This window comes from Diabrotica virgifera, chromosome 9, assembly GCF_917563875.1.
Source record: "Diabrotica virgifera virgifera chromosome 9, PGI_DIABVI_V3a".
Classification (NCBI taxonomy): domain Eukaryota; kingdom Metazoa; phylum Arthropoda; class Insecta; order Coleoptera; family Chrysomelidae; genus Diabrotica; species Diabrotica virgifera.
Window position 1 is genome coordinate 125,593,864 of NC_065451.1, and position 72,089 is coordinate 125,665,952.

The window sequence follows — 72,089 nt, forward strand, 5'->3', positions numbered from 1 at the left end:
TTTTTTCGACTCTGCTTTACGGGATAGAAGCATGGACTCTTAACGCATCGACTACTAAAAAGTTGGAAGCATTTGAACTGTGGGTGTATAGAAGAATCCTGAAGATATCATGGACCGAGCATATAACAAACAACGAAGTCAGAGGAAGAGTCAACTAAAGACTGGAAATATTGGAAACCATCAAGACACGAAAGCTGCAGTACCTGGGGCATGTTATGCGTAATGAGAGATACAACATACTTCAGTTGATTATACAGGGGAAAATCCAGGGCAAGAGAAGTGTAGGAAGGAGACGAATTTCGTGGTTGCGTAACTTGAGGGAATGGTACGGATGCACATCAACCGAACTGTTTAGAGCAGCAGCATCTAAGATCAGAATAGCCATGGTGATTGCCAACCTCCGTCGCGGAGATGGCACGTGAAGAAGAAGAAGAAGATCGTATTTGATAAACAATTTTATTTGTTCTCTATAATTAACTTGATTTATTATTATATTATTATAATATCAATAATTAAACGACGTAAAACTACTTACCTATTTCATAATTTTAACCCCGACGCGCCAGCAAGGTACGTGGCTAGGTATGTGCTTTGATGCCGTTTACAGATCACGGCTCGGCAGATTGGTATCTGCCGTACTTGCCATTCAAATAAATACGGGGAGTGTATAATTGGTTGCCTGTCGGCTAATATTCCATAGCTTCTTATTACAAGCAAATCGTCAATCTGGGGACGGCTTGCCGAAGCGGGCCTATCGCAATCGGGTGCATGGCTATAGGATCATTAATTTGAAAAGTCTCTTACGCACAGCGCACATGGATCACTTAACGTATCGGATCGATCGAATTCTTTTAAAAACAATGAATAAAATTTAGTCTGTATTATCTCACAGATATTTTCTTTATTTCACAGAAACGAATATGATTAACTCTGATTAAATTAAATATTTAAAAAAATCTATAATGTGTCCATAATAGTCCATTCTTTAACGGTAAAATATTGCAACACCTCTAAATTTTAAAGAACCGCTTGGATTGACATGAAATTTGGCATACACACAGCTAACAAGTCAAAGAAAAAAAGTAATATTGTGCCGATATGTGCTTTTGCCCTGGGGGTGGTTTTCACCCCCTCTTGGGGGTTAAAAAATATTCGTCCAAAGTAAGTCAGGAAATGGGTAAACTGGCTAATTCTAAGTAACTTTTGTTCTATAGAATTTTTTCACTAAGTCAATACTTTTCGAGTTATTTGGCAGTGAATATGTTCATTTTTTCAACAAAATAACTACGCTTTTAGAGGGTTTTTCGCAAATAACTCAAATAGTAAGTATTTTGTCGAAATAGCGCTCTTAGCAAAAATATAGCCTATAAAAAATTTAAAAAAATGGTGTATATATCACGTCTTTTTATTTAGTATAAGCAGAGTTATAGCTAATGAAAAATACGTTCATATTCGTCAAATTCCAAATGGAATACTTTAACGTGAAATAACCAAAAATGAAGCACATTTCGGGGAAAACTCATTACAACTTATTTAAAGTGTTTAAAAAAAGCTTTATTTTTGTTTTATAAAAAAAATTTCTAGCATCAAAATTAAACAAGGTACGCTCAAAATAAAGTTAGTCCCTTTTGGTTTTGGTAAAATAATCGAGAAAATCACCCCCTAATTAGTATCTTAAATGAACTTAATCGTAACGACTTCACAAGTTTATTGACTTGCGTATATATTGTTTATATGATCTGTAAGTTTCATCGGTTCAAAGTCCTTATTATTGAAAGGGCTGTAGTTAAAATGTGTTGAACGAGTCACTGATCACGAATGTATGCAAATTTAGAAACACCAAATCTTGATCAATTTTTGTCTAACAGAAAAACAAAAAAATACATGATATTCAGAAAAGCAAATCTGACTTTTTTGTTTTTCGAGATTTTTGGTATCTCTAACAATTTTTAAGTTATTTTGAAAAAAAGCATATTTTTCAAAATTTAAATTTTTAAAAATTTTACTTTGAAACCAAATTTTTTCAAAAATGAGCACTTTGAATCGATGAAACTTACAGATCATATAAACACAATATAAGTAAAATAATTTGTGGAGCAGCAACGATTAATTTCATTTAAGTTGCTAATTAGGGGGTGGTCTTCCCGATTTTTTTTTGCAAAAACAAAAGGGACCAACTTTATTTTGAGCGTAACTTGCTTAAATTTAATGCTAGAAACTTTTTGTAAAAACAGAAATAAAACTTTTTTTAAAAACTTTAAAAAAGTTATAATGGGTTTTCCCCAAAAAGTGCTTAATTTTTTGGATATTTCACGTCGAAATATTCTATTTGAAATTTGGTGTATATGAATCTATTTTTCATTGGCTATAACTCTGGTTCTATGAGATCGAGAGACCTAAAGCGTACACCATTTTTTTTTACTTTTTTATAGGCTATATTTTTGCTAAGAACGTTTTTTCGACAAAATACTTACTTTTTGAGTTATTTGCGAAAAACCGTCTAAAAATGTGGTTATTTTGTTGAAAAATGAACATATTCACTCGCAAATAACTCGAAAAGTGTTGACTTGGCGAAAAAGCTCTATAGAACAAAAGTTACTTAAAATTAGTCAGTTTACCCATTTGCGGACTTGTTTTGGACATATATTTTTTCACCCTCAAGAGGGGGTGAAAGTCACCCCCAGGGCAAAAGCACACATTGGCACAATATCACTTTTTTTCTTTGACATGTAAGCTATGCGTATGCCAAATTTCATGTCAATCCAAGCGGTTCTTTAAAATTTAGAGCAAAAACCGTGAAAGAATGGACTATAATAAAGCCAAGCGTCCACAGACCCGCATCGTACGCATCGTACGCAACGGATTTTAGTTTGACAATCGATAATGCGATCCGTACGATGCGGATCAGTGGACGCGGTTACATAAATTTCTGTACAAGGCAAACTAAAATCCGTTGCGTACGATGCGTCCGATGCGTACGATGCGGGTCTGTGGACGCTTGCCTTAAATGTGTTCGACCCTGACCAGCCCCACTGATATCTATAATTGTTCCAAATTAAATTTACTATCGAAATGTCAACGTTTAAGTCAATTTTTTTTAATGTATTCAATTTCAAAATCTATTTTACAAAAATATGTTCAGTTTAATAGGGAAAATGGCCCAAATATTATATGAGTAGCAAAATTTGAAAAATCATATTTCGGAAACTATAAATAATTCTAAAGAAGTCTACAAAACGTCATTTTAAAGAGGAAAGATAGAAATATACCTATATACCCATAGAAAAAAGTTATGGGACAAAAAACAAAAACGCCTTCTTTATCGCTTCTCGGCCTCTGGCTAAGATCAAAGTTCATTTGGACAAATAATGTTTTCCCCATTGATTGGTACGATTCCATTATTGTACCAGTTCTTAAACAGGGCAAGAATAAATCGGACCCAGAGTCTTACCGACCAGTCTCCCTAACATCTAATATGTGCAAAGTACTTGAAAAAATGGCAAGCAACCGACTAATGTGGTACCTAGAAGATCGACAGCTACTTAGCCCTATACAAAGTGGATTTAGAAAGTCCAGATCTACATTAGACAACATAGTGGATATTGAATCTGTAATTCATGAGTCATTTGGATGTGGTCAAGAATGTCTGGCTGTATTTTTTGATATAACGCGTGCATATGATACAATCTGGAGATCAGATATCATAAGAATCCTGTCAAGTTGGTCGATTAAAGGAAATATTATCAAGTTTATTAATAATTTTTTATATAGGCGAAACTTCAAAGTTCGAATAGACAACTTTCTTTCAGACTCTAAAATCCAATTAAACGGTATTCCTCAAGAGTCTACTCTTAGTGTTGCACTTTTCCTTATTGCCATCAATGACATCGCTAAGTCACTTAGCCCATTAGTCAAAGCCCGTCTATTTGCTGATGATCTTGTTATATTCTGTCGTGGTAAAAATATATCAACAATGACGACCCATATACAGCAAGCCATTTACAAACTAGAGAATTGGTCGAATACTACTGGCCTAGAATTTTCACCCACTAAAACGAAAGCAATGATCTTCAGTAAAACTCCAAAGAAACAAGTAAATCCACCGAAACTCTTCCTAAAAAATTTACCAATAAAGTATTCAGAATCGATCAACTTCTTGGGAGTAAAACTGGATAGCCGACTATCTTGGCAAGACCACATCCACTCTCTCCGTCTGTCAGTTCAAAACGGCCTTAACTTAATGAAAAGTATCTCTCATAAACAATGGGGTGCCGATTTCCAAACTCTTATGACTGTATACAAAACCCTAATTCGTTCAAAACTAGATTATGCTGCTGTTGCCTACAACTCAGCCAAAGGTTCACTATTGAAAGTGCTAGACACAGTTCATAATTCAGCAATTAGAATTGCACTGGGAGCACACTACACAAGCTCAGTTGAGTGTATGTATGTTGAATCAGGCGAACCATCCCTTCAACTCAGGAGAGAATACCTTAGCCTCATGTATGCCTTAAGAGTATCAACTAACCCACATGTACCTGTTTATAAAAACACATTTACAGATAGATTTCCATCGACATTTAATTGTGGGAAAAGATTGGATCCTCCGTTTTATCATCGAGTGAGAGCAACGTTACAGAGCTTAGACACAATAATTCCACACACTTACAATACTTTTAAAGTCAGCCAACACATATTACCATGGACAATTGCTCTCCCTGCTTGTAATACAAACCCATCTGCATTCAAGAAAGGGGACACACCAGCAAAAATCTTCAATCAGAGATTATTAGAGATATTAAATGGTTTTAATGATCACATCCATATTTATACCGATGCATCCAGATCTGCAAATGGAGTAGGAGCGGCTTTCACAACAGATAACTATAACAGTTCCTACCAGCTCCCTCCCCAAACCTCCATATTCTCAGCTGAACTCTTTGCTATCCTCCAGTCATTAAAGTTTGTTAACACACATGACATCAAATTCTCAATAATCATTAGCGATTCCCTAAGTGCATTAACGGCCTTGAGGCGGGTATACCCCAAACATCCTATCCTCCTCTTAATTAAGGCGGAACTCTTGATATGCCAACAAAATCAAAGATTAGTTCAGTTCCTCTGGGTACCATCACATTGCGAGATAAGTGGAAATGATAAAGCTGACACATTAGCAAAAAATGCGAGTGAGAATCCCTTAACAGACATCATAACTACTTGCGTTCATACTGATCTAAAGCAATATTTTAAAAACAAGATCATGACAAAATGGCAAACAAATTGGAACGAATCAAACTCTACATTAAGAACAATCAAACAAAGTATATCACCGTCGAAACATCCTACAAAGAGAAGAGACCAAGTGCGCATGTCCAGATTGCGACTTGGTCATACGAAGATCACCCACGACTTTTTATTAAAGAAGGAAGCCCCTCCGATGTGTTATGTGTGTGATAGTGAACTAATAGTGCAACATATAATAATAGACTGTCCCCTCTACGTTATAGAACGGCAACATCAACAGTTACCAACTACAATTAAAGATTGTTTAAGTGAAAGTAATTCATGTAAGACTCTTAATTTTTTACGTACTATAGGACTCATTAACCAAATTTAATATACCTAAATTTTGTAATTTGATGTAAATACAGTTCATTGCTAATAACCCTTGTGGTTGAAGCAAATTGTAAATAAAAAAAAAAAAAAAAAAACGCCTTCTTTCATGTTTTTTGCTTAGTTTTTTCAATATATTTTTATAAAAATAGTAATTTACGTAACAAATTCCGAAAGTGATATTTTACGAGACGAGTAGGAAGTTTTCACGGCGAGCCATAGGCGAGTACTGGAATCCTGCGAATCGTGTTACCTTTTATTATGTTGTTTTTGCTTAGTATATTACTTACTAAGCAACAACATGTTTGTTCAATTCATTAATATTTTTTGTATTTTGACAACGACATCCGATTTGGGCGTCGAAACGTTAATAAAAACATTTCAAAACTAGTTAATTGCAAAAATGCCTCAAGAAAATAGCTTCAGAACAACATTTACTTACATTGATATTGTTAGGAATATTAACAGAAGTGGCAGTATCGAAATTAGTGTTAGACGTATCAGTACATTTAAAAAATACTTTTAAAGGTAAAACTGAGCGAAAACACACACGAATCTTGAATGACATGCGTTGTCATAAAAAAATACAAAGTTGATGTTATTGTCAAAGCCGTTACCTAGCTACCTACCCAAAATCGTCCCGAAAGTAAAAAAAAGCGAAGCGCCTCGAAAGTGAAAAAATTAGTCCCGAAAGTAGGTACTTTCGGCACTAGTTGTGTAAAATGGTACTTTCGATTTAATAAATCATACCGAAAGATTTATTTTCGGGACGGCTGCAGAAAAAAATATTTCTTGGTGTTCTCTGTGACAAATTGTAAAACTAACTGTCGTCACTGGATGTTCATTTTTGCATAGTAACGAAGGGCATTTGACGTAATACTTGATGGTGGGAAGAAATTGATACTAATGCGAAAGTTTTTCGAAAATTTGATATCTGGCAATAGACACGAGAGCCCGCAGGGCTCGAGTGGCTGTTGCCCAATGACAACAAATTTGAGAAAAAATGAAGCATTATTTTCTTATTTATTCTTACTGTCGTGTGATATTCGTCAGATTATTTTTTAATACTTACATATAAAATTCAAGTTTTTATATAAAAACAGTCAGTGACATTGATTCCAATTAATGTGACACACATTTTTTAACTTGTAAAAGTGAGCAAATTAACTTGTAACAGTTTAACAAATATTTAGATGAAGATATTAATAAAATATTAGTTAATTTATTTATAAATAGAGTTTTATTCATGACATAATCTTACTCCTGTTTATCTGCCTCTTATTCTGTTTCAGTTGTTGTTGACTATACATAGTCTTTCCACCTTTTCGGCGGCCTTCCAACGGGTCTTCTGCCATACGGCTTGTTGTTTTTACAGATGTTCGCTAATCTATCTGGTTCCATTCGGTTTACATGTTCGTTCCAGTTTTTCTTTCTTGTTTTTATCCACCTGTTAATATTTTGAATTTTGCATCGTTCTCGTATACTTCTGTTGCTTTGTCTGTCTCTTAATGATATGCCCGCTATTGATCTTAATACTTTCATTTCAATATTGTTGATTTGTTGTTTCGTCTTTCTTGTATCGGTCCTTGTCTCCGCTGCATATGTTAGGATAGGTCTTACTGTTGTCTTGTATACTTTTATTTTGCTTTCCGTGGTCAGGTATTTGTTTCTCCATATGGTTTCTCGGAGGCAACCACTTACTCTTGCCGCTTTTGTTGCTTGTGTTGTGGTCTCTGTTCTTAAATTCCTGTCACTGGTGATCTCTACACCTAGGTAATTGAATTTCATTACTTGCTCTACAATTTTGCCGTCTATTTCTATCTTGCATCTACGCGGCTCTTTACTTATCACTATACATTTAGTTTTTTCTACTGATATTCTCATATTAAGTTTATTTGCTGTGATATTGAAAGTGTGGAGCTGCCTTTGTAGGTCATCCTTGTTATCAGCAATTAATACTGCATCATCGGCATAGCATAGTATCGTGATTTTATGCGCTCCCATGTGGTATCCATGTTGTTTTCTTACTTCGTGAATTATTTAATTCATCACCATATTGAATAACAATGGACTGAGCGAGTCTCCTTGGCGGATTCCTCCTTTCAGTTCTATGCGTTCTGTTTCTCCTGTTGACATTATAACTCTGGTCTTGTTGTTCTTGTTAATTTCATTAATTAACCTTATTATCTGGTGGTCTATTTGTTCAGCTTGTAATAAATTTAAGATATCATTTCGCCTGACCCTGTCAAAAGAACTTTTTAAATCTACAAAGCACATGTATGCTGGTTTTCCATATTCAATAGACTTTTCTACTATTTGCCTGATAATAAAAATTGCATCTATTGTGCTGCGGTTCTCCCGAAAGCCTTGTTGTTCATCTGCCATGTTCGATTTTTCCTCGTTTTATCTTATGGCGCTGCGACAAAAAATATATAAAATAAAATTAATAAAGAAGATAAATCAGTAATAATTATAGTAAACATGGACTTTAGAGGCGTACCTCCCATGGAGATGTCAGGGAATGTCTCCGAAAATTGGAAATTCTGGAAACAGCGATTCACAACTTACCTCGTGGCAACTGAGATTTCAAAAAAGGCACAAGAGACTCAATGTGCCCTGTTGTTAACGTTAATAGGTGACGAAGGAATGAGAATTTATAATACATTCACATTCCTAGACGAAGAAAAAAATAAACTAGAAGTTTTACTTACAAAATATGATAACCACTTTACACCAAAGAAAAATTTAACCTATGAAAGACATCAACTATTAACCAGTAAGCAAACAGAGTTTGAAAGTATTGAGCAATTTAGTGTAAGAGTGAAAAATATATCATTAAACTGTGAACTAGATCAACTAAGGGAGAGCCTAGTTAAAGATATTTTAATTTGTGGTATAAAATCTAACGAAATTAGAGAAAAACTCCAAGATGATTTAAAAACATTAGAAGAAGTTATAAAGAAAGCAGTTATCATAGAAAAGACTAAAAAACGTAATATGGCTATATCCAGTTACATGGAGGCAGGTACGAGTGACTTAAATGTAGATAAAGTAAACAAAAAACCCTCAAGAGATGTAAGGGGAGAATTCAGACAGAAATTGGTGACCCAACATCAAAGCAACAATAACCGAGAATGTAAGAAATGTTCATATAAACATGATTTTAGAAAATGCCCGGCTTATGGTAAAGTGTGTGCAAGATGTGGAGGTTACAAGCATTTTTCATCAGCCTGCTACAATAAGAAGAACAACAGAGATAGAAGAAGTGTTTATGCTGTGGGTGATAACAGTGAAAGTGAAGTGAAAACGGTTTATGTGGAAGCAATTGATATGATTTCAAAGAATGGAGAAATTACATGGGCTCAGGAATTAAATGTAGAAGGTAACATTATAAATTTTAAATTAGACTCAGGCTCCATGGCTAATGTTATACCTGTAAATATTTTAAATAAAATAGGTTTTGATTTAAATAGAATAAAAAATACTGAAGTCACTTTAAGTTCATATTCAAAAAATTTACTACCTATAGTTGGAGAATGTTGGTTGAATTGCAGCTATAAAAATAGACAGAAATCTATTTTATTTCATGTTACCGATTTAAATACATGTCCAATATTGGGTTTAAAAGACTGCATAGAATTTGATTTAATCAGTAGAGTTGATATGGTAAATATAGACCTAACAAATAGTGTGAATAAATTATTGACAAATTATAACTCACTGTTTAAAGGCATAGGTTGTCTAGAAGAACCTAGATAGATAGATAGATAGAATTTTATTGTTTATAAAAACTTTACAGTTTCATAACAAGAAATTTAGTTCGCTACATGTACATAAATAACTTAGATATAAATAGCATTAAAAAAGTATAAAAATGCAAGTAAGTTCTAGAATACAACCTTATAAATATATAGACATACCTATATTACATATTATATAAACATACACACCTATACCCACCTACCCGCATACACATACATATACATAATTACATATCTAGTAAGAACAAGATAAATATATAATGAGATTAAGGGAACACATAACTGCAATATTACTTACATTATAAATTTTAAAATAAATAAATAAATAAAAAAGAAACAAACTTGTGAACTTATTCGGATACTTTTTTTGTAAGTGCTACTAATAATTTTTTAAGGTACGCTAATAATACATTGAGAAATTAGAGTTTGCGTTATTAATTTTTTTTTATTCGTTAATTACGAAAGCTCGTAGCTTCAGAATATTCCATATATGATTTGAAATTGTTTTCGCGGTAGAGGGTGTAATATTATTCAGGGTGTTTGCTAAATGTTCTGGATTTAACAGATTGGTAATATTCTGTGGTCTCATTGCTGTGTAAATAGGACATTCGAACAGAAGGTGACGCAGAGTTTCCAGCTCACGTTTATTGCATATTGTACATAACTGCTTTGGATCAATCTTATATGTTAGTCCTTGAAAAGTGAACCGAATACAAAACTCATTCGACAGTCTAAGTTGTGCTATTGTTCTGGTGAATTGTAGAGGCATTCGAATATGAAGATACTGTTGTGGTTGATCGCTCAGGTCTAAAGACCTATAAAAAGTGAGAAATGATGAGTCATTCAAACATCCCGAAAAAGTAACATTTTAATAAGGAAATTCAGCGAAAAATTTACTAATTTTTCAGTAGTGTGAATATAAAATAGTTTTGGTGCTGTGAGTTGAAAAAAAAAATTGGAACACTATGGTTATTACAAGAGAGGTAAAAGAAGCTATTGAAAATGCTGTAAGTCAAGCCATTATAAAAAGTCTCCAAAATAAAGATATTATAAAAAGTCTTACTGATAATGTCGCCGTAGCCATTATAAATACCATTGAAACCCGTCTAGGTAATTTAGAAGAAACAGTGGCGTCACTTAAAGTGGATATTAACTCCACTAAAACAAACTTGGAGCGCAAAATAGAAGAATTGAACGAGAAATTTGATCGACTAGATCAAGGGAACCGGCGCATGTGTCTACGAATTTTTAATCTAAAGGAAAAGGAGAAAGAAGACACCAGAAACGAAATAATTAACCTAATAAATTCTAAAATGGGTTTAAATTTAAAATATGAAGATATTAACTTATGTTATCGAATTGGTAAACAAAACAAGGATAAAGCTAGGGCTGTGTATCTTAAATTAAATACAATCGAGAATAAGCAAACAGTCTACGCTAAGAAGAAGCTACTAAAGGGTACTGGGGTAGTTATTAAGGAAGATCTCACTAACTTAAAATTGGAATTGGTAAATCAGCTAACCAGTCTTGTGGGTTTAAAAAATGTGTGGACTGACAATGGTAAAATCTACGTCTGTCGAAACGGTAACGTAAAAATAATAAAAAATTCTAAAGACTTTGATGAATACAGAACTCATTATAATTTGTAAATAATATGTGATTTATCAATTGTATTATTGCTAATGCTCTCTAGGTTTTAAGGCTTTAAATTTTTGTTTTCGATACCATTTTTCTATTTCACTTTAATATACGATTGATTAAATTTTGGGATATCAGGTACAATTTATGACTAAATGCTTGAATATCTAGAAATTTTAGATAATAATCAGGAAATCGATACAAAAGAATATAATAATTTTCAAGATTACTTACTTGAACTGGAGAGGGTAAAATGGGAAAATGGAATTGGTGTGATTCACTTTAATATTCGAAGTTTACAAAAGCATTTTGATGAACTGCTCATATATTTAGAATCAGGTAAGGATCTTTTAGACATAATTATTTTATCCGAAACTAGGGAGGTAAATATAAATGATTTTCATATTCCGAATTACGGAATATATTATAATGAATCGTGTATAAATAAATGCGATGGTACGGTGATTTATGTAAAAGATAGTATATCATCTACAATTAGTACTATAGAGATAAATGATAGTAAATTTCTCCGCGTGAAATTTTTAACGAAACATTTAAATACTTATTATTCAGTTGGGATAACTGCCTATTATCGACCACCTGCAACAAATACTCAAATATTCTTAAACGATCTGGAACAATATCTGCAGCAGTTGGATATGCAACATCTTGAAGTTTATGTAGGTGATATAAATATCGACTTGTTAAAATCCTATACACCCGATACAACTAGGTATCTAAACATATTAAATACATATGGTTTCATCTCTTATATAAATAAACCTACAAGAGTTACTTCTGATTCTAAGACAACAATAGATCATATATTTATTAGGAAAACTAATAATATAGAAAGTAAAATTGATATAGATTCGATAGTTTTTCAAACCGATATGACGGATCATTTTTCGCCATTTGTTTTGATATCCTTTAAAAGCTGTGACAATATAAATACAGAACATAAAGAAAAAAATTACAACAAAAAAATTGACTTTAAAAAAATAAATAATTATTTAAAAAATGAATCATGGTCTGAAGTAATTAATAATAATAATGTTCAAATTTCTTACAACAATTTCATTAATAAAATAAACACAATTACAAACTCTTTCACTAAAATTGTTGTCAACAAAAATAACAAATACAAAAAATTACAACCATGGATATCTACGGCAATAATAACATCCATTCATAAACGTCATATCCTCAAAAAACAACTAAATAAAACGCCTACACCCATTCTAGAAGCACAGTATAAGGAATATAGAAATAAACTTAATGTGTTAATAAAAAAACAGAAAAATGATTACTATAAACAAAAATTATACGGTACTCATGGGAATACTAAAAAATTATGGAATATTATTAATGAGGTAACAGGAAGTAAAAATACACTAGATATTTCTAATATTGATATTGTTAATGAAAATGGGGACTGCGTTAAAAATAATACAGATAAGGCAAATGTGTTTAATAATTTTTTTATAAACTTAGGAATGAAAATGGCAAATAAAATAGAAAATTCAAATTTACCTGATAATTTGTTGAGAGATGTTTATGTAGAATCGTCTATTTTCTTAAAACCGGTAACGCAGGCCGAAATAACTATTTTGATATCTAATTTAAAGAATAATTGTTCTCCTGGTCCCGATAAGATTAGTAGCAAATTAATAAAATATATTCATCTTAATATATTGGGCCCATTAACCCATATAATAAATCTCAGTCTCTCAACAGGACAAATACCTACGCAATGGAAGCAATCTATAGTTTCTCCCATTTTCAAAAGCGGTTCTAGAAATAAACTAACTAATTATCGACCGATATCTGTAATAAATAACTTTGCTAAATTATTTGAAAAAGTATTAACAAATAGATTGGTTAGCTTTCTGGATCAGCATAATGTTCTTTCTAAAAATCAATACGGTTTCAGAAAAAAATCCTGTACAGAAGATGCCGCACTGAATCTTGTTGAAACAATAATTAAAGCTCTCGATAATTCTAAAAAATGCCTAGCAGTCTTTCTGGATTTGGCTAAAGCCTTTGACACGGTATCTCATGCCACACTGTTAGGTAAATTGAATAATTATGGAATTCGGGGTATTGCATTAGATCTTTTTAAAAATTATTTAACAAACAGAACGCAGCAAACTAAAATCGGTGACAAAATAAGCACTAATATTAATGTTCAGATGGGGATACCACAAGGAACGGTGTTAGGACCTATTTTATTTCTCGTATACATAAATAGTATTGCAACAATCCAGAATTTTGAGGGACAGTTGGTATGTTACGCAGATGATACTGCACTCATAATTACAGGAAATACTTGGGAAGAAGTGCATTTTGCGACAGAGGTTTGTCTTAAAAATATTAGAATTTGGCTAAATCATAATCTTTTAACTTTAAATGTCGAGAAAACAAAATATGTAACATTTTCCCCAACAGTTACGGACCAACCATCTTTAAAGATTAGACTGCATAATCCCAGATGTAAAGATAATATATGTGATTGCCCCATACTAGAACAAACCCCTGTAATAAAATATTTGGGTGTTATGATTGATCATCACACAAGGTGGTCACACCATATTACCTATGTCTCTAAACGTATAAGAGCTTTAATACATAAATTTTATAAAGTAAGGTTCATCCTATCTAAGGCCAATCTTATTATGATGTATAATTCATTAGTTGAATCAGTTCTAAGATATTGTATAACTATTTGGGGTGGTGCATTCTCTACTAATTTAAAAAATTTGCAAACTACACAAAATATTTTACTTAGAATAATATTTAAAAAACCTAGATTACACTCAACATCTCTACTCTACCAAGAAACAAAATTGTTCAAAATACGTCAAATTTATATACACCAATGTCTCCTAAGGACCCAATTTTCAAAAGTAAAAAACAATAAAAAAACTTCAATTACTAGAGCAGCTACTAATCTACATGTAAATACTAATTTATTTAAAAAAACTGTGACGCAGAGATCATTTTCCTATTATGGTCCTAAGCTATTTAATATGTTACCAACGCATTTAAAAGAAATTAATATAAGACATAAATTTAGTAAGGAAGTAAAGAGTTTAATTATCAGTAACCCGGAAATGTTTAAAATATTTGAAAATGTTTGAATTTGATTTGCACAACCAATTCGTATTTTCTCCTTTTTTACTCTTTCATCTAATCATCTAATAATCATCTAATAAAAAGAAAAACTAAATCACATAAACAGTTAAAATCTAAAAAGAAATGTATCGATTTGCTATTGTTATTGAATGTTTTGATTTATATTTTACTTTAATTTATACATATTATAGACAGTGTATTTAATAAATTATATGTACATTGTATATTATGTTGACTGACCTCAGTGGGAGGTATCCGACAAACAGATGCCTTGTGTCTAGGTCTGCCTCCGGATGAATCAGTCAGTATAAGTATATTAATTAGGTCTGTTATATGTATATTGTATAATAACTAAGTGGTTGAATAAATTATTTGATTTGATTTTGATTCAGTTGTCGCATATCATTTTGGTTTACCTTTTGTTTAAATGTGTCTATTAAGTCATTTTTGTTTGCTTTTAGGAACGCTACATTGATATCTCTCCATGATCTTTGACAGTTTGCAAATTCTAACAGATTTTTAACTTGCGATGCCTAATTATATTTATTCTCTATCCTTGTGATTTCCAGTTGACGTAGAAAGCACATTTTAGGTAGTCGATTTTCTTCCATCTCATAAAGTTTAATGAGCCAGTTTAGCATGTGTTTAAATATCACAAGCGAAAATTTAGCTGTACTTGTTTCAAGTCGAACAGCAAAATCTGGCGTATTGATAGGAACCAAAAGGATACGTTTCAAAAATGTTAATTGCACCCGTTCTAGTATGTCGGCGTATCGTAACCCCCAAATGGCAATGCAGTTAGTTACTATGCTAAGAATTAAGGAATTTAGCAGATGTATTCGGGATGTCCAACTATCCATCTTGGTTTTTGTCATGAGCGGTATTGTTGCTCCGATGGCATGTTTGGCCTTTTGAACGGTATCATATGCCATTTCTCTAAAAAGCGAAGAAGACGAAAAAGTAATGCCCAAATATGTAAATTTAGAGACAATATCGATAGGTTTGTTCTTATAACTGAAAGTACAGGCTTTTGGGATACTGCCTCCTCTAGAAAAAACAACTATTTTGGTTTTGCTAGTGTTAACTTCAAGATAATTTTGGTCACTATATCTTTCCAATGCTCTTAGACTCTTACCTAATTCCACTTCAGACTCTGCTACGATGACTAAATCGTCAGCATAAAGTAATAATACGATGTCTCGTTTATTTCTGATGTTTATGCCAGTAACCCCGCTATCGAGAAAAAATGTTTCTATGTCTGCGAGAAATAATGAGAATAGAATCGGGCTTAATGATTCACCCTGTAGAACTCCAGCACTTATATCAAGTTGAGAGGTGAATCCATCTGAGGCAGCTACTTGCATTGATGCTTCATGGTATATATTTCTTAAAAGTAAAATTATGCGACCACTAACCCCTATATTGTACAGTTTTTGCCATAACAAGTTGTGGCTAACAGAATCGAAAGCCCTCTTGTAGTCCACAAATGCAACGAATACTTTGCGTTTTTTTAACCTTAATCGTGACTGTATGATCGAGTTAAGAACAAATACATTGTCAATGCAGCTTCGATGTTTTCGAAATCCAGATTGAATTTCAGGAATAATGTTGTTGTTATATGTCCACTCATTAAGTCTGTTGAGTAATACTTGTGTGAATATTTTTTCTGAGCAAGACATTAGAGCAATTCCTCTGTAGTTAGAAGGATTGTCGATAGGCCCCCTTTTGTGTATCATTTTTAATATTACTTCAGTCCAAGTTCTAGGTATTGTAGCTGTATTAAATATGTCATTGAACAAACAAGTCATGTACAATATCCAAATATTTTTTTCATTTTTTATAAAACTCATAGGATATTTTATCATTTCCTGGACTTTTGTTGTTTTTGCAATTGTTTAAAACTAAATAAATCTCATCAGGTGTTATGGATTTGTCCAGAAATTGATGTCTAACATCGTAATATGTAATAAACGAAATTATTTTAGGAGGGTATATATCTCTGTAAAAAGTTTGCCATACATTCATGGGTAAATTTGATGAAGGCGAATAACTACGAAATTTTTTTAAGGTTGACCAAAAAGTTTTAGGGTTTCGGCTGTTACTTAAATCAGTTATTATGTTATTAAAATAGATTTGTTTTTTGGATTTTAGTGTTGTCTTGTATTCTTTTTTTATCTGTACATATTTTAGTTTGGTGGATGTTTTATGTTATTAAAATAGATTTGTTTTTTGGATTTTAGTGTTGTCTTGTATTCTTTTTTTATCTGTACATATTTTAGTTTGGTGCTTTCTGAGAAATTATTTACTTTACATATTTTTAATTCATGTTTAACCTGCTTTTTTAAACAAAGACATTCATAATCGAACCAAGGTGATGAGAATATTTTGGTATGAAATGATCCTGTTTTTTTGATCATATTTAACTTTGTGGCTGTTTCTGTTATTGCAGTATATAGATTATTGTATGAATTGTGCAACTGAGAATTATATTGAATTCGGGGAGAGTTTGCCATTAATAACTTGTAGGTTAATGTTAGTTCTTCATTCCATTTATATATATAGTGTGTGAAGTATTACTGGAGGAACCATTAGTACAGTTATTTCCGTTAAATATATTTAAGTTTAAAGAAAGAGCTATGGCAAAGTGATCAGATGAGCTATATTCATTTAAAACATAAAAGTCCTGAACAAGTGATAGCGATGAGTTGGATATCCAAGCAAAGTCAATTACACTTTTACCTATAGAACTAACATACGTGAACTGAGCCGGTGAGTCTGAAATTGTACGACCGTTTAATAAACAAAAAAAGTTTTCTGACATAAAATCGATAATATTACGCCCTCTAGTGTTAAGTACTTTATCATTAGATGTTCTCTGGTCAAAGACATTTGTATCCTCTAAAATCTCAGGTGGTACTAAATTAAGTTCAGCTACTCTACAGTTAAAGTCGCCCCCTATAACTACAGGCGTGTTTTGAAGATTATCTACAATATCCAATAAACATGTTTGAAAATTATCCAACACGTGTGAAAGATCTAATGAGGGTTTAAAATACACTGAGCATAGTATGATTTTTTCATGGAGAGAAAGAGTCAACTCGCAGATTATCCACCAAGGGGAGGCATCTAATAGCCTTAGTTTAAATGAATTTTTATAGAGTATACAGATACCGCCACTGGCTCTGCCGGTCGACTTTTCCTTTACAGCAGGTGAGCTTAGAATATTATAATTTTTTAAAAAAGCAGGAGTAACTTGAATTTTATCTGATAACCACGTTTCACATACACATAAAATAGAAAAATCTTTATTTTCTTCGACAAAGTCTTTTAGATTAGTGAACCCTTGACAGTTCCAAAACAACAAAATTAATGGTTGCTATATATTATTTCTAGTGTCTGCTTTGGAGATTTTTATTTCAGATGAAGAGCGTGGTGAACCCTCTTCTTCCCGATATCTTTTTGAAGTGGGCAACTCAACAATCTTGGGTATGTTTTTGACGTATTTTATTGTTAAGTTTTTTTCGCCGTCATTGCTACGCTGCTGAAGTTGTTGTCTTAGCTCTGTCAAGAAGAACCTTACCATATTGAGCTCAAACCAGATGCAAAACCAGTAATATATCCCCCTAGAAAAATTCCATTTTCCATTAAAGAAAAGTTCAAAATAACACTGGATAGTTTAGTAAGGCAAAGGTTAATTGAAAAAGCAGATGATGCTGCAGACTGGGTAAATGCATATGTTTTGGTGAGAAAACAAAATGGAGATTTAAGACTTTGCTTGGATCCCAAGGACTTAAATACCGCTATCAAAAGGCACTATCTCCAACTACCAACATTTGATGAACTGATAGAAAAACCGGCAGGAGCAAAATTTTTTAGCACCCTAGACGCTACTCAAGGTTTCCTTCAGATAAAGCTGGATGCAGATAGCTCAAAACTGTGTACTTTTTCTACACCGTTTGGCAGGTATAGACTCCTTAGCAGTGGCGGCTCGTATAACTTTAGGAAGGTAGTGCCAGAATCCGGGCAGCTGCCTAAATTTTTTGTGGCGGTTTTACGATATGGTCAAAAAGGATATAAAATAAAAATAGAGTATCACAATAAGCTGAATTTAATTGGGTTTTTATATTTAACTTACCAAGCATTGAAAAGATAAAAACGTTATTCATGTGCACTTTAGATTTTTCATGGGATTTCAATTTCTCCCATATATGTACAAGATCATCGGTGCCTTTGTTTGACCAAGTCTCGTCACCTCCAAACAAAACGCATACAAAACAGAAGAGTTTATTAGTTTGTTCGCAACCACACAACCAGCTATTTTTATCATAAATAATTTTATTAAACTTACGACAGCGAAGTTTTTGTCCATTTCCACTTTGTTTTTCAATTTTTAAATCGGGTAAAGGCCGACCGAGTTCTTTAATTTGTAGTTTTTTTTTCTAACGAAAAACCACCAAAAGAGTTTTTTAATATACTAATTTGATTCATTGTCAATAAATAAATTAAACGTAGAAAATAATCAAAATATTATTTTTATACCTACGACACCCACGATCACAACGCACTAACTAATAATTACAAATTAAAAAATATAGTAGAGTATAAACACAAATATACAATACAGTAGTAGACAATAAACACAATAGCGTCAAGCGAACGCGTAAAGAAACTAGAAATATGTAGATCTAAAGCATTGTATCTTAAGATCCACTAACTTCCTTTTCGAGATTTCGAGCCTGGCACGGAGACTCCAATTTAAACGTATGTTAAAAGTGCAATACCGCTCTCTCTCTGTCACTTACACAGGATGCTCATACAATCTTTCTCTTTTCTCACGAGCCACTATGCCGTTCGGCACTGGGATTTTTATGATTTTCATCCTTTATCCGGTCAGCTGTGGGTGGCCAGAGTCGGTAGATTTGCATTGCGCTACACAGTTGCCAGATTTGATATAATTTATAAAAATAAAGAGAAATATTCACAAAAAAAAATAAACAGGCATTAAAATGTTTTTAAGATAAAAAATATGTTTCTGCATAGTTAGCAAGCCCACATAACAATGATGTTCGCATCATGTTCTAAGCATATCCTACCAACATTCGTCGAAGTATATCCTTTTTAGTATAGTACAAGCATAGCATGTACCATAAAAAACATTCTAAATTTCATGTTCTTTGCATGTGCTTCGAAGAATATTCTTGCACCGAATATACTGAGCACATTCGTGTACGTAGTATCTCGGAATGTTCGTAAAAGTTTATTCTTAGAATATACCTTAATCGAATATTCTTAGTATATGCGTAAGTATATACAAAAGTATATGCTTAACACATACTTGTATATACTTTAAAAATATCTTAAAAAGAATATACTGTATGTACCTATAGGAAGAAGAATAATGTTAGCCTATAGATTATCAACTTCGCGTTAAGAATAATTAATAAAATTTAGGTATTTTGGTAGGTACTACTGAACTATCTAATTCATCATTTTTTTAAACCGTTTTAATTGCATGGTAAAAAAGTTTAAAACTTAATTCTATTGAAGAAAATTGAGAAATTCTCGTTTCGTTTTCAATTGAAATGAATACACCATTTTGATTTGAATTTATACCATAAAAATATTTTTACCTACAATTTTCGGGAATCCGGAAACGGCCATTCATTGTCATTCTGACCCTTGCATTGCATATTTTATACCTGCACAAGGGAAGGGGGTAGGTAACAAAAAGGCAAAATATGAAAATAGTTTCCAGTGTTTCCAGTACAGTTAAGGCATTTATGTCTAGGCTGTTAGTAGGACGAAGTGACTGTATTTCTAGCTACAAGGACTAAAACATTTTAAGAACAGAAAAAGCAGCTTGAAAATAATAAATTCATATTGGTACTTCAATATTTCCTAAATACCTAGTAAGTAAAAGTATGTATAATGTATATAGATACCTATTAGTAATTTACATACATATTATATTATATATTTGGCTATTATATAATTATATAAGCAGCATTTTTATTTTGATGTGCACATAATAACTAAATATATTACTTATATTTTATATATAGGCTACTTACCCATATAATATTTATTATACATAGGTACCTATATAACTATAACTAACGTTTATATATTTTATACTTACTTTTTACGTAATATTGTAGAATGTAATAACTACATTCTCATATGCAATTAGAATATGTAAATATAATATATTAGTAGAACCTAGGATGAGATTGGGTGATGTTGAAAACATACTTCTGAGAAATATAGCACATCCTTGGAATATTCTTCCCATATACTAAAAATATGTGCGATAGTACATTCTAAGTATATATACATAGAAGGTATATAGCACTTCCTTGGAATATTCTTCCCATATACTAAAAATATGTGCCGTAGTACATTTTAAGTATGTAACTAGAAGGTATATAGCACTTCCTTGGAATATTCTTCCCATATACTAAAAATATGTGCGATAGTACATTCTAAGTATATAAATAGAAGGTTTATAGCACCTCCTTAGAATCTTCTAAAAAGTATGTTCTTGGTATATACTGAAAAGAAGTGCGGTAGTACATTCTAAGTATATACATAGAACGTTTAAGTACTGTAATGTAGTATATACTCAGTATATGCTCTGCACATTCGCAATGGTAATTACGCATATTCTAAGTATATACTTTTTCTGAAAAGTATGTTCTATGAATCTACTAAGAACATGAAATTGTTATGTGGGAGGTAGTGCCATGGCTCTATGGCACTACCTCACGGGCCGCCACTGCTCCTTAGAATGCCCTATGGACTATCCAATGCACCAGAGGTATATCAGGAAAGAATGTCTGAGATTTTTCAAGACATAGAAGGCGTAAGTGTCTTTATTGATGATATTATAGTGTCTGGCAAGAATGAAAGTGAGCATTATAATAGATTGCAAGACGTTTTAAAGAGAGCCGAAGAAAACAACATTCGTTTTAACAGAAGTAAATGTAAATTTGGCCTTTCAGAAGTTAAATACATGGGGTATAAAAATACAGCAGAAGGCCTGAAACCAGATGATGAAAAAGTGGAAGCAATAAAAACATGCCTTATCCAAAAAACGTAGCGGATGTGCAAAGATTCTTAGGCATGGTTACTTATCTAGGTAAGTTTATAAACAATTTAACGGAAAAGACTGCCCCCCTCAGACAATTGATAAAAAAAGATATAATATTTGAATGGACTAATATTCACAGTAATGCATTTGATAATCTTAAGAAAATTATTAGTAGTAGCCCTTGCCTAAATTTTTTTGACATAAACAAATTAACTACTATTTCTGTAGATAGCTCTCAATATGGCACGGCCGCAGTGTTATTACAGGATAATATGCCTTGTGCTCACTCTTCATGCTCTTTTACAGAAACTCAAACTCGCTATGCGCAAATTGAGAAAGAGTTGCTTGCAGTCTGGTTCGGTGTTAATAAGTCCTCATAATATGTGTTTGGAAAAAAATTCGTAGTGGAAACAGACCACAAACCGTTAACCAGTATAATAAAGAAACCTTTGAATACATGCTCAGCTCGACTACAAATAATACTTATTCAACTTAGAAAATATGAATTCGAATTAGTATATAAACCAGGAAAAAATCTAATATTAGCTGATACATTATCCAGAGCGTTCCAAAACAAAACATTCAACGAAAACATAGACATAGAATTAAAAGCACAAGTATGCATGATAATGGAAAATGTAAATGTCTCAAAACAAAAAAGAGATGAAATAATAGAAGCAACTAAAAATGACCCAGTACTTAAAAAACTAAAAAATCAAATCCTTACAGGTTGGCCTAATCATATTAAACAAGTACAAGAAGAAATTAAACCCTATTTCAAATACAGAGATGAACTAACTTTAGTAGAAGATTTAATATTTAAAGGCCAAACTTTAGTAGTACCAAAACCAATTAGAAAGGAAATTTTGGAAAAACTGCACTATAGTCACATTGGTGTGAGAAGAAGTATCGATAAAGCGAACCTATCCCTTTTTTGGCCTCACATGAACAACCAAATAAAGGACATGATTTTAAACTGTAACATATGTCAAACTTTTCAAAATTCGCAAAAGCCTGAACCCATGATTCCTCATTCATACGAAAAAGAACCATGGTATAAAATAGGTTGTGATTTATTTCATTTTAAAAACAGTGTATTTTTAATAGCTTGTGATTATTATTCAAAATTTTTTGAGATTGTCGATTTAAATAAAAACTTAACAAGTGAAAATGTAATACTAGCACTTAAAACAATATTCTCCAGGCAAGGCATTCCTGTAGAACTAATGACAGATAATGGTCCAGAATTTTCAAGTAATATATTTAAAGAATTCACGAAAAAATGGAACTTTACTCATATAACTAGCTCACCGAGATATCCACAATCCAATGGATTCGTGGAAAGGCAAATTCAAACAATTAAAAAAACTTTACAGAAATGCGCTGCCGAAAACAAGGACATATATTTAGCGTTATTAGATTTAAGAAATACTCCCTTAAATAATAGTGACACTCCTGCAAGAATTCTAATGAATAGGGACCTTAGGGACCGAATGCCAAACTTAACTAATGATAAAACTAAACAATTCGACACTTCCACATATGATAAATTTTTAGAAGATAATAAATACAAACAAAAAATTAATTTTGATAAAAAAGGTGTTAAAGAACTTCCTGATTTGCAAATCAATTCCAGGGTTAAAGTACAAATCAAACCGGGTGACAATTTCTGGTATTCGGGAAAAATTTTACAAAAAGTTAATATTAGATCATATAGAATATAGAATAAAGCTATCTAATGGTACACAAATAGTAAGAAACAGAAAATTCATTAGAATTCTTAACACTAGTCAAGAGAAGTCGGCAGATGATCCTAAAAACGATTTGTTTATAGATAAGAATAAAACCCTTAGTTACAGTTATATACCAATTACTAAAAATTCTGTAAATCCAAATCCCAGATTCGGTAACTCAAATCTGGAACTTCCCTCAACCTCGACAGCTACTACTACTGATTACTCAGAGACTGAAAGTGTAAGTAGTGATGTTGGGGGAGAGGAAGGAAATACAAAATATACTCGTAGTGGTAGACCTTCTCGTACACCTTCGTACTTGAAAGAATATATGATGTAGTTGTAATATGTTTAATCTGGGTTGTGTTTTCTGTTCATGTGAACTTTTATTTTGTTTGTTAGACTTAGACCTAGGAAGAGAGGTGTAAGGTAGGCAATACATTCACCATATGTTGGAAAGGTGTATTGCCTGCTATGGATATAGTTGGTAGAATCATGACAATAAAGAACACAGTTTATAACCTAACAATGGAGTATCATTAACCTTACATCCGTTATGTTATCTATCGATACAAATTCATTCATTTCTGTTTTTTCTCTCTTTATCATCTTCCACACATTTTTCTGGGATCCATAGAGGTCGTATTCCATATCTTTGGTAAATTTCTCCCAGTGTTCTTTTTTGATGTTATCTATTTCTTGGTTTACTCTATTCCTGATTGTCACGTAGTCGTCTCGTGCCTCCGGTGTCTTCACTCTTTTGTATGTTAGGAAAGCTTGTTTCTTTTGATTTGCTAGTGCTTTCACCCTTTCGTCGTACCATGGAGTTTTGTATTCCCGTTTATTTCTGTTGACTTTTCTTTTACCTAAAGCTTCTTCTTCTGCTTGTAGGATACTTTTTCTAATAATTTTCCAGGTTTCTTCTATATCCTTTTTAGTCTCTAGGTTATGGCTATTTAGCTTTTCTGTTAGCCTGTTTCTATACAAGTTTTGTGTCCCTTCGTCTTCTAAGCTTTCTATGTTTAACTTTTCTTCGACTTTTGTATTTCGCTTGCGTTGTGTGTTGATTTCTATATTTATTTTCCCAAGTACCAGGCCATGGTCGGATCCTACATTGGCGGACGACAGAGTGCGCACATCTATTATATCCCTGGGGTGTATTTGTCTGTTTGTTATAATGTAGTCAATCATAGAGTTACGTCCTCTTGTATCTGACCAGGTGATCTTATGCTGTATTGGATGGTCAAAGTATGTGTTGTTAATTCGGAGGTTATTCAATAAACAAAGTTCTAGGAGTCTTTCTCCGTTGCGTTGAGCGTTTCTTCGTTAAAGTGTATTTATCTATATTTGGGTGTCACACACAGCAGCTTAAACTTATTAGTTCCTTTGTTTGTGTTTTATTATATTATGTTGTATGTTCAATTTTGCAATTTATAGTAATTTTGCAATATATTGGTTTTTGTTTTTTTTTACTTCACTTTTTTAACTTGTTTATACTTTTTTTATTGACGATTTATCTAATTTTATAAAATTGTATTTGTTATTGTTATGTATATCTTTTTCGTGAATCTATGTTAAGCTTTGTCCATAAAATTGTATAATTTTCAGTGACAATAAAGCATACTATTCTATTCTATTCTATTCTAAATCTTTGTGTAACTCCAGCCACAGGTATGTTGCCGACTCTGGCGTTTAAGTCGCCGAGAATTATTGTTTTACTACCGGCTATTGTAGTGTCCAGTAGATCTTGGAGCTGTCCATAAAAAGCATCTTTTTCTTCCTTGTTTTTGTTGTTATCTGGGGCATATACAGGGATAATATTAAGTGTCGTGTGGTGAAGTTTAAGGCAAACCAGCATCATGTGTTCGTTGATGTATCTTATTTCTTGAATGCTGCTGCTATATTTATTGTACATTAAGAGGCCTACTCCTGCCTGTGCTCGTTTGTTTTTATCTACTCCGCTGTAAAGGAACATTAATTTGTTCTTATTGACATTTCCTTTCCCTTTCTTTTTTGTTTCATTCAGGGCACATATATCAATGTTATGGAGCTCCAATTCCTGCACAACTTCCTGTTCTCTTTTGTTCCACGATGCAATGTTCCAAAGGCCAATTCGTAGTTTATTTGGTCTCTTTGTCCTTTTCTTTGCGTGTGTCGTCGTCATCTGTGTATCCGTCCAATTCCGAGGCTTATGAAATAATCTTACCGAAGTAAATCGAGCGCTTAAATTTGCCTATTTGTGTTCTCCTCGCGACAATTTGAAATTAGATGCAGAGCTAAAAGTATATTATGGAGATATTCTTAAATGTGACAGTTGTCAAAACTAGGAAACTGATTACAATTAAACAGAAACAATCTACTTAAATAAATTCTCACTGTAATTTTCTACAGTAGAAAATTACTGTAACAATAATCTGATTGGACAGAATGAAACACGTGATCAAAAATCTTACTATACGATTAACGTACTTAACGGAACTTAAAATCAATAAAAAATAATCACTTTAATTTTTATTTCTGTAGCTTCCTATTGGTCAGAATCTCCTATGAATGAAATAATCATTTGAAGAAATTCTAACATAGTTTTCAACAACAAACGATAATTTTGGCAACAGCGTACCATAATTATTTCATGGTGGCATCCCTGACTGGCGTCCCGGCCGGAAATACAGCACAGCTGACTCTGACTGGCATCGGCAATAATCGGCATCGAGTCGAGGACGAGGACTGTCGAGGACGCCAAACCAGACGGGAGAGTGAGACGGCCATTTTTGGTTTTTGGGTAGCTCTTGGCTCATTTTGAGTTTGCTTATATGAATTTCATTATTTTTCGTATGATATGAAATGAAATGAATAGAATAGTGACGCCGGCATTGTGTAATGGGCACAGGTAATGGCGAGAGATAGGTGTTTTAAAGTGGAAATGAATAGATGTTAAATCTGCAGACATAATATTCTTATTCCTTCTAAAAGATGAATCTATAATCAAACCATTGCATTTTTATTTGACCACAATGTAAATGTATCGTCGACAACTGAAATGTAAGTAATATGCTAATTTTTTTATTTATAACTGCATTAAGTAATCCTATTCTAATTTTTTTCTTTATTTTGTTATAAGTAACAATACAGTAGAACCCCGCAAATCCGAACTAATTGGGGGGAGAGCCTGTTCGGATTCCGAAAAGTTCGGATTATCCGAAAGTTAGCCTTAACTAGTAGTTCAAAGCTTTCATTGTGATTTTGAGTAGCCAAACGTTCTCGCAAGAGTGTGGACAATATTTTTGGACTCAAGTTGACTACGAGAGAACCAAAGTAAGTTTGTGTTTAACCTTTATAAACACTTTATAAACCTACATATTAAAGTATAATATTTATTTTTAAGAAATTTTAAATGTCAAAGTCCTAGTAATCCTACATTGTCCAATTTTCTGGCTTTACTCTGTATAATAAACGTGTTTTTAAGTTTTTGTCTTGAATTTTTAAATTTTTTTCACTTTCCCTTGGTTCGGATTTGCCGAAAGTTCGGATTCGCGGGGTTCGGATTCGCGGGGTTCGGATTTACGGGGTTCTACTGTACATCTAGCCGCAGGGCCGGCGCCAAGGCTTTCAAGCGCCCCGGGGCAAGTAATTTTAGGCGCCTCTTTCCTCCTTCCTTTGTAAGTAGTTTTTTGTAGCTTAGTGAATCTTTATGCCATATACCTACAAACTATTTTTTATATGTTAGGAAAGTATCATCATCATAACCTATGTTAATGGCTATGGGTATGCCAAACAGCCAAGCTGTTCTTTTTAAAATTCAGAGGTTTTGCAATATTTTACCCTGAGTGAATGCAGTAATAGTTCAGTTTAATGAGAGAAATAACGGTTGGTACACTTAAGGTAAAAGTAATAATAACTGCTATTTTTATATCTACCTACGATTGGCAAATTTTAAATTTTACAAGATAATAAAATATTACTAATATTTCTGATAATTTCAGTACTGTTAATTTTTTTTTCGGCACCTGCCACATGCCGGCGCCTCGCCCCTCTTCGTCCTTATGGATGGCGCGGCCCTGTCTAGGCGCTTCTCAAGTTTTTTCATCCACGGCCCCATTTATGATTGCAAGTGTCCCCATGACAAAAAGCAACAGGTTCACATTTTCCTTCCCTTATAGGTATCGATTTCATCCTTTAATAACAATACTCTTCTTAAACACTGATAATAATCATCTTACTTCTGCATGTAACAATAAAGATAAAGTTTTGTGGCTGGAATTCCCATCCTTATCAATATCCTCCGCATGGCCCTTAATAAAATGTATAATCTTAACAGCATCCTGAAGCACATCATTCAATTCTGGTGCTAATTTTTTGCTGCATGCCCTCTCTGTGACTAAGGCAGTGAGTAAAAGTTATATGATCATAATGCCTAGCTTAAAAATGATTTAAAACCAATATTTTTGTCTGTCATCGCTCTTGCATCATCTGTTCATATTTCCCAGTATTTTTCCATTCTAAACCTTCAGTTACAATTTACAATATGTCTTTCCCTGTAATATCGATACCCCCATCGAACAAGGTTGTAACTCTAGTTAAATCTATTTTCAGATTTCAACACAGGCGAATTCAGCAAAAAATTGCGCACATGTTAATATAAACTACATACATAGTTTAATTCTCAATAGTTTGGCTAATACTCCATTGAAAAAAGTTGTATTTTAACTTACGTGTGCCATTTTAGCATGAAAAAGGCAGTAACACTGGATACTCCCTATGTTATATATTTACTTTCCTTATATTGCTGTCCTCAATTAAAACGTGGTACAGTCGAACCCACTTATAGCCTTTGTGCCAAGCAAAAGTATTCCTATAACCGGGATATTCTAACAACTTTCTAATAACCGGGATTTTCATAGGTAATTTTTCGTTTTTTGCCAAAATTGGCAAAATTACTAATTATTTAGCAATTATTTTTTTTCACTGACTAAAATCACTAGCCAGTTGTATCTGAGTTTAGCAAACCGACTATTCGCGGTGTGCAAGTACTTGGAAGGGGAAACGAGAAACGACCCTGCGCGAGTAGCGGAGAAATATTGCAACTATCTTAAATAATTCATATCGTCAATTGAAATTGTCAAATTGACGTATATTTCATACCTTCTGTCAATGAAGCAGAAAAATTATATATTGCTCCACAATATTGATATGATATGCAATTATTATATAAAGGTAAATTTAATTAATTTTATTTTGCTTGCAGTACTGCATTTTAATAACTAATTTTATTTACTACATACAATTGTTGACGTTTTCATAACATAACCTGAAGCTTATTTTTTCTTCTTATTATTTTTTTTGGACTATGGCCTTGACAATTATCCAGTAACCAGGACTAATATAATTGGCCAATATAATTAAAAGTGCGAATAAAAGTACAGAGCGTAGAAATAGGGGTCGCTTTGCCGAACTTGCACGGTCCCAATATGAAATGTTGTTTGGAATAAAAAATTTCATGGTCTAACGCCACATATTCATACAAGGGCGACCCCGCTCCGTGTAGCAGCTCCACATAGTGGATACGTCGGTGAACTCTGCTCGGCGCTCGCCCTCTTCGATCAACCAGTTTGGGGTTTATATGTAGGGGAGCTCATACCGTATCCATTCGAGTTGGTTCACGGAGCAGGGTACACCCTTGTATGGATACGTGACTTAAGAATTGTGAGCAACCGTCATACAGGGTGATTGATTAGTGGGGTAAAGCTCAATAGATAAATCGATTTTTATTTGAAGTAGGAAAAACCTAATATACATAAATTAAGATAAAAATTACAATATGAACTTATGCTATACATAAAAAGTTATTTGTTACAGGTAATCACAATGTTGAAGTATATCTGACAAAATCATAGGTAATATAATAAGTTTGTTTTAGCATCAGTTTCAAACGGTTTGAAACCATCAGTGAATAGTGGATCAGCGCGAGTAGAGGGGAAAGCACTGGTGCCTGTATTATGTTCTCTCACTGACCAACTGTTTGCTGACGGTTTCTGACTAGTTTGACTGTTTGCTAGAACAAACCGAATACAGTAATCCCTCTTCAACCGCGGGGGTTACGTGCCGAGGAGAAAGGTGTGGTTGGTGAAACCGTGGATGGTGAAGGATCCACGATCCAAAGAAGAATATGACATATTTATAATCCCAATTTGGATACGTACAGTCGGAAAAATGAAAGAATACCCATGAACGATCACATCAATCACTTATTTCGTATTTGCTGTCTTTTTCTATAAATAACAAACGTTTGTTACAGAAAAAGACAGCAAATACAAAATTCTTTCTTTGTGGGTATTCTTTGATTTTTCCGATTGTATATTAGTATGTATGTACATAGTACATAGAAAGAAATATTATGAAATTGCATATCTGTGAAATAGTATTATATTATCAACAAAAATAAAGATGCTGAGATCAGCGTCTACATTCGCTGATATTTTAAACCTTCCGAAGTATAAACTAATTGTTGTACGTCTTACTACTAAGAACAAGCGCCAGTGGCGTATCATGAGTAATTTAACGCGACTGGTCAAATTATAAAAAATATATAAAAATAATAAAATATTCTCATTAAAGATTCAACAGATCGTAACCGCAGATAAGTGAAACCGCGGTTGATGAGTCCGCGGATAATGAGGGATTACTGTATATAATAAAATAAAAAATATATATAAATCAAGCCAACAAAAAGGTACATCATATAACAAAGACACATACATTGAAAACAGATAACTCTAAAATTTGCAGTTATATTTTCACAAATCTATTATATATTTCCTTAATTCACTTTTAAATCTTAAAAATGACTTACAATCTTTCAAATGCATGGGCAGTTCATTATATTCTTGAAAACTCCTAAATAATATAGATGCCATTGAGTTAGTTAGATTAACTCTGTTTACATAAATGTTGTTTTTATTTCTTGTGTCATGGTCATGTATGTCACTATGAAAACAAATAAACTGGTGGAAATAAGGTGGAGCTAAGCAGTTAATTATTTTATAAATTACCAACGTTGTAAAATAGTACAGTCTCTATTTTACTGAAAATCACTGAAGCGTCTTTAACATAGTTACTGTAGAAGTATAACTATTAGTTTTTAATATAATACGCATACCACGATTTTGGAGTTGCTGAAGTTGGTTCATTTTATTTAGATTAAATACAGTCAGAAAAATGGAAGAATACCCATGAACAATCACATCAATCACTTATTTTGTATTTGCTATCTTTTTCTATACGCTGTGAGCTTGTACGTAGAGGGGATATTTACAAATTCGCGAACGCCAGTAGTGACAAGTTTGTAAACGTTTACCGGAAATTTGACATAAATGTCAAAGTGATTAATTTAAAATTAAAATTAAAAACATTAATTATAAACAATATTAGTTGGTCAAAGCTGTGGTATATATTTTTACCTTAAATATACTTACGTTTTAAATACTGAATTTAAGTTTTTTTAATGTTCCGTAATATCTAATTATAAATAATCTATTATAATCTTAGCGCCATCTCCACGATTATTGTCAAAGTATTCGAAGTAAGAAATTGATATTTTATCAATAGAACGTCAAAATGATTAGAAAAATCTTAAAAAAATCGATGACAATTTAATTACTTTTTTGCGTTGTAAATATTAAGCGATAACAATTAAATAATAAATTTAAAAATTACCGGTAAAAGTTGAATTAGTAACCGCTAGGAGCGACACCAGCGAAGCTCAGAGCGTATAACAAACGTTTGTTATTTATAGAAAAATACAGCAAATACAAAATAAGTAATTGATGTGATCGTTCATGGGTATTCTTTCATTTTTCCGACTGTAGATGTAGAACAGAAGCACAATAATCGAAGTGAGGTTGGATGATGGTGTTGTACACCGTTATTTTAGTAAAAGTTGATAAGTTTTTTGCCATTCTTGAAAAAAAGTATAATTTTTTACTAATTATTTTATTAATGTAATTAAAATGTTCATTGAAATTGAGAAAGTTATCCAGTTGAAAACCCAAATATTTAATAGTTGATACTGCTTCAATTTGCTCACCATCAATCCTTATATTGACATTATTTAAATTCAACCGATTAAATTTATATTTAGTTGTAAAAATAGTTGCTTTTGTTTTATTGACATTTAACTTTAGTTTATTGCTTTTGAGAAAAATATCCACTTTTTGCAATACCCTATTTATTTTTGCAACTGCTGAATTTAAATCTGTGTCAGCTAAAGCTAATACAGTGTCATCTGCAAAAAGATTAATAAATTCACAATCAACAAAGAGTTCTGTGTCATTTAAATAAAGAATAAAAAGTAAAGGTCCTAAGACACTTCCCTGAGGCAGTCCTGTGTTAATTTCAATCTCTGATGATACTTCATTATTGTAACGTACTTTTTGTTTACGACCTCGAAGATAGTCACTTAGCCAATCATATACCTTTCCGCCAATACCATACTGCTGAAGCTATTGTAATAAAATATTCCTGTCTATAGTTTTGAAAGCTGTTTTAAGATCTAAGAATACACTTACAACATATTTATTAATAAAAATTCACAAGGAAAAAGTTTTCCTGTGGTTGGCTGTATACCATGTAATACAAAAAACCGTAAAATCCTGTATAAAAGGTATATTTAAAAAACCCTCAAAAGGGCCACATCAAAATCACATAACTCGTTTTCGACTGGTTTACCAGTCATCATCAGTGCTTACATGCAATGTACTTGCTAACCACCAAGATAGTATTTAACAAAAATATGTGGGTCAAAGCCTAGTCAAAGAAGTCTGTCAAGGAAACATTGGTTTAAAAAGCTACATTAAATATGGATGTCTAATATATATATATATATATATATATATACCCTCATTGACTGCCCTACTAACTTCATCAACACTTTCAGTGAATTCGGTATATGTATACAGCTGGTTCTGCTTTGGGTGGAATATAAACAGTTCCAAATATTGCCATAGACTGACCACTAGTAATAACCACCTGTTCAATATTACTGCTGCTTACAAATAGGGCACTTGAGATTGACTTCCTGATGGCAATCAAAACACCGCCACCCCTAGTGTGAATGCTCGTTTCACTTGATCTATCATTTCAGTACACAATGCAGCTTTCCATACCAAGTTCAGAGTCTAGAGAATCAGCAGTCAGCCAAGTCTCAGTTAAAATAATTACGTCATAGGAACAATGTGAAGTATTTAATAAAAGTGTTTGAAGTTTAATTCGAAGCTCATTTGTATTTTGGTAATAAACATTTAGGTTGTTATAAGGCGTGCTACGTGGAGACTGACTTAGTTTTTCTGAACAATTTTGGGTATATTGTTGAAATATTTAATGGTTAAATTAAGTTCACCTTGATCTTGTCTCTTTAATAATTCATTTCGAGTTTTACTCAAACGCTCACGTTGCATATGAGTTTGATCGAGACTTAAATTTTTTTGTCTTTGTTGGTATTGTGTCTATTTTTAAATACCATAAAAGCTTCTTGAGCAGAAGATAGTGTTATTTTCAGTGGTCGATTGCCATTTTTATTTTTCTTACCTACTCGGATTATTTTTTAAACTTCAAGCCTGGATGGGTTATCTACGATTTGAGTTATGAAACTCTTAACTTCTTGAACATCAGAGTTATGATTTGTTTCTGGAAAATTAAAAATCATGAGATTATTCGCTCGTTTTTGCCTTTCCTGTATATCTGTAATCACTTCTTCGGCACTAAGATTTTTTGACCTCTCTTCTTTTAGATTCTGAATTTCCACTTTCATTTGCCCAACTTCTGCCTTAAGAGCTTCAATGTGCCTCACAAGATTTGGCACATTTTTAAACGCAAGCCTACAGTCAGTACAGAAAAAGTATAAAGATCTCTTCTGCAGGACCACTGCACGTAACTCACTGGCACTGAGACTGGTGCACTCTTCAGTATTATGTAATATTATGTGACATTATGTATCACACACTACAGATTTATCTCCCATAGAATTTTTACAATTTCCGCAATTTCCATTCATAATAGTACTTTGAACTAAATTCCTGGACTATAAGGCTATTGAAGGTCAACTTATATTATTTGGAAACAAGTTAAATTAGTCTCTTCTAATTGATGTCAGCAAAAAAGAAGGAAGCAAAAACCAGTCCATTAACACCTAAGTGTGGATTTACAACACAATTTCCTCAATTTATTGCACAGCAAACACAGGTTCAACAAAACAAGGTAAATCAGTCACTTTGATTTTTCTGCAAATTTACATATAAAATAAATTTTATTTACTTCACAAAAACCTCTTAAAATTCAGCAAAAACATGACATGACAAATTGTTTCACTTGTACTTGAGAATGTTGAAATTCGAATGTATGTCTTCGAAATGTCTTTAGTATGTAGTGAACTTTTTAAATGTAAATTTTGTTATTGATTTTACACTATAGGTAATTTATGTTTTGAAACGTAACTGATTGTATTGTAATTTAACTGTTAATAGGGTTATCCCGTGTTTTAAATAAATAAATAAATAGGACGCTTTGAGCGTTTACTTCAATCATGTCAGAGTTTAGAAGTATATTAGGTTGCAAAGTTAGTTTTTTTGATGTATTTTATCTACAATAGTTGGTTTATTGTTAAAAATTTTTATAGTTTTACTACTATCTCCAGAATCATTCATTTTTTTTTAGTTTTAATTTAAGTTTATTTAAGTACTCACGTTGGGCATTTGTCTGACCAGAAAATATCTTTAGGACCTTTGATAAGCTCTTTATTCCTTAAAACCAGTTTAACATTTTTGGTTGACGGCAAGATAACCTTTATAGGCCTTATTTTTTCTGGCTGAAATTTACGTACTCTTAACGATTTGATTTTGCTCTTGTATATGTCGAAATTCTGTAATATATCTTGAACCACATTGTTATCTTCATTATTTCTCTCTTGATTTGATTTCATTTTAGATTCATTTACATTAAATATTATTATATTCGAAGCACGTCTTTGTCTATCCATAATTTCATTGATTAACCCTTCATTATCAGGACATTGGGTATCTTAATATTTTCAATATTATTTTTCAACTCAGTGATTTCTTCTTCCAATTAATTTATCAATTTTCACAAGTAGTTTAGGTATCAACTTAATTCCACTATGGCAGTCTTCACAATAGAATTTTAGTAGCCGCTTACCTTTGAGGTCCATCACTTTTAATTCACTTGCACTAAGCCCGGAGCATTCTCGATGAGTTGACCTTTAGCAGCTATCACATAATAAGACTGAATCTCCTGTCTTAATTTTACATGTTACACATTACATTTTAAAAGATCTAGGATATACGACCAGTAGCCACTATTAAGTAATTAAGATAATAAGAATAAATTTCCTGATTTGTTTTGTACAAAAAACTGGTTTTTAAAAAGCACTTTTCAAAACAATGCAGTTTTCAGTTGTAAATAATTAATAAAACTCAAAGATATCACTACTTTAAAATTCGTCGAATTAGCAGCTTTCATTTAATACTAATTTTAGTTTTATTGTTGAATTTTTACCAGTTGAAATTTAAATTTTTTGACAAGCATTAATAAACGTGTATACCCGACAATTGTTGATGTCAACAACAATGCCAACTTTGAGCTTCACATTTTAAAATTCATTAGAATGTTACAGGGTGTTCGATAACATCGTGGCACACCAAACTTATGTTTTTTTAAATGAAACACCCTATATTTTATCTTATATTCGAAATCTCCTTAACTTCCCCATTACAAAAATGTAAAGGTCTGTTATGTTATACCAGGTATTTACAAAGTTATAACCAATTTTTTATGAAAATCGTAACAAGTTCAGCTCCCTGTATAAATAAAAATGATGACAGCGGTAATGGTTTATTGTTGAAGCTATATTTTTTTATTTATTGTCAAAATTGTTAAAAATGATTGACATTGCTAATTTTCGTTATATCGAATACAGGGTGAGTCCAAACGCAAGTACATTATTTTCTCAGTAATTTTAAATGGAACACCCTGTATTTTATATCACTATTGAAAAGTACTATTTTCGTACTTTAATTTGTATACTACTTTCTCCATGAGTAAATTTATTAGTTTTTGAGATATTTTTATTTTTCAGTGGACCAGTAGCGTGGCCACCCAGATCACCAAAACTGATTTTTTTGGGCGTACGTTAAGAATGAAGTTTATAAAATGCCTCCAACAACAAGGGATGAGATGAAAAATAGAATACAAAGTGTACTTCGAAGTGTTAATTTACAAATGCTTCATAGTGTAAGTATAGAATAGAATAGAAAAAAGCTTTATTCTCAGGATTCATAAGTTACATACAAATATAAATTGTCAATAGAGAGAATGGTGTCAATTACAATTTATAATGGTTGCTGTAACAACCTACACTTAACATAAAAGTAATATTAAAATATAATAATAATAACAGTGACATTTAGATTCAGATAAGAGCCCTCAGTCTCCCTGCGGATCAGCTTGAAGGTATTCTTCCACTTTATACGGTTCAAGGTGTATGAGCAACTGTTGAACAGACTTTCTATATGTATTTATGTCAGTTTCTATTTTGATACTGTAAGGCAGTTTATTAAAGAATTTAATACAGGCATTTTCTGTGGTTTTCTCAGATGCTGTTAGTCTATGTATTGGTATATTATAGTTTATGAGATTGTTTCGTGTATTAGTATTATGGTTTGTTATGTGTTTCAAGAATTTATGTCTATTTTTAAAAATGAAAAGTAAGCATTCATATAATATGTATGTTCCAGCCATTGTTAGTATGTTGAGTTTTTTGAAATTACCTCTACACGAATCTCTGTATTTCAAGTTAAGTAGAGTTCTGATTGCTCTTTTTTTTGTAATATAAAAACCTGTTCAGCGCTACTACTCCCCCCCCCCCCAGAAAATTATTCCAAATCGCATTACAGAATGAAAGTTTGAAAAATATACAACCCATTTACATTTTTCGTCCAAATAATTTGCTGTTATTCTGAAAGAGTAACACCTGCTAACCTGTTACAGATCTCATCTATATGCACTCCAAAATCTAAATTTTGGTCGATATGTACCTCCAGAAATTTTGTGCTTTGGTTTAGATTAACCATTTGCGATTGAATTGAGACAGTTTCTGGTAAGGTACTATTATTTGTTTTAATGACGAAACATATATTTTGTTTTTTCTCTGTTCAGTATGAGTTTATTGATATTGAGCCATCTCTGTGCTTTATCTAATCTATTATTAGCGATATTCAATAAATTATTCAAGGATGACCTCATAGTTAAAATGTTAGTATCATCTGCACATTCCACAATAAGAGTTCTCTGATTGTTATCTGTAATGTCTAAAGCTAAATCATTTACATAAAAAACAAAGAGAAGAGGACCCATAATACTTCCCTGAGGAATTCCCACCGAAATGAGATCATCAGAGAAGCAATTTCTTCCCGCATACCATACTCAAATTTTACTTTCTGTTTGATAGGTATGATTTTATCCAATTATAACCTGGCCCTCTAATGCCATATCTGTAAAGCTTTTCCATTAGTATTTTGTGATTTAAAGTATCAAATGCCTTTGATAAATCTAAAAATATGCCCATGGATATATCTTTGTTTTCATAACCCTCATTTATCTTTGTTATAAAATCATAAATGGCAGTCTCTATAGATTTTCCCTTAGGTACCCATGTTGTGCATGGCATAACAGTCCCTCACTACAGAAAAAACTGAGAAGCCTGACACACATGACTGTTTCAAAAACCTTAGAGAATGATGGTAAGATGCTTATCGGACGATTATTTTCTAGTAAAGTGGCATCACCTTTTTTATACAATGGTTTTACTACTGTTATTTTTAAGTTGTCTGGAAATATCCCATTTATGAAGGTATTGTTTATTATATGACATAATGGTATAGCTAGCTCATATGCACACAGTTTTATTATATTTGTAGGTATCCCATCATAACCAGAAGTGAATTACCCAATTACTTCATTTATAGTTACTGGCGTTACAAAAAATGAGTTTTTGTTAAACTGTATTTTGGTACTGAATTCTATTTTTGGTATATTTGCTAAAAGATGTGTAGCAGCATTTAAAAAATATTCATTCAAATTATTACTTACCGTGACTGGATCTCCTAGTATTGCTACATTATTATCAGTAGAAATTGCACAAGTGCTCTGAAATTATTGAATTTTTCCCGAGTGACACTTTGACAGTTTTAATTTCACGAGCCGAAGGCGAGTGAAATTATGTCAAAGTGTCACGAGAGCAAAAATTCTATATTAATTTCAGAGATCGTGTGCAATTTGTTGCGATTATTTCATGAATAAAACTGTTCAAAACCAAAATTTAATTGTAATTTATTTATGTAAGTACAAAGTACCATTAAACACAGTTTTTATAAATATAATATGACGATTGAAAGTCATCACTTTTATAATTTTTAAAAGATTAATTGTCATTAATGTCACTGAATGTATTTTTTCGTAGCAACGAAGGGCATCTGACGTAATATGCTTAACGACGGGAGATTATCAAAAATTATCACCTTAATTTGCATTTCTGTAGCTTTCTATTGGTCAGAATCTCCTATGAATGAAATAATCGCTAGAATTTGCCTGTGTGATTTCTTTAACGATTTTCCATAGATTTTTTGACTTATTTTGACTATTATATATTTCTTGCCCATACTGCATTTTTCGCGAATCCACAAGCATTTTATTATACTGACGTTTTGTTTGTACATACTCATCTTTGTAATGGTCATCTACTCTACTTAACATAAGCTAAAGGTGCGACTTTTATATTGATTTATTTCATTTGTATTATAGTATTTGATACGTTTTTATGTTTATTTATATTTTTTCTGGAAAGCATTGGTCAAATAACAAAAAAATGATTATCATAAATACAACCCATGGCTTTTCTATATCCCAATTTGGTACTGAAAAAAGCTCCTCCCAGTCTTCGTCTTGCAGCATCTGTCTAGAATTTTCTTTACTGTGGGAATCAAAAATTCTTTTCCTAATTTTTATATTTTCTTTTTTGTTTACATTAATACTGAAAGTTATTTTTTGACCAAGATGATCAGAAATATGAGTATCTAATACTTCTGCTACATAAAGTTCACAGTTTGTAAAAATGTTATCAATGCACATCTTTGAAGCTCTACATATGCGAGTATATTCAGAAACTGATGGCAATATATTAAATGTTTGAAATAAATAGAGAAAGTCTGCTCTATCTTTAGTCTGAATCCTCAAATCTATATTAAAATCACCTGCAATAAAAACTAGAGAGCTCTCACCTGAAATATACATTAAAACATTTTCTAGAATATCTAAAAATTCCTGCACACAAGACTTTGGAGTACAATATATACAAAGAATTAAAATTTTGCAATTTAAAAAACACACTTCTACACATGAACATTCAAAAACCTATGTTTTTGCCTTAGCACTTACATCTTTTCTTATCCTCCATGATAAGCTTTCTTTTGTATAGATTGCTGTGCCCTCATGTTCGCCTTCATCTCTACAGAAAGCAGAAACTAATTTGAAATCCATAAAATTGTGATTTTGTAATTGGGTATTGGATTTGAAATGTTCACTTAAACAAACTGCGATGCACTCATTATGTTGTAAAATTTCTTCTTGGATTGTATCCATACAATTTTCCACTGATTGAGAATTTTGATGGATGATACTGCTCTTTATAACTGAGGATCCTCCTATATTGGTGGCATCTTTTTTTTTCATGAAAAACCTCGAGACTACTGCTCTGTTTGGCCAAGCCTCTCGTTTCCATGCTTCTCTACAATCGTCTTGTCTGATGGTAACTTTCATTGAGGCATAATGTTCCGGGTGGGATGATGAATGCTCTTCACATTTTACGTCTGGAAAATTTGGTTCCAAAAAGGCCTTCAGTTGCTCAGGTTTAGTTCCTGGAGTAAGCCTAGTGACATGAAATGATATAAATTTCGGAACTGCTTGAACCTGGGAAGTATTTTCATTTCGGCCCACCACAAAACGACGGGTTCTACGTTTGGCTACTTGCCACTCATTATTTTTATTAGATGTGCATACCTGATCCCCTAATTGTTGCATATCTTGCATGTTATTTGTAATCTGTGCCTGTAAAACTGCACTATTTACTTCTTGCTGAGTGAAAACTTTATTTTGAGGGTTATGTTTATGTACTTATGAGAAAAAGAAGAAGAGGAAGACGAGGATGATAAGGTTTTAGGTTGTTGTACCAACTTAGCTTTGTAACTATCATTTGCCTCTATATTTTCTGTAGCATTTACAACAGTTAAAGACTCTTTTGAGTTTGCACTTACGATTCCGGCCATCGTGGCAGTACTCACTCCTTTGTTTACAGTTTCATTTTTTTTTCATAATTTTAATCTTGTCTAGCAATAATTGATTATTTATGTGTAACGCATTATTGTTGTCTCTTACTTCACTTCACAATTCCTTTAAATACTTGTTTTCCAATTCTAGTGATTCAATTTTTTTATCAGTATTTGTTGACTAATCTATGGCACTGTTGTATGGTTGAGTGATCTGAGCGAAAACCAAACTGATCTGGGATCAGGTTTTCTATAGGTATTGTTGTTTCTATTCTGGTAAGGATTTACCTTTCGAATACTTTTGATAAAGTTGGAAGGAGACTTATTGGTCTGTATGAACTGGCTTCAGTTAGAGGTTTACCAGGTTTTGGTATCGTTATAATTTTTGCATACTTCCATTGCACTGGAAAATAGCATATCAAGTCAAGTCATTTATTCATGTTAATATACAAAAGTACTTACATATGTCAAAAAAAAAGGTGTACAACTTTGGTTCACAGATATAAAATACAAATATGAAAACACAAGGCATAATATGAAATAATACATACATTAATTAAGACAAACACTTTCTGGGTTCCTAAGAATAAAAAAAGTACAATTCAACAATTCACAAACCAGTTCCAAACATTATAGTTAAAATTTAAAAACTCATCACTGCTGTAATCTCAGGAGGCTATTAAAAATAATAGTTATTAAGACGACACCTTTTCTTGGGAGATTTTTTAAGATTTCACCAGTTATAAGGTCAAATCCTGAAGCTTTATGAGGGTTAAGCAGGTTGATTTCGTTACGGACTTCATTTGGTGAGAAGTATTTTAGTGATTAACTAGTTTTGATGGGAAATAAGCCACAATTTTACTAAAAAAATGATTTTATTAACGTTTCGATGCCCAAATCGGGTGTCGTTGTCAAAATACAAAAAGTATTTTAGTGTTAATGATAGCTGACAGGGTGTATTAAGAAAGTCTCTAATTTTATCGTCGTTAATATCGTTGACCTGTGAGGTGGAGAAGACGGTTGATAGGTGTTCTGCGAATCTGTTGGATTTTTCTATATCGAGAGAGCCCAGGTTCTGTCAGTTTTTCTAATTGGATTTCGTTTTTTGGCTGTTCGGGTAGCGGAATGAAGTCTGTGTGTGAGCCTCTTTAGATTTGTTTTATCTTTTCTTTTCTCTTCTACTAATGTGGAGAGGTAGACTATTAGCTTTCATCAATGGTTTTTTCCTTTACAGGAGTAGCTTTCCAAGCAGCCAGTTGTATTTGTTCCGTTAGATATTTTACAGCTTCTTCAATATTGTTTTTTGTTTGAGTCCAAGGTCAAGACATATTTTTTCTTTGATTTCTTCTTTGAATTGAACCCAATTCATGTCACTGGAACATAGCCTTGGTGCAAGAGTTTTCCAAATTATATTGGTAGTTAAGGTAATCAAGATGGAACTGTGGTCCGAATGTAGATCAAAACTGGGGGTGATGTAGCTGTGTATTTCAGGTATTCCCTTAGTTATAGGGTCACACAATTATAACTACATTTTTAATAATTTCGGTATTTTTGTGTACAGACATATCAAACTTCAACATGTTTAACCCATAGTCTCCCAGCACGTTTAGATTTTTTTTGACAGTTACCTCCCAACAGTACTTTTAAGTCCACCTTACTTTTTTGGTCATAACTTTTTAACCGCTTAACGCATTCACCCGAGTTAACTCTGTATTAAGCTACGGTTCTATTTGCGCATAACAGAGTTAACTCGGGTGAGCGCATAAGGGTATTTGTTATTTTATATTTTTCCATTGTTTAAGAAAGGATTTGTTATACAATGTCTAGCTATACAATGATTTTTCCAATAAGATATGCGTTTTTTACTTTAGATTATCTAGTGACAATAACCTTGTTCGCAGTTTATTTTACTGTAATAAAATAAATAGATAATTTTGTGACATATTTTTGCAAATAAATCGGTGCGTTAAGCGGTTAAATAAGCTAAAATGTTTTTTTCCCAACGATCATTTAGAGCACATACAAATCTTATTCTGTATTTAAAACAAGATTGTTTAAATGACATTTGAGGTATTAAACATAAACATCAGTTGATTACTAATAATAATTATGTATATATTACGGACATTCAGCGGTGTGATGGATGACCGAAGTTATCGTTAACGTAAAGTTATCCTGTAGTTATGTTATAATCCTCGAATTGATGTGATGTATCATACTTAACTTAACTACTTGCGTTATTTCTTGACAGTTCTTGAGTTATCTGGTATATCAACTGTCACTTTATAACACGATATTAAACCTCAAGTTATGAGATAACTTTGTAGTTATGTAAGGATATGTAAGGTTAGGTTCATCTTTTGACTTGTTTTTAGACAGAAATCGAGTGAATTTAGAAGCTAAGAATTTAATAAGTAAGAGTAGAAGGGTAATACAATTTTAAAAATGATACAAAAATCAAATCGAGAGATATAAGTTGAAATTTTATTTTAAGTATCTACTGAGCTTTCTATCCAGAATTGCCAGATGATATTTTATAAATACCCCTCTTAGAAACTGAAATTCCCTCAAATTGAAGCTCAAATACCCCACATTTAAATTTTTGCCGCATTTTAATAAATTGTAGTCAAATGAAGAGAACAGTACACCAAAATTATACTACTTATCAACGAGGGCCCTAAAAATAAATAATAGTTCCTATGGTCTTCATTTTATGGGAGTATAATCACCGGTATAACAACGAGGGCCCTAAAAATAAATAATAGTTCCTATGGTCTTCATTTTATGGGAGTATAATCACCGGTATAATATACGCAGTTCTATGTACATTCGCAAATTTAATTTACCATGACCCCTTAAAATCCTCCATAATTTTCCGCCCCCAAAAAATCCCACTACAATTTCTGCTTACAAAAATTTCCACGCTTTCAAATTACCCCAAAATTGTGGGAAATACACCAATCTGGCAACCCTGTTTCTATCTACTGTTTGAAACACCACCGAACCCGAACTGCTGTTCGGCACTGTTCGGTCATCGACGGTGGCCGACGATGGGGATTTACTTTTACGGTCATCTACCCATCCTGTGGTATGTTCCGAACTATCTTTCGCCCTCACTCCAACTTGTACTATTTCTACATACGGTTCTCTTTGTTACTTCAACCTTTTTTCCTCAAACCATATTTCTAAAATAACGTTGATCAAATAACTATCTCATAACTCTGACCGATACATCACACCGAATTTTACCTAAATAGTTATGGGCATCGTTATTCCTGAGAGTTATCTTAACTTTAACTCCAACGTTAAAGTTAACTTCGGTCATCCATCACACGACTGAATGATGTAAATTGGACATTTACGTTAAAGACCGGGCATTGTCGTGAATGTTCATTTTCCCTGGATATTAATGACAATACCTGGTCTTTAACGACAATAACATTAGTTATTGGCCAATGTTGTAAAAAAAAATAACTTAACATTAGAGTTTTCATCAATAACTAATCAATAACGACAGTGGCCAAAAGCAAATAACCAATGATACAATGATAAATTAATAAAATTATGCATGATGTATCATTTTTTACTTAAAATTGCGTTTGGATTCTAATAATTTTTTTTCATTTCAACCATGGCATGTTGTAACACTTATATACAAATTTACCAAGAGTACGTAATTTCAGTACGAAAACATAAATGAAGCAAACAATAAACATAACCTAACTTTTAGTCAAAATTTCAACATTGACTAATTAACAACGGCATTTTTGACATTGGCTGGACATCGATACAAATGTTATCAAGAATTTAAAATTATCATCAATCTCCAGTTTCTATCGACAATAGCGTTAATGTCCAGCCTAAGTCGACAATGAGTAATTCAACAGGCCATTGTCGATATTGACCGGTTAATAACGTTATTGACCGGATTTACGTTATTGTCCGTAACTATAATTCAAAATTATATCATTTGTACCTTAAGTACAACTTCACTCCTCATATAATATAAAATTCTGGTACCACAGCATATTATGCGGTACCAGAATTTTTTATATTTGGTTTTTGTGTTTATATCAGATCTTAAATTGGTAATTATTTAGACCATTATATTTTTTGTTTGTAATCTGCATACTTCTAACATCTTTTGATGACTTTTGATTTTGTAGACTACCTAATGCAATATTGCAGTAAGGGTACCAGTATTCACTTCCATCTTGTTCTTTTCTTCCTTCCATTGAATGTCTATAAGCAAAAATATTTTTTCAGTTGCAGTAATACCATTATGGGTAAGGATCGCAAACATATACTGGTATATCTTAAAAAATTCAGAGTGCTGTTCTTGGACTTGGTATGAGTTGTGGTTGTGAGTTTTTTTGAGTACTGAGGGGTTTTTTTATCTTCATCAATCCAATCTTTAATTTTTCACTTATACCAATCCACTAATGTTGCCTGTTCATCAAATAGTAAAGAATATGCGGTGTAGCGTGAATAATGTTCTACACAAAAATGTTCTACATTGAATTTTAGACAAAAAAGGTCCTTTGCATAATCCTTCTAAAACAAACAGTTCCAAAGTTACGGAGGTAGTATAGTATAATAATTGGTCCAAAAAAGACCTAACTCCGTCATCCAAAATAAGAGTTTTACTCCAACATAAATTGTCCTATATGGTCCACATATTCAGTAAAAAGTTACACCATTTTTGAGCGTCAGGTTTGGGGGAGGGGGAGGGCAGAAGTCGGCAAATTAGTAGTTTTTGATGTTTTTCGTCAATATTTCTAAACTTAAGCGGTTTAGCGTGAACAATATTCTATACAAAAATGTTCTACATTAAATTTGAAACGAAATATTTACTATTGGAAAGATATTCATGTGACATTGTCCATAGAAAGTTCAGATTGGGTTTCTCCGTACCAGAGATTTATATGGCCTAGGCGTGTAGAAGCCTCTGGGTGAGGTTGACGTTCCTTCAAGGGCTTATCAGGAACATACTACCGGCCAGTGAAATAGCAAATTATATTTAGAAAACATAATCTTGTAAAAAAGTTAGTTTCTTCAGTAATATTATAATTTGTCCAAAACAATATAAAAAATATGGAAAACCTCCACTTTATACCTTCCGTAACTCAGGAACCGTCGATTTTAGAATAATTATGCATAGGACCTTTTTGGTTTCAAATTTAATGTAGAACATTTTTGTATAGAATATTTTTCACGCTAAACCGCTTAGGTTTAGAAATATTGAAGACAAACGTAAAAAACTATTAATTTACCGACATTTCCCCTCCCCTCCCCCCAAACCGACGCTCAAAACGGTGTAACTTTTTACTCAACAATATAATGTGGATTATAAAGAAAAATTGGCTTTGGAAGAAAACTTTAATTTAGGATGACGGGGTTAGGCTTTTTTTTGGAAAAATTATCCTATACTACCTCCATAACTTTGGAACTTCATTTTAGAAGGATTATGCATAGGAATTTTTTTGTTTACAATTTAATGTAGAACCGCATAGTTTTAGAAATATTGACGAAAACCCTAAAAAAGTTCTAATTTACCGAATTCTGCCCCACCTCCCCCCAAACCCGACACTCAAAATGGTGTAACTTTTTACTGAACAATATGTGGACCATACAGAACAATTTCATGTTATAGGATAACTTTCACTTTAGATGTCTGGGTTATGCAGCTTTTTGGATCAACTGTATCATACTATTATTAATAAGCACTGTTCCTCTTTTCTTCTGGTCAAAGCTGTGAGAGTAGATTCCAATACATCATTCACTTCCATAATACTTTGTGCACTTCTTTCAATCTTTTCTTCTTTCAATTTCTGCTCCAATGCTTTTTAAATGCATTAATTTTTCTGAATCCTGAGAAAACTAATAAGTATTTTTGAAAAATTTAATGGGGTAGCAGCAAACTCTTGGTCCAACGCTATTTAAATGCATTCATATTTTTCAAACCATAAGAAAAAAATAAATATTTTTGAAAAATTTAAACGCAGAAAGAAATATTACATTATTAACGAGGGCCGAAAGTCCCTGAAAACTTCCATAATGTTTATTTACAGGGGTAAAAAAAGGAAAATTTAGTGTGATTAATTTCAAATATCGCATTCAAAAGAAACTTTTTGTTTATTCTAAGGAATTTTGCAAACTCTTTCAATAAAAACCTTGGGTAAAATGTTAATCTGTGTCCCTGTATCTATTTTAAAAGATATATCAACATTATTAATTTTTAAATTTTCCATCCAATCTTTATTATTTTTATTCCTAATTTCATTAATAGTGATTGGTGAAATCATGAAATCGTCTACTTCATTTTTTTCTACTTGTACCTCTCTTAATAACCTGCTATGACAACACATTTATCAAAATGCCCATATTTACCACACTTTTTACAGTTTTTTCCATGTTGGACACCTTCTTGGTCCATGGACACTCCCACAGTGTCTGCAGTTAAATTCACCTCTAGCAGAACTTTCACCCCTGACTGTTTGGACTGAATTATCCCTTTGCTCGACTTTACTTCCAATTGATTCTGTTTTCACCTACTCCAAGCTGTTCTGAATTTCTTTTATTTGTGCTTGGAATACTTTATGCATTTTACATATTTCAATAGCTTCAGATCTTTAGTAAAATCTAAATTGTTTTTAGACTCACAATTTTTTACTTTATTTTTTAAATCTGTTGGTCTGGTCACAAAACTCTCCTTCTTCTAGAATGGGCTTGTAAAACAAATATCTTTCATAAACCACGTTTTTTCTAGGAGTGAAATAAGACTCAAATACTTCCAATACACTGCTAGCTTGCCTTTTTGGGCCTCTGTTACTTCCCAACTGTTATAAATTTCAATGCCTTCTTCTCCAATTAGATTGAGTAAAATTGCTTTAACCTTAACCTCATCACTTTTACCACTTTTTCTTGATACCATCAGATATATTTCAAAACTTTGCTTAAATCGTTTAAACATTTTCGGCCACATTTCCTTCAAATGATAATGGATTTGGCAATCTTGCTTCCATGATTTTTGTTTAATTTCCACTAGACTGCGCCAAGTAATAATATTTCAAGGAGTTAATACTTTTATTTAAACATACTTTTTAACAAAAATAAACAAGAATCAACAATATGAAATCTGCCGTCTTCTAACAACGAATCACCTTCCGTTGTGCCTAGAGCCCCATGACTACTACCATAACCTGCCGACATGACACTCTATTGCTACAGGATTTTCTGAATTAATTGTGTCAATTGTTCTGTTAGATTCTCTCCTCCAAATTTTAGCAATTCATTTAGGATTCTGTCCTGTGAGAATTTCTCGATCCCTTAATTTCTGGAGGTCTGATTGTATGTCCTGAGATTATATTTAGATGTTCTTGTTTATTATTATTATTATTATAAAATAGGTAGAAATCTAAGTGTCAAATTAAAATTTTGGTTAATTCCCATTAAATATGGTAAATAAATCCCATTAAAGATAGTAAAATCTTAAATCTTTATTCTACCATTGGCTGGGAATTAGCCTTAACGTGAAACTCTATAGCTTAATCATCATCATTCTCTTTGCCTTATCCTACTCCTGGTCTTCCTCTCCTACTCCTTCCAGGCATCTGCACTTCAGCTATTCTTCGTATTGGGTGATTAACGTCTCGACGTTGAGCATGATCAAACCATCTTAACCTATGCTCTCTCATTTTGGCATCAATTGGTGCCACACCTAGACTTCCCCTAATATACTCATTTCGAATTTTATCCTTCTTTGTCACTCCACTCATCCATCTAAGCATTCTCATTTTTGCCACATACATTCGTTGTTCCTCTTTCTTTTTCACTGCCCAACATTCAGTTCCGTACATCATAGCCAGCCTTATGGCTGTTTTATAGAATTTTCCCTTCAGCTTCATTGGAATTTTTCTGTCACACAACAACCACTCGCTTCTTTCCACTTCATCCATCCAGCCGTAATTCTACTGCATGCATCTCCATCTATTTCTCCATTACTCTGTAATACCGATCCTAGGTACTTAAAACTATTGCTTTTAGACTTATTACTTTTAGAAACTCTATAGCTTAATAATGGCTTCAAATAGACAACGTGCCTAGAGCCCATGACTACTACCATAACCTGCCGACACGACACTCTGCTGCTACAGGATTTTCTGAATTAATTGTGTCAATTATTCTGTTAGATTCTCTCCTCCAAATTTTAGCAGTTGATTTAGGATTCTGTACTGTGAGGATTTCTCTACCCTTAATTTCTGGAGGTCTGATTGTATGTCCTGAGATTATATTTAGATGTTCTTATTTATTATTATTATTATAAAATAGGTAGAAATCTAAGTGTCAAATTAAAATTTTGGTTAATTCCCATTAAATATGGTAAATAAATCCCATTAAAGGTAGTAAAATCTTAAATCTTTATTCTACCATTGGCTGGGAATTAGCCTTAACGTGAAACTATATAGCTTAATAATGGCTTCTAATAGACAACGAAGTTGAAAATGACTCATTCTTAATCCGCCCGTTTGTCTCTCCTTCTATCAATGACAAAGTTTAAAGGTTTATTAAAGTTACGAAATGTCTTAAAACACATAAAAATAAATTACACGCACACATCTGAATAAAAAAACCTTTTTTTTTTAATATTTTTGAATTATATAATATAATAGAAGTTGATTCACAATTCTTTTTTGTTTTTAGGCAAAAGCAGCAGCCATGTTCAAATCACAGTGTCTGACTAATGGATTTTTGATTATCACGGAATGCACTCATGAAGTTTAGTTTGCTGGTTACCACAAGAGATTTTCCACTGAAGGTGCAATTCTGAACCTTCTTTATTGATTCATAATAATAATACGCTAATATATTGGATCTGCATAAACAGGAAAAAGAGACAATGTCAAATAGCATTCAAAATCTTGATCTAATCTATAAATGTAATAATATACTGTCTTGTTAATATTAAATGTTGTTTGTAATGGCGTTTTCTATTCTATATCCAGTTTTCCTATAGATCTTAATTACATTAAAGTAGAGAGCTGCAGAAGAGTTTGCTGTGGAACCCTGAGGAGTCATCGTTTTTGTTTATATAGAAGTACTTTTTGACTAAATGGGATTGGTTCATAACAAACAGTGCAAGTAAAACATAACTCATTAACGTATATTAATAAATATATTATGCTCATGTTGTAACATAGTGATGGATCTCACTTGACAAATCCAACAAAGTCTGTCTGATCAGTCCTAACAGAAGCCATTAATACCAGAAAAAAGAACAGTTCAAGCAGTACAGATCTTACAAGTTTATAATAATTATTACGTTAGTATTGACTTCAAATTTGAAAAGTCGATTTATGATTATTATAAAACAAGAAAGTATCAACAACACACTTTGTCGTCTAAATCGAGAGATGAAGAAGTTATTTCATAATATGTCAGGCAGGATCAACGATTGGTTATAATTTGGCAGAATAGAAGTTTATACAGTGGTGCTCATTTTTTTCTGTATACCAATACCACATAATCATCTGGTGTATTTGTTCCAGTTTTTTAACACATTGCTTGCCGTCTCGGTGATGCGCCCGAGAAAAAAGTCAATTTATGATTATTATAAATGAGTGTGATTCTACCCATTTGCTTACCCTGTGAATTTTTGAAGTTTGTCTATTTTTCTAACTTGGCATGGACATATAAAGTCACATGACGTCTAAAGTAGATTTATGTATAATTATTATTTCCTGTGGCGGTTCTAGACCAAAAAACTGGGGGGGGGGGGGAGCAAGTCACAATAGATTTTGAGTGTGACCGGTGGTTTCAGTTGGTTCTCAAAAACCCCAATCATTGAGGTGATGCAAACATTCAAAAAATCAATTCTACAAACAGATGGTTATTAACTGAATTTTCGAAATACCACCCGTTTCAGCACACTTACGAAATAAAATTGATTAATTGATCAGTGAAAACTATCAATAGTCCGTTCTTTAACGGTAAAATATTGCAAAATCTCTAAATTTTAAAAAACCGCTTGGATTGACATGAAATTTGGCATACACATAGCTAACAAGTCAAAGAAAAAAAGTGATATTGTGCCGATATGTGCTTTTGCCCTGAGGGTGGTTTTCACCCCCTCTTGGGGGTGAAAAAATATTCGTCCAAAGAAAGTCAGGAAATGGATAAACTGGCTAATTTTAAGTAACTTTTGTTCTATAGAGTTTTTTCACAAGTCAATACTTTTCGAGTTATTTGGCACTGAATATGTTCATTTTTTCAACAAAATAACCACGCTTTTAGAAGGTTTTTCGCAAATAACTCAAATAGTAAGTATTTTGTCGAAAAAACATTCTTAGCAAAAATATAGCCTGTAAAATTTTTTTAAAAATGGTGTATATATCACGTCTCTACACTTAGTAGAAGCAGAGTTATAGCTAATGAAAAATAGGTTCATATTCGTCAGGGTTGGGCTGATTAAAATCAAGTGATTAAAATCATGATTTAAATCGCTTGATTTTTAAAATTAAAATCATGATTTAAATAAATTTTTTTCTAAGAAAATACTTATTAATTATTAACAACGAATCACGTCCTTAAATTTTTTGCAATTATTTTGACTCACCCTGTATATACTATGATAATTAATACATACATACATACATAATCGGTTGCCTCTTTTACCATTAGGTGTCGAGGATCACTATGAGGTGTCGAGGATTTTTTTTTCTAAATACAGACTATATACACATCATAACAGGAAACAGATGCTCTTTAGTTTTCCGATAGGGACTGATATCAACTCATCTTTGATCTCTGTTGCTGCACTCTGTACCGCTAGCATGTTTTCAGCTTGCTTCAAATAAGCCAGTTTTTCCTCATTGCGGAGTGGTTGATGGAGGTTTAATCCTAATCCAATTAGTGATGTTTGTCCTCTGATATCAAAGTATTCATTCACCAGTCTTCTCATCTCATCATGGGCGGCATTCTTACTCACATAGTAGTTATCATAAGTGGATGACATTCTCTTTGCAATTTGAGTTGCAATAACACTTGCTTCAATAAAGTTGTTTCTATTAAGAGCCTGTGCTTCATCTTTTGTAAGGATGAACCTTGCATACGTGAGCTCGTCAGGGCTTAGTTTCTTAACTACAGCTACAGCCGATCCAAATCTTTCCTCGAGTACGTTCAGGTATACACGTTTCTTGAACTCTGGGTACTCAGTCATGATATACCGATCTATCATCGATAAGTGATGCATCTCTAAGCCTTTGAATAGGTTGAACACCTCGCGAAGTCCGAGGGCAAAATACCCGTCCTCTCGCTTTCCTACTCCAACTATCATGTAGAAAAATTGTTTTCTCAGATTGTAATTGGCAGTAACGCTGACATTCAAAGTCTGAAGGGCAGCAAGCTCTGGGTATTTTGCTCTGCTCAGGTGATCAGGTGTCCAATTGTCAGCTAATGTCTTTGCGAACGCTGAGACTCTATTTTCAAACCACTTGTCATAATTGGCATCAGTTAGATGCTTGTTCATTGCCACTAGTAGCACACATGATAACGTTAGCATCATTTGAGTCTTTTCTAGTACATAGTCTTTCTCATCATCCCACAGGTTGAGAAATTGGAGCACCCGAGGATCTCCATGCATCACTGTATCTTCAAAGTCACTATATGAATAAGGTTTCAAGATCAGTCTAAGATTCGCGAGCTTGAATGCCTCGAATAATTCGGTTAATGATAATTAATATTAATTTATTTACCTGTATTCCTCTCTTGATAATTACAAACATCGTGGTGTGCTTTAAGTCTTTGGACTAACCCTTGAATATCTTTCCTGCACTTTCTACAAATAGCCCTACACCCCAATTTATTTGGATTTGTTGTCTTAATATAGAACTGCCATATTGGGTCCTCTTTTCTTCCACTCATTTTACTTTATTTTTATTTATATGTTTTCACTTCACTTAACTAACCTAACTAGCGAAATGCGTGAAATTGTTGGGCAACGTCAATTTATAGGTTGAGAAGGAAAACAAGCCTCGACAGGAATATTCTTGCAAAAAGCACAACAAACGCGTTAGTGTTCGTGCCTCGCCTCACTCGGCACTGTATAGCGAGTGTATAGGACAGAAGGAAAACAAATCGCGACAAGAATTTTCTCGCAAGAAGCGCGACAAATGCGTTGTCACAAGTTTTTGAGCCGCAAATTGTATTATAATTTTTAGACTTATACATTAAAATAATTAACAATAATTTCAAAGAATCAAAATGTTCAAATTTTATATTCAAATTTAAAAAATCAAATTAATCGTGATTTTTTTAAAAAAATCAATGGTTTTTGATTTTTTTAATAAAAATCAGATTTTGCCCCACCCTGATATTCGTCAAATTCCAAATGGAATACTTTAACGTGAAATAACCAAAAATGAAGCACATTTCTGGGAAAACTCATTACAACTTATTTAAAGTGTTCAAAAAAAGCTTCATTTTTGTTTTATAAAAAAAATTCTAGCATTAAAATTAAACAAGTTACGCTCAAAATTCCCATTTGGTTTTGGTAAAAATATCGAGAAAATCACCCCCTAATTAGTATCTTAAATGAACTTAATCGTTACGACTTTACAAGTTTCTTGACTCGTGTATATATTGTTTATATGATCTGTAAGTTTCATCGGTTTAAAGTCCTTATTATTGAAAGGGCTGTAGTTAAAACGGGTTGAACGAGTCACTGATCACGAATGTATGCAAATTTAGAAACACCAAATCTTAATCAATTTTTGTCTAACAGAAAAACAACAAAATACATGATATTCCGAAAAGCAAATCCGACTTTTTTTGTTTTTCGAGATTTTTGGTATCTCTAACAATTTTTAAGTTATTTTGAAAAAAAGCATATTTTTCAAAATTTAAATTTAAAAAAAATTTACTTTGATACCAAATTTTTTCAAAAATAAGCACTTTGAATCGATGAATTTTACAGATCATATAATTACAACATAAGTAAAATAATTTGTGGAGCGGTAATGATTAATTTCATTTAAGTTGCTAATTAGGGGGTGGTCTTCATTTTTTTGCAAAAACAAAAGGGACCAACTTTATTTTGAGCGTAACTTGCTTAACTTTAATGCTAGAAACTTTTTGTAAAGACAGAAATAAAGCTTTTTTTAAACACTTTAAAAAAGTTTTCCCCAAAAAGTGCTTAATTTTTTGGATATTTCACGTCGAAATATTCTATTTGAAATTTGGTGAATATGAATCTATTTTTCATTGGCTATAACTCTGGTTCTACGAGATCCAGAGACCTTACGGGTACACCATTTTTTTTTACTTTTTTATAAGCTATATTTTTGCTAAGAACGTTTTTTTTGACAAAATACTTACTTTATGAGTTATTTGCAAAAAACCGTCTAAAAATGTGGCTATTTTGTTGAAAAATGAACATATTCACTCGCAAATAACTCGAAAAGTGTTGACTTGGCGAAAAAGCTCTATAGAACAAAAGTTACTTAAAATTAGTCAGTTTACCCATTTCCGGACTTATTTTGGACATATATTTTTTCACCCCCAAGAGGGGTGAAAGTCACCCCCAGGGCAAAAGCACACATCGGCATAATATCACTTTTTGTCTTTGACATGTAAGCTATACGTATGCCAAATTTCATGTCAATCCAAGCGGTTCTTTAAAATTTAGAGCAAAAACCGTGAAAGAATGGACTACAATCCTTCACCAAAAACATAAATTCAACATATCTTTAAATAAAAATATTAATAAATAAATAAATGAGAATTTGTAACAACACATTTTATTTTATACCGATTTACTGCTTGTTGACAAGGTTTACATTCATTTACAAATTTAATCTTCTGGCCAACATTACTAAAAATGTCTATAATTTGGTCTAGATTGTTAATCAACCTTTCTCTTTCTATCGATATCATTGAAAGGTTCGTCAGTTGATTAGTTGTCATGGTAGAGCGCAGATAAGTTTTGACTCTTTTCATTGTGGAAAAACTTCTTACAGCTACAGCACTCGTTACAGGTAATTTAAATAAAAGCTGGGACAATTTTGAAAGCTCCTTGAAATGAAAACGGCCTTGGCAGTAGAATCAAGTAAATCATCAATTCTAGGTAATGGGTATTGAATAGGTACAGTAATATTGTGCAAACGCCTATAATCAACACAAAGTCTCACCAGGTTTTGGAACTAAAACCACTTAGAATGCTAAGGTGACTCACATTCTTCGATGATTCCATCTTCTAGAAGTTCGTCTAGTAAAGAACGCAGAATTTTCTTCTGAGCAGGTGCAAGACGATAAGGAGATTGGAAAATCGGATTATCATCTGTCAACTGGATACTATGTTCAGGATATGGGGTTTGTTCTTTACTCTTTTCAAAAACGATAGAATGTGTTTGAATTAACTGCTCCAATTAAAGTCTTTCATTGGGATTTAAATTTTTACCATCAGTAGGCTCAAGTTGTAGTTCTGTCTGAGAAATTGCATAAGAGGTATATTGGATCTGCTCCTTAAAAAAATCAAAAATTTGTAAGGGATCATTGTCAAAGAACCACTGCCATTTAGGTATATTTACCACTATTTGAGCATTTGAAATAAAATCTATGCCAAAGAGTGTTTTATTATTTTCATGCTCAGGGATTGCAAGGAAAGTAGTGGCAATTTTCCTTCCTCGTAGATCTACAATAGCATTATAAATTCTAGCCTGTACTTGGCGTACATGTTCGTCTGCTAAAATCATATTTAGTTTGGTCTCTTCGTAGGGTAAATTTATTGAACAAAAATGTTTAAATAAAAGATTACCTGCAATTGTATTTCTAGCGCCAGAATCGATATATACTAACCCATGTCTTCCAATAATACTAACTTCGACCAATGGTCTAGACATGAGGGATACTGCACGTACATCTGTGTAAAGCACATCTAGACATGGAGTGTGAGTGGTAGTAGCTGAATTTAGAGAGGTGGGCTGATTGCTCAAACTGCGACAAGTAGGACATTGGGACCTTATACAGTGTGTCTGCGTAACTTGTAACCATATGGGAAACTTTTAATATCAATTTTACGAAAAAAAGTTATTCCTTATAAAATGCTCTGCATAGTGTAAAACCTAAGACGCAATCATCAGATATCAAATTTTATCAACAGTATACGAGGTATGTCAAAAAATATGAATTTCGCTCAAGGGTATAAAGTGCCTTTATATTTCACAATATCGAAAATTGTCATTGAGAAAAGTTGTTTGTAATTAAAAATTATGTTATAATTTGCATTTACACTCTTCTAATTGAAAAAAAATTATTTTCCTCAAATCACGGACACCCAACATCATTTTATTAACATATTGACGGATACCAGCTAACGTTTTTTCGACAAAACCAACGCACTTGATTAACTATAATCCTATTGAATATTTTGAACTCAAATTTTTAGAAATGACTAAACTGCTTAAAATTAAGTGACTTACTAAAAAAAAAACTATGACGGTAGGAGCCGTCACCGTCCCACCCGGCAAATATATTATGTCTAATGGGACACAACGGCTGCAACCGTTCAATGTAATTTTACGTCAAATTGTTTTATTAGGTATTTAGAACATTGGAGAAAGTTATTTTTGAACAAAACAAATTAGTTTTTTTCTATATGCCATCGAAGCATGGTTCAGGGCAAAGAGGTGGAGTGTCCTGGCATGTCTTACATCTCCAAAGAGTTTCTGTCCTCTTCTTGTCTCTGGAACACTGTTTACAGCGTAGGTAATAGAACTTTCTATGATGGTTATCTGGTCTTGGTATTAGTTCTTGGAAGTGTTGAGATACTGTACCAGTAGCATAATGAGGTTCTGAATTGTCACTACGTTGATGACTTGGCTTGAAATTTACACAGAAACGACCATCCTTGAAATTGTTATCGAGGCTTAATAGCGATCTAATAAGAGCTTCTCTGTATTCTATGTATTTTATCTCTTTTTCTGTAATATTTTTGTACAAAAAATAGGAGTTCCAAACTGTTTTATCCAACAAATGAAAAATAACTTTTTTGTACTAGAAAATAGTTTTTCTCGGACAGGAATAATATGATATCATTTGATCTGACTGATCAATTCCAGACAAATTTATTGTATTCAAATACTTCAATTGGCTTTATACGTATCTGACCATGACGATTTCTATCCTTTGCTAAAGTAGGATGATGAGCAGTTGTTACGCAAAAAACATCTCTCTTGTCCTTCCACTTTGAGACGTAAACCTTTCTTTGACGTTTCCAGATATGCTGTCCTTTACGAGGACGTTTAGTCACAACTACTTTCGGGTTTCCTCGTCTGTTCGAGCGTAGAGTACCTGTTACGTGTGTTTGATTCTGCAACAATCTATTGGCAAGTGTCATGCTGTCAAGTATGCTAGAAGTGGTGTCTGTGATAAATCTTGGTATTCTCTTGGTTCTCCTGCACTCTAGGAGAAAAGTTCTTCTTGCTTCAGCTGTAGCTAGTTTTTCCGTAAGATTGGTCCATCTCTTAAGTTTCTTTACTGCTAGTTCCCCATGGATGCGCCTGGTAGAAGCGTAAAAACCCTCTGTAACAGAAGACATCATAAAGGAGTACGACCCTCAATTCCAATATAAAAAGGAGCACTCGTAAGTGTAGGGTTTTATCGGTCAAGCGGGTGGAAAAAAAAGAGAAAGAATTCGGCTACTTCATCTATTTATTGAAGACGTTTCGTCTACTGCTCAGTAGACATCATCAGTTCATCTACAAAGAGTGTTATAAGAAACAACGTAGCCATCATCAGTTCATCTACAAAGAGTGTTATAAGAAACAACATCCAAAGGAGACGTAAAAAACACTAGTGTTACCTTAAAAAGACATGTAGCAAGAGATAAGATGTACGTAGTAAAAAAATCTTATCCATGAACCAATGTAATGTAAAAGTATATAACATTTAAGTGTATAGTTAATATTTAAAAACTTTAATACAGCTAAAGACAAGACCATGTGGTAACAGTCACATATAAAAAACAAGTGAAAAAAAGCCGGCTTGCTTTTTTAATGTCAGGAATGAACCAATAAAAAACCAGATTCACACTTCCAGAATTAGTAGTATTTAAGCATACTTCATTTTAACTTTAGGTAACATCATTAAATAACTTGAATGCTAATATGCAAATTTGAAGATTTAAAGTTTAATAGTTACCAACAGGTCGTCTGAGCCCAACAAACACACAAAAGAAAATGGAGTTTGAAATATCAGGTCTAAACTGACATCTCGCCAAGAGGTAGGCAACCTTGAAAATTTTTACAAAGAGTGACTGACAGCTGCAGTACAGCGCGGTAAAATTCAAAATGATGTAATAAAACAGTTGTAAAAGTGTTTAAAGAGTGAAAATAATATCAAGAAGAAAACAAGGGATGTACCCTATAACCTCGTGGACAAGAATCACAGTTTTTTTTAAACACGTGAGGGCAAATCACATAATTATATGGAAAAGTGCCTACGTTAGTACTGGTTATCCAGTCAACTAACAAATATATAATAATACAAAATTATAACTTCCATATATCGCAGCTCAATGTGCAAAAGAAAAAAAAATATGCAATAATTTAAGAAAATCTATAAATCAATTTAATTAAATGTAATTTATAATTCATATCAGTAATGCAAAATTTAATCCTATGGAAATTTTTAAATTGTTGAATCTTTTAGGTAAACTGTTATTATTAAAAAAGTGGGAAAAGCTTGAAAAAACCACAAAAAACTTTTTTACAATATAATAATTTGAGTGTAATAATACCAACTAATTCTGCAAAATCAATGCATGGTATATTTGACTCAAGTTACTGATGTCAGTTCTCTTGTTAAGTACATTAGGAGTTTTTAATATGAAACACATCTCTAAGAACTGTCTTTTCGAGAGGTTGCGTTCATTACAAAGGATCTTGGCTTCATCAAAGTCCACCCTATGTTTGGTATCTATTGCATGCTGGGCTAAGGCACAAGTTGGTTTTTTCAAAGTGATATCACTGCGGTGTGAAATTAAACGTGATTTTAAAGCTCGCTTTGTCTGCCCTACACAACATGCGTCACATTCAGTACAAGGTATGTGGTAGATAACATTAACTTGTTCCAAAGGGGACAAGGGTGTTTTGGTCTTAGAGAACAAATTTCTGACTGTTCTTGCATTCTTAATTGCAATCTTAACAGGAATATTATTATTTTTATATAGTTTAATAAGTTTATCAGTCATCATCATCATAGTCATTAACATCTTAGTAGATGTGTTGTGGTTCATAATTGGGCTTCAGCAGCTCGGACAGTTTGATTGATAATATTTCTCCACTGGTCGCGGTCATCAGTTACATGTATTACCTCAGTATACTGTTTGTTGAGAAGCTTTTTAGTAATGTCCGCCCATCGCTGTGGAGATCTTCCGCGTTGGCGTTGAGTCTGAGGCCTTCCTTGGACCACCAACCGCTCCATTTTGTGATCACTCCGATGGATATGACCAAAGAACTTTAAAATTCTAGAGTAAACGGTACTGGAGAGACGCTGATCCGGTTTAATTTCATCCAGAACCGAGACATTTGTACGGCGAGCCGTCCATGGAATTCGAAGCAGGCGTCTCCATGTCCACATTTCAAAGGCGTCTATACGTCGTCTATCTGATTCTTTGACTGTCCATGTCTCGCATGCATAGTAAAATATGGAAAAGACCAGAGTTGAAACGAGTCTCTTTTTGTTTGTCATAGTAATGTGACGATCACGCCAGACCCCGTTTAGTTCACTCATTGCTGCTCTTGCTAGTTGAATGCGTCTTCTAATTTCGGGTTCACAACTGCCTGTGTTGTTAACTAGAGCTCCAAGATATATCATAGATGAGACTACCTCGCATCCCGCAATAGTTTGGGTTTCAGGAAACTGTTGTTGGCGATCAATAACCATGATTTTGGTTTTGTTGTAGTTAACCATGAGTCCAAATTTAGCACTTTCTTCCTCGAGTTTTTTTAATAATTCAATAATTTCTTCTGGAGTAGAGGCTAGAAGTGTAGTGTCGTCTGCGAAACGCAAGTTAGATATCTTAACACCACCTAGGTTTACTCCTCCCTCCCAACCATCCAAGACTCTGCGCATTATGAACTCCGAATAGATGTTAAATAATAAGGGAGATAAATCGCATCCTTGGCGTACTCCCTTCTCCAAAGTGCATTTGTCAGACAGGTATCCGTCCATTCGAATATATGCCAGGTTATCTTGGTACAGTTTGCTAATAAGGTGAGTCAAGTGTTTAGGTACACCCATTGTCGTCAATATGTTCCATAGTTTGTCCCATGTAACATTATCAAAGGCCTTTGTATAATCGACGAAACATATAAATATCGGGATCTGGTATTCTCTGGCTTTTTCTATGATGTTTCTTACATTAAGGATTTGTTCTCTAGTACCTCTGCCCATTACAAATCCAGCCTGCTCAGGTGCTGTTTGCCAACTTATGAAGTTTTCTAGACGCCGTTGCAGTATGTAGAGGATCACCTTACTGGCGTGTGATATTAGAGCTAATAGCCTGTAGTTGTTACAATTATTTGTTGAACCTTTCTTATGAAGAGGTATGATTATGGTCTTTCTCCAATCCTCAGGCCAAACGCCTGTGTGCCATATTTCATTACACAATCGATGTAATATTTTCACTCCACATTCCGGAAGATGCTTCAAGACGTCTGCAGTAATGAGATCATATCCTGCTGCTTTGTTTAACTTAAGTCTTTTTAAAGCGAATTCCACCTCGGAAAAAAGTATGTCAGGTTCAGATTCAAAACTAGTGTGGTGTGTCTCTGTTGAAGGAGAATGGAAAGTGGAGGTCTGGCAGTCAGGTACAAACGGGGTGTCCGCTGGCATCTGGTCCGTATTGGCGTATAAAGACTTACAATACGCCCTCCAAACATCAATAACCTTGTCCAAATCCGTCTGTACATTACCTTCATCATCTTTGATAGACCAAGATTTCTGTTTGAATTTACGTGTGAGTAGTCTGACTTTATCAAAGAGTTCCTTGGTGTTATTTGTGTCGGCATGTAGTTGAATTTCTCTGCAGATTTTCTCTATATGCTTGTTTTTGTCTCGTCTACAAGCAGCCTGAATAGCTCTAGATAGCTGTCGGTACTGGGAATTCCTGAGAGGGTTCTCGATTCCAGCAATTTTAAGTTTTCTACGTTCTTCAACGAGGTCAAAAGTATCTGCAGACATCCACACTTTTTTTGGTCCGGTTGAGACGGCATTAGACTGTGCCTCGCAGTCAGCCAAGGTCTGTATCAAGGTATTTTTAAAAGATAACCAAATCTTTTCGGAATCATGAGTGGCGATAGTTGGTAAAATATTTTCGAATCTTTCATTACATTGGCTTTTAAATTGTTGTGTATAAAGTTTATCAGTAACCTGAGGAAAATATGGAAGTGAAGAAAACTGGGAAACAGGAGTCCCAAGATTAGTAGTAGGCAGAATTGTGATGTTAACAGTATTATTCGATATTGATCTAAGTTGGCCACCATTGGGTATGTCGTTCAGAGAAGAACCGTAACTTTGGGAAAAAAGAAATTTGTTGATAAGAGAGGAAGGGTAGGAGTTATCAACCAATATACTTCTGAGTAACAGAAGGGATTCCCTTCGATTAACCGGATGTGCCAACCTATGTAGCCTACAGCTTAAAGCTTTAATAAGGTTTATTTTATATTTAAAAGGATGACAAGAATGGTATTTGAGAAACCTATTAGAGGCCATTGGTTTCCTATACCAACTTGTAATGAGTGTGTTATCTCCACTTCTAGTGACACGCATGTCTAAGAAGGGGATACTGTGGTTGATGGGGTCCTCGAGTTCACATGTGAACTGCAAATGAGGATCAAACCCATTGAAGATGGACAAGGTGGCCTGAGTCTTGTCTGGTGGTAAGGCTAGTAATAGGTCGTCAGCATAACGTTTAATAAAAGGAACTTGAAAATCTAAATGACCCAGACGGTCAGAGACTAAATCATCCAAAACATAATTCACTAGGATGGGTGAAATCGAGGAACCCATTGGTGTCCCAAAAATTTGTAAATAAAATTTATCGTTGAAGACCAAAAATTAGTGTCAAACACTAATTGGAGCAATTCTGCAAACACTTCCCAGGAAACTGGAGAATTAGGTTGGATAATATTCCAATGATTTCTTAGTGAAGTAAGGACACTGGCCAAGGGAAGGTTAGTAAAAAGTGAAACTACATCAAAACTCACTAAAATATAACCATGTGGTAGCTTTAAGTCATTACTAAATTCACTAAATTGAAAAGAGTCAACAATGTTGAAATCATTATTGTAGTTAAGATTTTGACAAGATGTCAGTCAAAAATTTGGCAATATGTATGTTAGGTGAATTAATTGAGGAAACAATAGGCTTCATGCTCAATGTGGGCTTGTGAATTTTAGGCAGACAATAAAATCTCGGAGCATAACCATCATAATTGTGTAATGACTTAGCTAAAGTTTGATCTATGATCTTAGTATTTTTTAAGTGAGTAATGAATTTAATAATTTTGTTAGAAAATTTGGAACAGGGGTTGGAAGTGAGAGGTTGGTAGTACTGTCCTCCCCTAATAGGGGAAATAAGTCGGGCTGCTCAGTTCACCCCCGGCCTATTGGGTCCTCGTCCATATACTACTGAACGGCGTCGCTGGTCATCAGCTGGGCCCTAACCCTCCCGGGTTAAGGCTATGGCATCCTGCCATGGGGAATGTGCACCGCGCCTTGGCACAAAGGCGAGTGCAGTGTGTATCGAGTTCTAAAAAGAACTCGATACAAGTTTCTTACATTAACATTAACCTAAAATAAAAATACGGGAACTACTGCTACTTTAAGAGTTGTACTGAGCTCTGCCAACCCAGAACTCAGTCTGAGCTCTGCCAACCCAGAACTCAGTACAGTCCTTACACTTAAGGACTATGGAACTACTGCTAACTGCTTACGGCTTCTAAGTGGAGAGACTTTGGCTGGTTCTGAAAAGAACCAAACCAAAGCCCGTTTTCTTACATTTTAAAATTAGACCTAAAAAGAGAAAACACTACTACTAACTATACACTAAATAAAAAAACGCCAGTTTGCTCTTGGAACAACCCCAGACCACAGAGTCAGGGCAAGGTAGATTGCAGCGCCCCAGGCTGACGGGACAAGCCCGTGCTGGCCGGAGGACGACTGCCGACTGAGATACAGTAGGCCTCGATGACAGTACCTACCGTATCTAACAATGATTGACTAAGGCTGATATATTGATCTTTATCCATAAGAACAGTGGCATTACCTTTGTCACTGGTGAGAACGAGAAGATTAAAGTGGGTTTTTAAAAACGATACCGTTTCCCTATAAATCTTATCAATTTCCGATATGGATTGCCTAGGGCGATTAGTATAATTCAACAGAATGTTATTAGAAGATGACCTTAGGGAAAGATCAGCATTGTCCGCATGAGACAATATATTTTCCACATCTGCAAGAATCCTACTGATTGAATAATCTTTGAAGGAAGGTTGTAGACCAAATTTAGGGCCCAAAGACAATAACTTTAGAATATTTTGAGGAACATCCACATTAGAAAGATTCTTAATCCAATTAGGATTAAATGGAAAATGGAGTACCCAAGTTATCAAGCTTCCTCCGAAGATGTAAAATAGTTTTATTATAAATGAAATTAAATTTCTTGTGTAAAGAGGTCTCAAACTTATCTAACAAAGTTGCAGGTAAAGTGTGATCTAAGAAATCAGTGACATTATTGATTTGACCAAAAATGAATTTAATATCTGAATGAACCTTCGATATATGGAAATTAAGTAATCGTGCCCTCACCTATCTATTAAGAGCCTGGCTCCTACGTTGAAGTTTGTGATCGTGGGTTCCTGTGGTAGTGGTAAGTATGCTAGAAGTGGTAAATAAATAAATAATTAATAATGTTTATTAATTTCACAGTACAAGAATTAAATACATACATTTTAACTTTATATTCTACGTTTTACATTATTACATTCTACTTTTTAATTTTACATGTTAATCCTGGAAAATAAAGAAACATTTACTCACTACCCGTTAAAACCTATTGGTCGAACACGGGGATAGTGCGTGACAATGTTTAGTTATTGAATATAGTATGTGTATACTAAATGCCAAGGTACAAACATTCTATTATCTTACATGTATTTATTTATTTTCTTTTATTTTTTTACATTATAAATAAAGGAATTGGGTAAATTTAACAAACCACTGTATTGCAAACATTCTTTTTTTTATTATTTTTTTTTTAATTTCATTCACTTGTTAAGTCAATCAAATAACTTACGTACAATATTACGATCAAGGTTCAATACATACTTTTTGAATATAGATTTTACCATACTTAATGAATTAAGAGTATTAATATATATCTTGTATATGTTCGGCAAGTGATTAAATACTTTTAGAGCAAGATACATAGCAGATCTCTGTCCTATTGATTTTTTAATATTTCCCAATTGCACGTGTTGGTTGGTTTTAGTGCGAGTCTCATAGTGATGAGGTAATGTAGTATGCAGGATATGTTTATGGTTATATGTGTATAATACCAGGGAATACATATAAAGTTGCCTCGTATCCATTACTTTAGTATCACAGAATAATAAATGAGACGGGTATGTCATTTTTTTGTTAATTATTATTTTCAATATTTTTTTTTGTAAGATGTCGACTTTCTTTAAATTCTCTTGGTTCTCCTGCACTCTAGGAGAAAAGTTCTTCTTGCTTCAGCTGTAGCTAGTTTTTCCGTAAGATTGGTCCATCTCTTAAATTTCTTTACTGCTAGTTCCCCATGGATGCGCCTGGTAGAAGCGTAAAAATCCTCTGTAACAGAAGACATTATAAAAGAGTACGACCGTCAATTCCAATATAAAAAAGGAGCACTCGTAAGTGTAGGGTTTTATCGGTCAAGTGGGTGGAAAAAAAGAGACAAAGAATTCGGCTACTTCATATATTTATTGAAGACGTTTCGTCTACTGCTCAGTACACATCATCAGTTCATCTACAAAAAGAGTGTTATAAGAAACATCCAAAGGAGACGTAAAAAACACTAGTGTTATCTTAAAAAGACATGTAGCAAGAGATAAGATGTACATAGTAAAAAAATCTTATCCATGAACCAATGTAATGTAAAAGTATATAACATTTAAGTGTATAGTTAATATTTAAAAACTTTAATACAGCTAAAGACAAGACCATGTGGTAACAGTCACATATAAAAAACAAGTAAAAAAAGCCGGCTTGCTTTTTTAATGTCAGGAATGAACCAAGAAAAAACCAGATTCACACTTCCAGAATTAGTAGTATTTAAGCATACTTCATTTTAACTTTAGGTAACATCATTAAATAGCTTGAATGCCAATATGCAAAGGGTACCCCCCGTTAAGATAGGCAAAATGCCTTCACTCCCAGAATTCAATTTTATTAATTTTTTTACGTTCTATGCAACTAAAAAATGAGATAACACGGATTTTTAGCTCGCCACCCCCCTTACCCCTCCCCCCACAGCCAAAAACGTAGATTTTTAGATTTAATTTTTTTTAGTTGGGTTGCAATTGATTTACAAATTTCAAAAAATTCACACATGTAGCTGAGGCTTTTATAAAATATGTCCATTTTTTATGGACTCATAGGTCGAGTGTACATAACCTCAAATTTTTTTTTAACTTTTTTAAAACCTATAACTTTTTTTTGGTGGGGGCTGCAGGTCCAATTTTTTTTGAATTTTGTTTATTTTATCAAAAGCCTTCTCTCTGATTTTTTTCAGATTTTTCCGTCAGGTGCGCCATTTTGAAAAATCAAAAAACTGTTTTTTTAGGGGTTTTTGGGGATTATCTCTATGTTATAGACTGCAACATAGATCAACTCAAGGTTTTGTTAATAGATTATGTATAATTTAAAATAACTGATTATCTTAGGATATTCAAAAATTCAGGGAAACACTTTTAAGCTCCCCAAAAACCATGTTTTTTAAAGTTTTGAGAGGAGTTTTGCGGGTCTAATTATATTTTTTGAGATCGATAGAGTATTGTTACTTCATCAACCCTTATGGTAGGGGGTAACCACTCCTCAATGATCTGAGATGGTTCAGATAAACAGGAACCACCATAGTTGTCTGTTAGGTTCCTCTTCTATTTCGTTTATTATATTCTGTTCTTCATACATTTCTTTGAAATATTCCATCCATCTAGTAAGAATTTGTTGTTCTGTTTTCAGTACGATACCATCTTTATCTTTTATATACCATAAAGATTTTTATGTCGGCACTGTATTATAATATGTGCAAGTTATACACCGCGCCTTTGGTAGACCACAAACTATAGCAGAAACGCAAAGGTAGACCGCATAATATAGTGGCAAGTATATTTGTTAAATTAGTTTCTAAACCCCAAAGACTGAAGAAAAAAAGAAACAGAAAACAGACTATAGGTTTGTTCCACCACGACCAAGAACCGTCAGATTACCGTTTCGTTACTAGATAATTAACGTTCCATGAGTTCCATGGGAACGAAATAATACGTTCCATGGTACTGCGCAGGACGGTGATCGTCGTTACGGTTTCTGGTCCGTCCAAAAGTTCATGTTGGAACAAACCTTATATAAAGTTAATTGTAGCACGGTATTGGTAATATATGTTCAAAAAAGTTGTTTAACCGAATCCACAAAATTTAATTATCATTCTATCTAGTATCATATCTAACAACGACGTAATGCCGATAGCCCAAGATGAAGATAGATATGCAAATATTGGTCCACAGTTTTAACAATACTAATAATAAGTAAAGAACAAATCGAATGCAAAATAGAAATTGTTGGCATCAATATTGAACAAGTCGTCCCTACCATTTCCAACCATCGAATGTGAAAAATCTGGTTTTTCAGATTCGATACCTTGCCCTCGCATTAAAACGTGATACATCTTGTGGCAAATTCTCGTTATTGTAGCTTGATTAGGAGCGCGGGAAATATGCTGTTTAAACCATCGAATATGAACATTTTTTCATTTGGTTGACTGCAAACTGACGAAAATGGTTATATTCAATACTTTTGTTTTGTATAAATATAACTAAAGGTATATTTGTACAACGCTAAATGTCGAATGTGTCACATTCGTTAGTTTGTGTTGTAATTTATTCAACAGTCTAAATGCTAAATTGCTGAGAAGAATAAAATGCAAGTGTTTACAATTTGTGCGAATTTTGTTTCAGTATCGCTTCCAAGAAATTATTGTGAGGCAGTTTATTCGGACCGAAAAAAATCTTTGATTAATACAAAAAGTAAAGTAACGAATGTGATTTTTGGAAAGAAAAAAATGATAAGCAGTTCAAATATGTTATCAATCTAACAAGGATTAAACATTACATACATATGAGTCGCTCAGAAGCAGAGTGGCCTAAGTGTAAAATTGATGTTTTGAGATATCGGCAAATAAAGAATTGAGCTAAAAATGAAACCAGTTTTTTTTATTAAACAGTATTATTTTATTCACTTACACAAACATTTCTGGAACCTAATACATTATATGAGTCGAATGCGCAAAAAATTAACAAAAAAAATCTTTTTTTTTCTATAAAAAAAAGTCAGTTGGGCCACTATGTCAAATATTAAGCTTTTACGAAAAAACATAAAACTTTCACTTGGGTCACCTATTCATCTGTTTCCGATCCAATATCATTATCTACTGCCTCCACGTTTGTCTTCAGGTTTATGTAAAATTCATGATAGACCGGCGGAATGTAAGGAAGAAGACTCTGAAGGTCTTTATACTTTAGTTGCTCTATGGGTCTTCCAGCAGGATAGAGGATGTCCAAGTAGAAGTCTTCTCTTTTTATCTGAAAGACGTCTGTTCTTTTTTTTGTGACGTCAACACAATTAAATAATACACTCTCGTTATTAGAATACTTAAAATAAATTTTGAATGGCTCTTCTGATTTGAACATTAGCCACTGTATTTTAAGCCATTCTACTTTTATATCTTGCTCTCCTTTTTTTCGGTTTGTAAGTAACTTCTCTAGTTTTTCAGTACACTTAAAATTTTCAGAGGTCATTTTAAATACCTGAAATTTGTTCTTTTTTTTGGAACTGGAAATAACTTTCACCCAATCGTCTGGCAAAAAAATGTCTTTAAAATATCGTTTTTGTTTTTCGATCACTCCAAAGTCTCTGTCACATGGCAAATAGGAGTGACCGGAAACTAGAAACTTGTGATGTATGACTGTGGGACTGAAAGTATTGGAGACACTCATGTATGTACAAATAGATGCCAGTTTAATATTTCGATTTTGACCTCCGCATTGGTCGCTGTACAAGATCAAAACTGGTGTGTTAACATATGTTTTTACGTAGTGTAAAATGCAAGAACCAATTTCTTGTGGGCCACGTGAGGCTATGCCTTCATGCCATACATACATGTGTATCTGTCCTGTCGTTAGATTGTGGATGCCAAAATAATACGTCCACAACTGTCTCTTGTAATAAGCCACTCCCGTAGAAATACTAGGAGTAGCTAAAGTTTTCATTAAATCAAATTCAATTACTGTTGTGGTATCTTTATTCTTGGCTGCATCTTCCTTCATTCCACTTCGAGCTGCTTCTGCCTTCCGCAGGTGTAACTCTTTCTCTATTTCCATTCTGCTTTTTTCTACACCTACACAGCTTTTTATTTTCATGTTATAAGCGTCACATCGTTTGCAAGTGTCAGTGAGAGGATAACGGAAATGAAGATTAAAATCTTCATTAAATATTTTCGAAAAGATGAATTTGGATACCTTCACTTCTGGTTCTTCACCTTGCACATACAAATCAAAAAGTTTTGAGATATTTAAATCAGGTGACAGATACTCTCGATTAGGATTTTTGTTGCGGCTATAGTGTGATGTATATTTGGCAAATTTGTTAATGAAATCTTTTATATTTTGGATATCGGTTTCCCTTGTCTTATTCTTAGGGGGGTGCTTGCCTCTTTTATCTAGTGGCGGAGTGATTAATTCGCCACCTATTGATTTGTTTATTAAAGCTCTGGTGAGCCTTCCATCTGAAACTTGTAGAGCTTTTTTGAAAAATGATTTACAAACAGTTACCATATCACCTGATTCTTTCGGTAATGTATAAATTCGTGTCTTAGAACGTTTATTATTGTTTTGAGCTGCTGTATGTCGACCTTTATTGACAACATTTACTTGTATATTAATGTAAGCAGTCTGTAAATTAAAATCAGATAAGTTGTAGAAACTTTGGAAAATATTTTTTCTTTCTTTAAGAGATAACAACAAATGACACTTTCGTGGACAGCTGCAAACTCCATGAAAAAATTGTTTCTTAGACACAATTCTACCACGAGAATTCAAATATGATTTTCCTGAATTTCTTTCCAACTTAGACTTAGATCTTTTCCAAACTGAATTATTTTTCTTACGTTTTTTACCCCTACTTGATCCAGGTTCCATAAGTCCATCTTCTGTGAAGCTTTCCCTAGTTGTAGAAGACTCAGCATCAGAAGGTGGATGGAAGTCAGAGCCAGAATCTGTTTCAAATTCACTGGGTTCACGAGTACTGGATGTATCCGACAACGGCATTTCCAAACTATAACAAAAATATTCTCTATTAATTATTAATTCAAGTGATCAAATGTCTTTAAAAAAAACTTTTGAATAAAATCCTTTACAAATGTCTTTAAGTTAAAGACTAACCTATACTTTTGGCAACATCGCTTAGAAAACCATAAACATACCATAGATATTATGAAAATATGTCTAAGTAGAAAACTAGCCTGCTTTCTTCATTTTAAGGTTATAATTTTAAGGTTATAATCTTAAAAAATTTAGAATCCTAATTTAAATTTTGAGCCGAGATATTTACAATCACTATTAATTTACACTAAAATACAATAATTTACTCACCGTTGCTCAAGATTGCACAAACATAAACCGTATAAAAGGCTGATAGTACTTTAAAGAACGAATTAACGCTAGACGAGACTGATACAAACACACAAGGCAAGAGTGACAATGTCTAAAATATCATACTGCACACTGGCCCAACTGTCACTTGGGCCACGTTTCCATAACTAGATCATGTGAAATGTTTACGTAGCCTAACTGTACAAGTCGCGTCATCTCTTGGTATACAACTAAATGTTAGTTGAGCCACTCTGAAATGAAAGATATGATAAAATGCCACCTATTGTACTACCTACCTGAATTATACAAAAAAATCAGTTGGGCCACTCTGCTTCTGAGCGACTCATATATACATTACTTCTTTCAAAGTGATAAAGCCAAGTCCAGGTTCGATGTGCAAGCTACTGGGACAATTTTCGAAAGAGGTGACCCAGTATGGCTATACAATCCCACACGCAAGAAAGGACTTTGTCCGAAACTTCAACGAAACTGGAAAGGCCCGTACACCGTCTTAAAGAAAATAAATGATCTAGTCAGAGGAATACGATTTCGAAATAGAGTATATAACAGGGAAAAATAACTACGCAGACAGCCTTTCAAGAATAGCATTACATCAACTAAAGAACCTATACATAGACAATACCCATATATTAGCTATAACACGAGCTCAAGCAAGAGAAAAGAAGAAAGAAGCAAGGCAAACGAAGGCAGAAAGTGAACTCGCACTACAGCCAGAAGTCCCCAAACACAGTAAGAAAGGTACTAAATAATTTAGAGGCGCATAGACTACCAAATTTGTCTTTTGGAGCAGAACTAATCTCACCAAGACTGAGCATTAGGGTCAAAAACAAAATAAAATGCAGCAAGAGCATAGCCGCAGGATTCAATCATTTCGATTTAAACCAAATGTTGGCACAGCTTGATAAGCTGGCGGTAGAGAATGCAATACGTAAAGTAAAGATAAACGATATTATTTTTAAATTGTGCACAATAGATGAATTTATTAAACAAGGAAACAAAATATTGAAGAATGTAGAAATATACATATGTGAAGTACCAGAAACAATAGAAGATGACAAAGAAAAACACAGGTTAATAGAAGAATATCATAATCACCCGATGTTTGGAGGACACTTAAAGAAAAATAGACTAATAAAGAAGCTAAAAGCAAGATTTAGATGGAAAAATTTAGAAAAAGACGTAAGAAAATACGTTAAACAATGCCATGAATGTCAAATCAACAAACTGAAAAGAACACATGTCAAAGAAGTCATACAACTCAAGTCAACATATCGGACACTTCTTCGAAACCAGAGGACACAGAGTACATAGACACGATAGATCAATTCACTAAAAGCAATGAAAGAAATGAAGACAAAAAAGAGCGGCAAGAAGAAAATAAGCCCAAAGCAACACCACAACACTTTAAAATAGGAGACCTAGTCCTGGTAAAAAGGGAAGAGAAAGGTAAGTGTAATAGTCTTTATGTAGGCCCCTTCACAATAACAGAGGTAAAGATCAGAATGGAAAACAATAAAATCAAGGAAATACATAAGAATAGATTATATGCTTACAATCCGAGAACACAGTGAGTGACAAGTGAAACGGGAACAATGTTGATAACGAACATTTTTATTTTTTTGTATTTAATTATTAGTTATAGGAAATAAAAACTTAACTTGTATTTATTAAAACGCAGTAGGCAGTTGGTGGTATTATCGGGACATTTTCTTCCTTTTCCGTAGTCAGAAAATTTTTTGGAGGGAAGGGGAAGATGTATTGGGATACACTGCATCTCAGTAATCATCTTATTAAGACAAATTCTTTTAATAATTAAATGTCTTTGGTAAAACAAATACGTTTGTTTATAATAAATACGATTGACCTATATTACCAAATCAATGTATTGGTTTTCGATACAAGGTCAGTTTGAAATAACAATTAGTATTCGTTATTTATAATCCAGTCGATTCAGCACTTTTAATAAAAAACATTCTCACTTTTATTTATACCAAACAGTAAACAGGGGAATCCACTTTTAGTTCTACTTTCATGGCGAAAAGATTAGTCATTCGTATTTGAGATCCCAACGGGTAAACATCACAGCTACTAAATAATATACCACCAGCTCTTTACCGTAGTTACTTCAACGTACCAATAAATGAATTTACAGTGAGTATTGTTACTTCATCAACCCTTATGGTAGGGGGTAACCACCCCTCAATTATCTGAGATGGTTCAGATAAACAGGAACCACCATAGTTGTCTGTTAGGTTCCTCTTCTATTTCGTTTATTATATTCTGTTCTTCATACATTTCTTTGAAATATTCCATCCATCTAGTAAGAATTTGTTGTTCTGTTTTCAGTACGATACCATCTTTATCTTTTATATACCATAAAGATTTTTATGTCGGCACTGTATTATAATATGTGCAGGTTATACACCGCGCCTTTGGTAGACCCCAGACTATAGCAGAAACGCAAAGGTAGACCGCATAATATAGTGGCAAGTATATTTGTTAAATTAGTTTCTAAACCCCAAAGACTGAAGAAAAAAAGAAACAGAAAACAGACTATAGGTTTGTTCCACCACGACCAAGAACCGTCAGATTACCGTTTCGTTACTAGATAATTAACGTTCCATGAGTTCCATGGGAACGAAATAATACGTTCCATGGTACTGCGCAGGACGGTGATCGTCGTTACGGTTTCTGGACCGTCCAAAAGTTCATGTTGGAACAAACCTTATATAAAGTTAATTGTAGCACGGTATTGGTAATATATGTTCAAAAAAGTTGTTTAAAGCCTGGGTTTCCTCGAAAGCGGTACCGACAAACTGAAAGCGGAACACTGCGATGAATTACGTCAGATTACCGTGAAAAATTCAAGGTTCTTCACTGCGGCAATGGAATGTGCAAACTCAGCAAGCGGTGGCTTCCAACGCATCCTTGGAAACCACCGATATTATTTTGCGTGGTACAGTTTTTTATGACGTCATTCATCGCAGCGTTACGCTCGCAGTTTGTCGGTGCCGCTTTCGAGGAAACCGAGGCTTAACCGAATCCACAAAATTTAATTATCATTCTATCTAGTATCATATCTAACAACGACGTAATGCCGATAGCCCAAGATGAAGATAGATATGCAAATATTGGTCCACAGTTTTAACAATACTAATAATAAGTAGCGAGTAGGAACTCTTTAAATTATTGAAGATAGTCCTATCAGGGAAAATGAATCAATCCCTGCCCCTCGCAGATTCCGGGGGTTTCCTGACCCGGGAAACTAGTACCTGTTTAGGGTCCCTTGTCCAGGGTTACGGATGAAGTCCACAACGGCAGACATGGCGGAGAAGCGGAGCTTCGGTACGGTGTGGATGGCGGAAGTGGCAACCCTCGATTATAGGGGTAATATAGAATCAAAACCGTAGCGTCTGATCCAGAATGGACGGCTACGAACAGCGTCTGACCCAGAGTGGGCGGCTGATATAAAACTCACCAACCCGTCTAGCCAGCGTGGTGTTTTAAGGCTACTCATCCTTCCAACTACATAGAAATGGCGAATACTAAAACGAACGGATTTGGTCCCCAGGTGGGTACGGTACGTTATGCCAAGTCCCACACCCAGAAAAGGGTATGCCTCGTGGAATCTGGGGGAGGCAAGAATTCGCTTAGTACACACAAATGCACATCGGAACATATAACATCAGAACGATGAGGACAGAAGATAACCTAGAAGAGTTGCACGAAGAACTTAAGACCATA

At 33.3% G+C, this 72,089-nt stretch overlaps 1 protein-coding gene and 1 long non-coding RNA gene across 2 annotated transcripts; both read left to right on the forward strand.

The window, feature by feature from the left end:
* The first annotated feature begins 8,094 nt into the window (after positions 1-8,094).
* Positions 8,095-10,079, forward strand: LOC126891327 (uncharacterized). The gene is made up of 2 exons (XM_050660503.1): positions 8,095-8,988; positions 9,978-10,079. Exons 1-2 carry the CDS (start codon positions 8,095-8,097, stop codon positions 10,077-10,079), a joined length of 996 nt encoding a protein of 331 aa, XP_050516460.1.
* A 15,624-nt stretch (positions 10,080-25,703) lies between these two features.
* Positions 25,704-48,339, forward strand: LOC126891539 (uncharacterized). The gene is made up of 3 exons (XR_007700502.1): positions 25,704-26,012; positions 35,116-35,270; positions 48,062-48,339. It is a non-coding gene; the product is annotated as an uncharacterized LOC126891539 (long non-coding RNA).
* The last annotated feature ends 23,750 nt before the right edge of the window (positions 48,340-72,089 follow it).

Bases quoted from the DNA above. Each gene is read 5' to 3' on its own strand.
- LOC126891327 (XM_050660503.1), top strand. From the start codon at position 8,095: ATGGACTTTAGAGGCGTACCTCCCATGGAGATGTCAGGGAATGTCTCC. The intron at 8,989-9,977 runs GTAGAAGGTAAC...CTGTGTAAATAG, and splicing joins CATGGGCTCAGGAATTAAAT to GACATTCGAACAGAAGGTGA.